General features: G+C 44.3%; 1 long non-coding RNA gene across 1 annotated transcript; it reads left to right on the forward strand.

Moving 5' to 3' along the window:
* The first annotated feature begins 29,354 nt into the window (after positions 1-29,354).
* Positions 29,355-32,309, forward strand: LOC125552852 (uncharacterized). The gene is made up of 4 exons (XR_007303811.2): positions 29,355-29,878; positions 30,005-30,061; positions 31,029-31,170; positions 32,176-32,309. It is a non-coding gene; the product is annotated as an uncharacterized LOC125552852 (long non-coding RNA).
* Positions 32,310-72,089: the final 39,780 nt, after the last annotated feature.

Consider the following 72,089-nt stretch of genomic DNA (forward strand, 5'->3'; position numbering starts at 1 on the left):
CCAGATGCTGCATATCCTAAGGAGTTCTTTGTTGAAGACCTTGAGTATCTGCCACGCACTATCTATCACATTATAAGGCGAACTCTCTGGCCCATCAAAGGACATTCTCCACATGCAAAGCTAGAAGGTGCAATGAAGACTTTGGTCTTCCATATTCTTCACGGCAAATGCTTCAATGCACAAGACTTCTTCATCCGCCAACTTGCTGCATCAGGATCTGATCTCTTTGGCTTGAAGTTTTACGCTCCATGGATTATGCGGCTGATCAAACTACACTCAGCTGTCACCTATCAGCCCTCTGCTCGCAATCATCGAATCTTTCTGCCTGACGTTGATCTGTCAGTTGAAGCCATCTATCCAGAGCCTGCCAAGGAGACTCTTAGTCTTCAGAATGCTGAGAACCAAAGCTTCTCTCAAAACATTGAAGGAGTTCAAGCAGTCTCTCGTGTTTATCCTCTGGCTGGCACTACATGTGCACCTCACCGTGCCCTCACTGAAGCCACTGACAACACCATTTCCCAACGGCCTAAGAAGCGATCCCGTGTTCTCAATGACCGAGAGCTTCTGGTTGCCCTTCATCAGAAACAAGATAGGCATCATGACTGGCTGAAGCGCCAAATGCAAAGTCTCTTGGTGGACGTAAACAGGATTCGCAATCTTGCCACCAAGAATGCCTTTGTTGCCCATGAAACCTGTTGGCGTACATGGAAAGGGCTAAAGCTTATGTGCTCTGAGAATGATCTTCAATAGGATGGCTTCTCTGAACGCTTCTAGTTTGACTCAACACCTCCAAGAAGGACTGTGCTGCGACGAACTCCGTCTCTTGATGACTCTGAGTTCTCTTCCTCCGCGGCAGCTGTGAATGCCAGAGTGATCGATGACGAAGACGATGCTACTTCACTGCCCCCTAGTTCTGCACACATCGACACTGCCCTGAGCTCGTCTGCACCGCCTAACAACACCGATGACCTTGCTGCTTCACCTACTCCTCACGGGAACGAGTAGACACTCTATGTCTTCAAACCTTTTTGGTCCTTACTGACAAAAGGGGGAGAAGCATATGAGTTTGATAGTCTTCAAGCAGGTCCATATGGGCGGTTGCTTTATATTTTGCCTACTGTTTACAACTCTCGTTTTGATACATTTGGTTCTTTGAGTTGTAACACTTAAACTCAATGGTCGTCTGCTACTTATTTGCTATTCTGTGATGCGATGATAAATTCCGCATGTGCGACGATATATTCCGCACTTAGATCATTTTGCAGACGTCCATTTTTCATTATGCATGTCATTATCTTCACATACTTTTCATGCATGATGAATTGTCATCATAAGTTGAAGAGGATCTCCACAAGTACAACCTGCCATGTGCATTTGCATTCCAAAAGCAAATTACTTATATGCACATCTTCAGGGGGAGCCCTTGCAACTTATGAAGACAATTCCCTATCCTTTACAATTTCACATATTATATTCCCCGTTGAAAACTTCAACTAGTTTGTCATCAATCACCAAAAAGGGGGAGATTGTAAGTGCATCTAGTGCCACCCCTAGTTGGTTTTGGAGTATTGACGACAAACCTAGTTGAGGGACTAATGTGTTTGTGAGAATTTTAGGATAACACAGGTAGAAGTCCCTCATTGATTCGGTTTTCCTACCAGAGATGACCCCTAAAAATGTAAGAAGACATTGAAGACAAAGGTGGTATGTGAAGACATTCACATTGAAGACTATGACAAGAGAAGACATCGCATGAAGACTATGGAGCGTGAAGACTTAGTTCTTTCGTCGTTCTTTTTCTTCTTTGTTGAGTCATAGGAACCACCGTACTGTTAAGTGGGGTCCAAGAGAACCAGTCAGAATGACTGAAGTGATGCTTAACCAAAATCCTATGTCTTCGAGTGAAGACTATGAGAGCAAATCTTGTCCAGAGTTGGATAAGTCAGCTTTGCTTGTAGCCCAAGTAAAGTTGCTGTGTGTGTTTGAAATCTGACCGTTGGAACACGTGTCAGTTCCTTAGTGACCCAGGGTCATTTCGGACAAATCAGGTCGGGTTGCCTAGTGGCTATAAATAGCCCACCCCCTACAATCATAAACGGTTGGCTGCTCAGAGTTAGAGTACGGCTTTTGTCCTTTGAGAGCAACCCACCTCGAAGCCTTTGAGAGAGAATTCCTTGCGAGGATAAAGCCCTAACCACCTAGAGCCAAAGAGTGTTAGGCATCACTTAAGTCTTCCTGTCTATGTGATCCGAAGACTTATTACACTTGAGGACTGTGAATCCTCCAGCCGGTTAGGCGTCGCGTTTTGAGCATTCAAGAGTCATTGTGGATCGCTGGTGAACGAAGTCTATGAAGGTTTGGAAGTCTACCTTGAAGACTTACCAGAGTGATTGGGCGAGGACTGGGTGTCCTTAGCTCAAGGGGAATAAGGTGAAGACGAGGTCTTCTGAGTTGAATCTCAGCCTCCCTAACCAGACGTACAGTTGTCACAGCAACTGGAACTGGTTCAACAAATCATTGTCTTCAACGAGTCACTGGTTTCATCCTTCCCTTCCCTTTACTTACTGTTGGTCCTTGTGAAGTCATTGTACGATTGCATCACCATTTGGCTTCACTGAGTGATTACTTGTTCTGATTGGCTTCACAATATCTTCCTACCTGATCCTTACTGCCTAGCTGCTATTAGTCATTGCGCTTTCACTTCATTGAATACTTGACTATGGTTTGCCTAGTGTAGTCTACCTTCCGCTGCATGGTAATAGGTTTATTTCTATAGTTTGTCTTCGAAACTTCCATGTTTTGAAGACTTTCATAAAAATCGCCTATTCACCCCCCTCTAGTCGATCACTAGCACTTTCACTAAGTATTTCCCTCCCGCTAAGATCATCTCTCTTAGAAATGATATTATGAACTTTAAGCAACTTGATCATGAACATGTTGCACAAGCTTGGGAGAGAATGAAATTAATGATACGTAATTGCCCTACTCATGGTTTGAATTTGTGGATGATTATGCAAAACTTTTACGCCGGATTGAATTTTGCTTCTAGAAATCTTTTAGATTCGGCCGCGGGAGGCACTTTTATGGAAATCACTTTAGGAGATGCTACTAAACTCCTAGATAATATTATGGTTAATTATTCTCAATGGCATACTGAAAGATCTTCTAATAAAAAAGTGCATGCGATAGAAGAAATCAATGTTTTGAGTGGAAAGATGGATGAACTTATGAAATTATTTGCTACTAAGAGTGTTTCTTCTGATCCTAATGATATGCCTTTGTCTACTTTGATTGAGAATAAACATGAATCTATGGATGTGAATTTTGTTGGTAGGAATAATTTTGGTAACAATGCTTATAGAGGGAATTTTAATCCTAGGCCATATCCTAGTAATCCTTCTAATAATTATGAGAATTCCTACAACAACTCTTATGGAAATTATAATAAGATGCCCTCTGAATTTGAGAATAGTGTCAAAAAGTTTATGAATTCACAAAAGAATTTTAATGCTTTGCTTGAAGAGAAATTGCTTAAAGTTCATGATTTGGCTAGGAACGTTGATAGAATTTCTCTTGAGATTGATTCTTTAAAGCTTAGATCTATTCCTCCTAAGCATGATATCAATGAGTCTCTCAAAGCCATGAAAATTTCCATTGATGAGTGCAAGGAAAGAACCTCTAGGATGCGTGCTTCCAAAGATGCCTTTATTAAAACGTGTTCTTCCAATTCCTATGAAAATCAAGATGAAGATCTAAAAGTTATTGATGTGTCTCCTATTAAATGTTTGTTTTGCAATATGAATCTTGATGAAACTGAATATGATCTTCCTTTACCTAGAAGGTGTTCTAAAAATTCGGAGTATTTAGATCTTTATGATGAAATTGATGAAAGTGGGATTGAAAGAAATAAAAATCTAGATGTTGCTAAACCAACTATATTGGATTTCAAGGAATTTAATTATGAATGTTTCTCTTTAACTGATTGTATTTCCTTGTTGCAATCCGTGTTAAATTCTCCACATGCTTATAGTCAAAAGAAAGCCTTCACCGAACATATTGTTGATGCCTTGATGCAATCTTATGAAGAAAAACTTGAGTTGAAAGTTTCTATCCCTAGAAAACTATATGATGAGTGGGAACCAACTATTAAAATTAAAATTAAAGATCATGAGTTTTATGCTTTGTGTGATTTTGGTGCTAGTGTCTCCACTATCCCCAAAACTTTCTGTGATTTGCTAGATTTCCGCGATTTTGATGATTGCTCTCTAAACTTGCATCTTGCGGATTCTACTATTAAGAAACCTATGGGAAGGATTAATGATGTTCTTATTGTTGAAAATAGAAATTATGTGCCCATAGATTTCATTGTTCTTGATATAGATTGCAATCCTTCTTGCCCTATTATTCTTGGTAGACCTTTCCTTAGAACGGTTGGTGCGATTATTGATATGAAGGAAGGGAATATTAGATTTCAATTTCCATTAAAAAGGGCATGGAACACTTTCCAAGAAATAAAATAAAATTGTCATATGAAACTATCATGAGAGCCACTTATGGATTTCCTACCAAAGATGGCAATACCTAGATCTATCCTCGCTTTTATGCCTAGCTAGGGGCGTTATACGATAGCGCTTGTTGGGAGGCAACCCAATTTTATTTTTATTCCTTGCTTTTTGCTCCTGATTAGTAATAAATAAATTATTTAGCCTCTTTTTTGGTTGTGTTTTTTGTGTTTAATTAGTGTTTGTGCCAAGTAGAACCGTTGGGAAGACTTGGGGAAAGTCTTGTTGAACTTGCTGCAAAAAAACAGAAACTTTAGCGCTCACAAGAACTGCTGTAATTTTTATTTGAAGAGTGATATTTAGTTAATTATTTTTTCAGATGATTAATAGATAAATTTCTAATGTCCAGCAATTTATTTTAGAATTTTTGGGGTTCCAGATCTTGCGCTAGCTATAGATTACTACAGACTGTTCTGTTTTGACAGATTCTGTTTTTCGTGTGTTGTTTGCTTATTTTGATGAATCTATGGTTAGTAAAATAGTTTATAATCCATATAGAAGTTGGAATACAGTAGGTTTAACACCAATATAAATAAAGAATGAGTTCATTACAGTACCTTGAAGTGGTCTTTTGTTTTCTTTCGCTAACGGAGCTCACGAGTTTTCTACTTTAAGTTTTGTGTTGTGAAGTTTTCATGTTTTGGGTGAATTCTTTTGATGGATTATGGAACAAGGAGTGTCAAGAGCCTAAGCTTGGGGATGCCTATGGCACCCCCAAGATAATCCAAGGACACCAAAAAGTCAAATCTTGGGGATGCCCCGGAAGGCATCCCCTCTTTCGTCCACTTCCATCGGTAATTTACTTGGAGCTATATTTTTATTCACCAACATGATATGTGTTTTGCTTGGAGCGTCTTGTATTATTTTTCTCTTTGTGTTTTAGTATACCACAGTCATCCTTGCTGTACTCACCTTTTGAGAGAGCCATACATGAATTAAAATTTGATAGAATACTCTATGAGCTTCACTTATATCTTTTGAGCTATGTAGTTTTGCTCTATGTGCTTCACTTATATCTTTTGAGCGTTATAATTTTGCTCTATGTCCTTCACTTAGATCTTTTAGAGCACGGTGGTGGATTTGTTTTAAAGAAACTATTGATCTCTCATGCTTCACTTAAATTATTTTGAGAGTCTCTTAATAGCATGGTAGTTTGCTTAATAATAATATGCTTGGTATTCAAGATTTGTGAAACTTTCTTTTGAGTGTGTTGAATACTAAGAAAAGTTTGATACTATCCTTTTACCACACTTGTGCTTCAAAGTAGCACCATGATCTTCATAGTAGAGAGTCTTTCATGTTATCACTTTCATATACTAGTGGGAATTTTACATTATTGAACTTGGCTTGTATATTCCAATGATGGGCTTCCTCAAATTGCCATAGGTCTTCATGAGCAAGCAAGTTGGATGCACACCCACTTAGTTTCTTTTTGATGAGCTTTCATATACTTATAGCTCTAGTGCATCCGTTGCATGGCAATCCCTACTCACTCACATTGATATCTATTGATGGGCATCTCCATAGCCCATTGATACGCCTAGTTGATGTCAGACTATCTTCTCCTTTTTGTCTTCTCCACAACCACCATTCTATCCCACCTATAGTGCTATATCCATGGCTCACGCTCATGTATTGCGTGAAGATTGAAAAAGTTTTGAAAAAGTTAGAGTATGAAACAATTGCTTGGCTTGTCATCGGGGTTGTGCATGATTTAAATACTTTGTGTGGTGAAGATAGAGCATAGCCAGACTATATGATTTTGTAGGGATAACTTTCTTTGGCCATGTTATTTTGAGAAGACATAATTGCTTTGTTAGTATGCTTGAAGTATTATTATTTTTATGTCAATATAAACTTTTGTCTTGAATCTTTCAAATCTGAATATTCATATCACAATTAAGAAGATTTGCATTGAAATTATGCCAAGTAGCACTCCGCATCAAAAATTCTCTTTTTATCATTTACCTACTCGATGATGAGCAGGAATTAAGCTTGGGGATGCCCGATACGTCTCCAACGTATCTATAATTTTTGATTGCTCCATGCTATATTATCTACTGTTTTGGACTATATTGGGCTTTATTTTCCACTTTTATATTATTTTTGGGACTAACCTATTAACCAGAGGCCCAGCCCAGAATTGCTGTTTTTTTGCCTATTTCAGTATTTCGGAGAAACAGAATATCAAACGGAGTCCAAACGGAATAAAACCTTCGGGAACGTGATTTTCTCACCGAACGTGATCCAGGAGACTTGGACCCTACTCCAAGGAGTCAAAGAGGCGGTCACGAGGGTGGGGGGCGCCCCCCTAGGGCGCGCCCCTGCCTCGTGGGCCCCTCGGTGCTCCACCGACGTACTCCTTCCTCCTATATATACCTACGTACCCCCAAACGATCAGAACAGGAGCCAAAAACCTAATTCCACCGCCGCAACTTTCTGTATCCAGGCGATCCCATCTTGGGGCCTGTTCCGGAGCTCTGCCGGAGAGGGCCGTCATCACGGAGGGTTTCTACATCATCATAGCCTCTCCGATGAAGTGTGAGTAGTTTACCTCAGACCTTCGGGTCCATAGTTAGTAGCTAGATGGCTTCTTCTCTCTTTTTGGATCTCAATACAAAGTTCTCCCCCTCTCTTGTGGAGATCTATTCGATGTAATCTTCTTTTTGCGGTGTGTTTGTTGAGACCGATGAATTGTGGGTTTATGATCAAGTCTATCTATGAATAATATTTGAATCTTCTCTGAATTCTTTTATGTATGATTGGTTATCTTTGCAAGTCTCTCCGAATTATCCATTTGGTTTGGCCAGCTAGATTGGTAGTTCTTGCCATGGGAGAAGTGCTTAGCTTTGGGTTCGATCTTGCGGTGTCCTTTCCTAGTGACAGAAGGGGCAGCAAGGCATGTATTGTATCATTGCCATCGAGGATAACAAGATGGGGTTTATTTCATATTGCATGAATTTATCTCTCTACATCATGTCATCTTGCTTAAGGCGTTACTCTGTTTTTAACTTAATACTCTAGATGCATGCTGGATAGCGGTCGATGAGTGGAGTAATAGTAGTAGATGCAGAATCGTTTCGGTCTACTTGTCACGGACATGATGCCTATATACATGATCATGCCTAGATATTCTCATAACTATGCTCAATTCTGTCAATTGCTCAACAGTAATTTGTTCACCCACCGTAGAATACTTATGCTCTTGAGAGAAGCCACTAGTGAAACCTATGGCCCCCGGGTCTATTCTCATCATATCAATCTCCATCACTTTAATCTTGTTTTGCCTTTTACTTTTCACTTTGCATCTCTATACCAAAAATTCTAAAAATATTATATCTATCAGATCTCACTCTCGTAAGTGACCGTGAAGGGATTGACAACCCCTAATCGCGTTGGTTGTGAGTAGGTATCGTTTTGTGCAGGTACGAGGGACTTGAGCATGGCCTCCTACTGGATTGATACCTTGGTTCTCAAAAACTAAGGGAAATACTTACGCTACTCTGCTGCATCATCCCTTCCTCTTCGGGGAAATCCAACGCAAGCTCAAGAGGTAGCAATCACCTCCCGAGTGATCACGGCCCGATAGTATAGCATGGCAGACGGAAAAGAATGTAGGGCCACTGATGGAATACTAGCATCCTATACTAAGCATTTTAGGATTGCAGGTAAAGGTAACAACAGTAGTAGCAAACACAGGTTGTGCATCAGAATAGGATTAACCGAAAGCAGTAACATGCTACACTACTCTAGTGCAAGCAGTAGAGAGAAGGAATAGGCGATGTCGGGTTGATCAAGGGGGGCGGGCTTGCCTGGTTGCTCTGGCAAGGAGGGGTCGTCAACAACGTAGTCGATCGGGGCACCAGCAACGGCGTTAGTCTCGTAGTCTACCGGAGAGAAGAGGGGGAAGAAACAATGAATACAATGCAAATAGATGCATATCTATGCATGAGATGAAAAGTAACGGTGCCACGTGTGCCTTAACGCGGTAGGGGGTGATACCAGCGAAGGGGGGGAAAACATCCAGGAGAGTATCCCCGATGTTTCGCGTTTTCGGACAGATGAACCGGAGGGAAAAAGTAGCATGTTTTCTATGCTAGGGGCGTGTGGCGGACGAACGGGCTGCGTATTCGGATTTGTCTCGTTGTTCTGAGCAACTTTCATGTACAAAGTATTTTCATCCGAGTTATGGATTATTTAATATTGATTTTCAAAGTTTTAATCAATTTCTAAAATTATTTTAATTTGAAAATATATATTGTGTCAGCATGATGTCATCGGTCAACTCCAACCGTTGACTGGGTCAAACTGACAAGTGGGGCCCGTTCATTATTGATAGACTAACTAACTATCAGGTTAACTAAATTATTTAGTTAATTAGATTAACTAACACAGGTTAATTAGGTCAATTAATTGTTCTAATTAATAATAATAATAATAATTAAATTCTTCTTTTATATCTTTTTTATCTAACGTTCTATGGGGTGGGGCCCCCTAGTCAGTGGCCCATAGGGCCAAACGGGCGCTGGGCGATTCGGGCGTAGGGGCGCTGCGGGCATGCGGGTTACGGGCTTTGCCCGTGCGGGCGTTGCGGCCCGGCGTCGGCGGCCACGGCCGCAGCCGGAGCAGGGCAGCGTGGCAAGCGGGATAGCAGGCGGCGGCCACAGAGAGGCTGGGCGAGGCGCGGGCTAGCGGCAGAGGCGTGACGGTGCAGCACCACGCGGACGGCCTGGCGACGCGCATACGGGGGCCGACGAAGTACAGCGGGCGCGCATGAGGGGAGGCGCGTGATACATCTCCATCGTATCTACTTTTCCAAACACTTTTGCCCTTGTTTTGGACTCTAACTTGCATGATTTGAATGGAACTAACCCGGGCGGACGATGTTTTCAGCAGAATTGCCATGGTGTTATTTTTGTGCAGAAATAAAAGTTCTCGGAATGACCTGAAAATCAACGGAGATTATTTTTGGAATATATAAAAATACTGGCGGAAGAATCCACGTCAAGGGGCCCACACCCTGTTCACGAGGGGGGGGCACCCCCTGCCTCGTGGGCCACCTGACGCTCCACCGACCTCAACTCCAACTCCATATATTCACTTTCGAGGAAAATAGGAGAGAAGGATTCATCACGTTTTACGATACAAAGACGCCGCCAAACCCTAAACTCTCTTGGGAGGGATGATCTGGAGTCCGTTTGGGGCTCCGGAGAGGGGAATCCGCCGTCGTCGTCATCATCAACCTTCCTCCATCACCAATTTCATGATGCTCACCGCCGTGCATGAGTAATTCCATCATAGGCTTGCTGGATGGTGATGGGTTGGATGAGATTTATCATGTAATCGAGTTAGTTTTGTTAGGGTTTGATCCCTAGTATCCACTATGTTCTGAGATTGATGTTGCTATGACTTTGCTATGCTTAATGCTTGTCACTAGGGCCCGAGTGCCATGATTTCAGATCTGAACCTATTATGTTTTCATGAATATATGTGAGTTCTTGATCCTATCTTGCAAGTCTATATTCACCTATTATGTGTTATGATCCGTTAACCCCAAAGTGACAATAATCGGGATACTTACCGATGATGACCGTAGTTTGAGGAGTTCATGTATTTACTATGTGTTAATGCTTTGGTCCGGTACTCTATTAAAAGGAGGCCTTAATATCCCTTAGTTTCCAATAGGACCCCGCTGCCACGGGAGGGTAGGACAAAAGATGTCATGCAAGTTCTTTTCCATAAGCACGTATGACTATATTCGGAATACATGCCTACATTACATTGATGAACTGGAGCTAGTTCTGTGTCACCCTATGTTATAATTGTTGCATGATTGATCGCATCTGACATAATTATCCATCACTGATCCAATGCCTACGAGCTTTTCATATACTGTTCTTCTCTTATTTACTTTTCCGTTGCTACTGTTACAATCACTATAAAACCAAAACTGCTACCATTACTTTTACTACCGTTACCACTACTATCATATTACTTTGCTACTAAACAATTTGCTGCAGATATTAAGTTTCCAGGTGTGCTTGAATTGACAACTCAGCTGGTAATACTTGAGAATATTCTTTGGCCCCCCTTGTGTCGAATCAATAAATTTGGGTTGAATACTCTACCCTCGAAAACTGTTGCGATCCCAATACTTGTGGGTTATCAAGACTATTTTCTGGCGCTATTGCCGGGGAGCATAGCTCTGTTTTTTTGTCACGTGGGATTTATTTCTGCTTATCACTATGAAGAACTTGAAAGATCAAAGAACCAAGATTTTCCCCTCAACTACGAGGGTAGGTAAGGAACTGCCATCTAGCTCTGCACTTGATTCACCTTCTGTTTTGAGTAAACTTGCGACATCTACTCCTGATATTCATTCTGATATATCGCATGTTATTGATGATGCCACTTCTACCTTGCATGATACTTACGATGAAACTACTTCCATGCTTGATAATACTGTGCCACTAGGTGAATTTCTTGATGAACAACTTGCTAGGGTTAGAGAGAATGAAATTATTGAAACTAATAATATTGATGAAAGTGATGATGAAGATTCTCCCCCTAGATATGAATTGCCTATTGTGCCTGAGGGGTATGTTATGGATGACGAAACTGCTAGAGACTTCTTAGCTTGCAATGATAGATCTGATCTTAAGAAATTATTAGCTAAGCTTAAAGAAAAATCTTTGAATGCTAGAATGAAATATGACCCTGCTTTTGCTACTTCACCTATCTTTATTACCGATAAGGATTATGATTCCTCTATCGATCCTGAGTTAATTACTTTAGGTGAATCTGATCCTTTTTATGGCTATGAATCTGAAACTGTTGTGGCACATTTTACTAAATTAAATGATATAGCCACCCTCTTTACTCATGATGAGAAAACTCGCTATTACTTTATCCTTAAGTTGTTTCCATTCTCATTAAAGGGTGATGCTAAAACATGGTTTAATTCTCTTGATCCTGGTTGTGTGCGTAGTCCCCAGGATATGATTTATTACTTCTCTGCTAAATATTTCCCCGCTCATAACAAACAATCTTATTTAAGGGAAATATATAATTTTGTGCAAATTGAAGAAGAGAGTCTCCCACAAGCTTGGGGGAGGCTTCTTCGATTACCTAATGCTTTGCCTGATCATCCTCTCAAGAAAAATGAAATACTTGATATCTTTTATAACGGACTAAATGATACTTCCAGAGACTACCAGGATAGTTGTGCTGGTTGTGTTTTCAGGGAAAGAACTATTGATCAAGTTGAATTGCTATTGAATAATATGTTGACTAATGAAAATAATTGGACACTTCCTGAACCAACTCCTAAGCCAACTCCAAAGAAAAGGGGTATTCTATTTCTCAGTCCTAGAGATATGCAAGGGGCAAAGAAATCTATGAAAGAAAAAGGTATTAAAGCTGAAGATGATAAGAATTTACCACCTATTGAGGAAATACATGGTCTTGGTAACCCGACACAGGTAGTAAAGGTAAATTCTCTCTATAGATTTGATGAAGGTGATATTCCTCGTTATAAGGCTGCTAGCCAATGCTTAGATGAGTTTGATAATTTTATTGTTAAACAAGAAAACTTCAATGCTTATGTTGGTAGACAATTGAAACACAATGCTGATATGCTTGAACACTTGAGTGATTATATGTCTAGAGTCAAAGGTGAACTTAAACTTATTAGTAAACATGCTTCTATGGTTACCACTCAAGTAGAACAAGTACTTAAGGCTCAAAATGATTTGCTCAATGAATTAAATAGTAAGAAAAATGATAATGTTATTAGAGTTATGACTAGAGGGGGTAAAATGACTCAGGAACCTTTGTATCCTGAGGGCCACCCTAAGAGAATTGAGCAAGATTCTCAGAGAGCTAATGTTGGTGCACCTAGTCCTTCTAAGAGGAAGAAAAAGAAAAATGATAGGACTTTGCATGCTTCTAGTGAACCTGTTGTTGACACACCTGAGAATCCCAATGATATTTATATTTCTGATGCTGAAACACAATCTGGTAATGAACATGAACCTAGTGATAATGTTAATGATGATGTTCATGTTGATGCTCAACCTAGCAATGATAATGATGTAGAGATTGAACCTGCTGTTGATCTTGATAACCCACAATCAAAGAATCAACGTTATGATACGAAAGACTTTGTTGCTAGGAAAAACGGTAAGGAAAGAGAGCCTTGGGTTTAGAAACCCATGCCTTTTCCTCCCAAACCATCCAAGAAAAAGAATGATGAGGATTTTGAGCACTTTGCTGAAATGGTTAGACATATCTTTTTGCGTATGCTAGGAAACATGCTTTCTGCACATTTTGTTTCTTCAAAGGGGCGCAGTTCGTCAGAAAATCGATGAAAGTGCCTGTTCCATTGCTTGCCTCCAAGAAACAAAATGTGAGATCATAGATCAGCGTTTCATTCGACAGTGTTGACCACGACGTTTTGATTAGTTTATCCATGTGCCATCGTCTGGAGCTTCGGGTGGGTTGTTTAGTATGGAATACTGCTTTGTTTGCTGGTAAACTGATTGAGTCCCATAGCTTTGGTATTGTGGTGGAGTTCACTTCTGTTCATAACTCCCAAACCTGGACTCTAGTCACAGTCTATGGACCCTGTCAAAACCCAGCTAGGGATAATTTTATTAATTGGTTGCATGATATAATTATCCCTGATGATGCTAACTGGCTGTTACTTGGTGATTTCAATTTCATGCGCACGATGGACAATAGGAACAAACCAGGTGGTGATATTAATGACATGTTTATTTTTAATGAGGTTATTGGGCACCTGGGCTTAATTGAGTTACCTCTCAAGGGCAGAAAGTATACATGGACAAATATGCAAACTGCTCCTTTGCTTGAACAGATTGATTGGTTCTTTACAACTCCCTCATGGACATGTTCTTATCCTAACACTTTGGTCTTACCTTTAGCCAGAACTGCTTCAGATCATGTGCCCTGTGTGGTGCAAATCAAAACCTCTATTCCAAAGGCCAAAGTTTTTAGATTTGAAAATTTCTTGACTAATTTGCCTCGTTTTCTTGATTGTGTTAGTGAATCTTGGAGTAGGCCATTTCATAAGAGATCCTCTGCTGCTGTAATATCTACAAAATTTAAATCTCTCAGGCGGGCTCTCAAACATTGGCACATTAGTCTTTCTACAGTTAAGGCTCTAATCTCCAACTGCAATAAAGTAATACTTTGTCTAGATGGCCTAGAGGAGTTGAGGCCTTTGTCTGGGCCTGAGGAAAATTTAAGGAAAATTGTAAAGTTACATTTGGAGGAAACTCTAAGATTGCAATATATATATACTAGAAGCAGAGATGTACTATTAGAAACATTAAAGTGGGAGAGGAAAATACCAAATTTTTCCATGCAATGGCCACTGAGAGATACAGGAGTAACTCCATTTCTAGTATAACTTCTGATAATGGGCAAGTGACCTCTGATCATGCATCAATTGCTGGACTATTTTTGCAGGAGTTCAAGCAGAGGATGGGATGCACCAATAATACACAAATGGGTTTTGATATGCCAAATATTATCAAGAAGGTTCAGGGACTTGATGAATTGACCAAGCCCTTTTCTGAGCAGGAAATTGATTGTGTTATTAAGGAGATGCCTCCTGACAGAGCTCCTGGGCCAGATGGTTTCGCTGGCCTTTTTCTTAAGAAGTGTTGGCACATAATTAAAGATGACTTTCATAAATTGGCCAAAGAGTTTTCTGAGGGACACCTTGATTTGGAGGGTATCAACAATTCTCTCATTACCTTGATTCCAAAAAAGCTTTCACCTGAGGGTTTGAATGACTGCAGGCCAATCTCTTCGACAAACACCTGTTTGAAATTCCTCACTAAACTTCTGGAAAACAGGTTGCAGAAAGTTATTCTTTCCTGTATTCATAAAAATCAATATGGATTTATTAAGTCCAAGTCTATTTAGGATTGTCTAGCTTGGTGTTTTGAGTACATCCACCAGTGCAAAGCCTCAAAGAGACCAATAGTCTTGCTGAAATTGGATTTTACAAAGGCCTTTGACACTATTGAGCATGATGCCATTCTTAGAATCTTAAGATACAAGGGTTTTAATGACAAATGGATTTCCTGGATGCAATCCATTTTGTCTTCTAGCTCTTCTTCTGTGCTTCTTAATGGTGTTCCTGGCAACCATTTTAAATGTAAGAGGGGAGTTAGGCAAGGAGACCCAATGTCACCTCTTCTTTTTGTCCTTGCTACTGACCTGCTTCAGTCTGTTGTCAATGACATGTGCAGTAAAGGAATTTTGACTCTGCCAATCCCTTCTAACAGCCAGGATTTTCCCATAGTTCAGTATGCTGATGATACTCTAATTGTGTTGCCTGCTATTGATCACCAACTGCTTGCTCTTAAAGACATGCTTGATGTTTTTACTACCACAACAGGATTATCTATGAATTTTGCAAAATCCCTTATGGTGCCTATGAACATGTCATTCGATGAAGCTAACAGGTTGGCCTCACGTCTTGGATGCAGTATAGGAGCCATGCCTTTTACCTACTTGGGTCTGCCCATGGGAACTACAAGGCCCTCAATCCAAGACCTCATGCCTCTTGTGCATAGGATTGAAAGAAGATTGTTGGCCACTTCATGCTTTCTGAACCAAGGTAGTAGGTTGCAGTTGCTCCAGTCTGTTTTAACATCAATGCCCATATATTTCCTGTGCACACTAGTCATCCCACCTGGAATTCTGAAACAAATTGAAAGGATCCAGAGACAATGCCTATGGAGAGGGAACTCTGATACTCCAAGACAATCCCTGGCTGCTTGGGACTTGGTATTCTTACCAAAAAACAAAGGGGGTCTTGGTGTGCTCAACCTCAGGGTACAGAATGAGGCCTTGCTTATGAAGTTCTTGCACAAGTTTTATAATCATCATGACATCCCCTGGGTTGGTCTTATCTGGAATGCCTACTATGCCAACTCTGTCCCTCATACTACCACACTTTGTGGATCCTTTTGGTGGCATGATGTATTTAAATTGGCTAATAAATATTGTCAGCTGGCTAATCCAATGTTGGGAGATGGCAGATCTATTCTCTTTTGGTCTGACAGATGGGTTGTTGAGCTTAAGGGTTCCTGCCTCAGTGAAAAATTTCCCAGGCTCTTCTCCTTTGTTATTGATGAGCAGCTTTCAGTGTTTGATGTGCTTTCCCAGGAGTTGTTGTCAAATTTGCATCTGCCCCTCTCTACACAAGCTTATGCTGAGCTTGAATGTCTTCAACAGTTGACAAATGCTTATTCTTGCTCTGCAAATCATGACACATGGATTTGGCCTTTCCATAAGGGCTGCTTCAGACCTAAATCATTTTATGTGCATGAGCATCAACATATTGTTGTAGATCCAATTTTTCAATGGATTTGGAAATCTTCATGCACCTTGAAAATCGAAATGTTTGGATGGCTACTGCTGAGGGATCGTTTAAACACCAGAGACATGCTACTGAGGAGGCATTGGCATGTGGAAGATCTTACTTGTGTCCTATGTCCATATCTCATCCATGAAGATTGTGCACATTTGTTCTTCTCTTGTAATTTTAGTGTTAGAGTCTGGAACTATTTGCAGATTCTCTGGGATCCCCAGCCTGGGATGACAACCTACAATATGGCTGTAAAGGCTAGGAAGGATTTTGGGCATAGTTTCTTCACTGAAGTGGTCTTTACAGCATCTTGGAACATTTGGATCTTGAGGAATGGCAAGGTTTTCAGGAATGAGACACCTTCTTTCAGAGCCCGGAGGCACAACTTTATCCATGTCATAACCCTTCTTTCTCATAGGATAAAATGTAAATACAAAGCTAGCCTTCTAACTTGGATCGCTAACCTCCCTTAGTTAGTGTTTTCTTTTACCCTGCTTGGGTTGTAAGTTTGTAAGTATTTCTGTCTTCCCCTTTTCTTTTCTTGTTTGGACTTGTAACAGGACATTGTTACTTTGTTGTTTTCAATGAAGAGCTGTGAGGCTGTTGCCTTGCAGTACATATTCAAAAAAAACTGATATGCTTAAAATGAACCCTTATGCTAAATACATGAAAGATATTGTTACAAATAAAAGAAAGATATCGGAGGCTGGAATTTCCACCATGCTTTCTAATTACACTTTTAGGGTGGAATACCAAAGAAGCTAGGAGATCCCGAAGTACCAACTATACAATGCTCTATGAAAAGAAACTATGTTAAAACTACTTTATGTGATCTTGGAGCCGGTGTTCGTGTTATGCCTCTCTCTTTATATCGTAGACTTGATTTGAATAAGTTGACACCTACTGAAATATCTTTGCAAATGGCCGATAAATCAACTACTATACCCGTCGGTATTTGCGAGGATGTGCCTATTGTGGTTGCAAACGTTACTATTTTAACGGATTTTGTTATTCTTGATATTCCCGAGGACGATAGTATGTCGATTATCCTTGGTAGACCCTTTTTGAATACTGCAGGGGCTGTTATTGATTGCAACAAAGGAAATGTCACTTTTTATGTTAATGGTAATGAGCATACGGTACACTTCCGAGGAAACAACCTCAAGTCCACAGCATCAATTCTATTGGAAAAATTTCAACGATTACTATTGGAGGTTTTGAATTTCCTCTTCCTACTATCAAGAAGAAATATGATATTCTTATTGTTGGGGATGTGCATATCCCAGTTGAGGTAACCTAGTGTTATTCGAAATTTCTCCGGTTTCATGCGATTCGGAATGAGTTTGTTAACAAGACTTGATCAACCTTGTTAGTGGATTCCTTTTGATGAGCATGAGATGGATGAATTTAGAAAGAAGAACTTTCTGTACCCTCTTTTTACTTTCTGTTATTTATATTAAATAAAGAAAAATATTTTTTTCTGACTGTTTTCTGAATTATCCATGCAATAAAAAATACCCTGAAAATAAAAGTTCTCCAAATGGCCTGAAAATGAAATATGATTTTTCTAGAATATTTGAGAATATCTCGCACTGAGAACACACCAAGGGGACCCACCACATGATTTTTCTAGTATGTGGTCAAAAGTAGTTTTAATGCATGATATAGCCTCTATACACTTGTAGGAGTAGTTGTTAGCAATCTTCTTGAGTTTGGTTCACTTTTATTTTAAGTTACTAAAAATTTCAGAAATTTTTAGAAAAAGATGAAGAGATTTTTGAGGGGCTCATCGAGCCGAAGCTCGAAGGATAAGCAAAGTGAAGAGAAAAAGAAGCCCAAGTATAATCTCCCTCATACTACGGAGAATGCAGGCCTCACCGCCTTCCTCCATCACCAGCGTGAACAATATCTCTTACTCACCAATTTTTTGTGCAAAATTTTCATTTCCATGCTAGGAGATCGCCACCTTCGGTGGAATTTTATTTATATGATGAGCATAAGGAGATGTCACTTTATGATTTTTGTCGGGTCTGTTTGATACCCTTTGCGGGCAGCATATAGGAACCGCATCGTAATGATGTGGAAGGGTTTATTGATACGATTGCTGTAGGGGAAACTAGAATGGTTTTCGATGCAAGAATCACTAGCATACATTTTCCTGTTCTGCGTTACTTCGCAATATTTGCTATTAGATGTTTAATTGGTCGTGGGAACTGCAGAAACCTTAGTGCCCCTGATATTGTTATTTTGCGCCATGCCATGTTTTGTGATACTACTTTCATTGTAGGCGCTATTGTTGCTAAACGGTTAAATTTGAACCGTACAAAGGGCCCCGTCCTCAGAGGTATATTTGCCTCGCGCCTTGCTGCACACTTCAACACACCTATCAGGCATTTTGAGAAAGAGGAAAAGTTGCTGCCTCCTATTGTTCTAGATTATAAGAGTATGGAAGCACATAAGTTTATTGTTAAGGATAAGAATAAGATACTTAAGTACAAATTAATATTTGGTAAAAAATATTGTGAGATTATTACCTTGCCTGCGCCCTCTTTGTTTAACATATTTTCAGGCACGCACCTCATTTTGCCTGAGCCATTCATGCATACCGGGGCCAGATGTCAGCTGCAGAGCCTGAGCCGGAGCCACCATCTGATCCTCACCGCCAGTCTGTTTATCAGTGGAATCCGGAGGAGATTGCCAACCAGTGGCAATCTGAGGACCCTTCTCAGTACGACCCCAGCTACAGTTTTGATCCATGGGCATAGACCAACTTAGGCCAAAAGCCTAAGCTTGGGGGAGTACGTATCTCTCACCGACATTACATTCATGTTCACACACTCATGCTAGTTGTCGGTGCTCATGCTTTTTCATTGTATCATCCATGCTAGTTTAATTTCTTTTTAATCTTTCTTCTTGTGTGTTTGGAAAACCTTAAAAAACCAAAAAACTAGTTGTAGCTTTTAGCTAGTTTATTTTCCATGCATGTAGTAGTAGTAACTAAAAAGAAAACCCAAAAAGATTTCTTGTTCTTCTTTTGCTTGTTGGGAGCTTTCCCGTGTAAATAGTTTTGTTTTTTTTCTTTCCTTTGGGGGTCGAGAGGAGAAGACCATAATGAAAATGTTAAGTGGCTCTCATATGCATTATTGTTGATCTAACAAAGAGCCCATATTACCTTGTCTTCTCTCTTGAATTGAATGCTTGCAGATTCCAGCTTAGTCCAATGCACGTGCACTGTTATTATTATCCACACTATTCGGTCGTGCAAGTGAAAGGCAATAATGACGATGAACTGATTGAGATGAGAAAAGATGGTATGAACTCGACCTCTCTTGTTTTTGTAAATATGATTAGTTCATCGTTCCTAATTCAGCCTATTATGAATTAAACATGTTTGCAATGACAAGTAGGGATTATAGTTGCTTATGCCATGCTTAATTTGCTAGGAGTTTATAATGGTTTACCTTGCGTGCCAACATGCTATTAAAATGGTTGTGATGTGGTATGATAGGGTGGTATCCTCCTTTGAACGATTCGAGTGGCTTGACTTGGCACATGTTCACGCATGTAGTTGAAACAAAATCAACATAGCCTCCACGATATTTATGTTCATGGTGATTTATATCCTACTCATGCTTGCATTTAGTGTTGATTAATTTTAATGCATGTTCATGACTGTTGTCGCTCTCTAGCTGGTCGCTTCCCAGTCTCTTTCTAGCCTTCACTTGTACTAAGCGGGAATACTGCTTGTGCATCCAACTCCATAAACCCCAAAAGTTATTCCATATGAGTCCACCATACCTTCCTATATACGGTATCTACCTGTCGTTCCAAGTAAATTTGTATGTGCCAAACTCTAAACCTTCAAATAAACATTATGTTTTGTATGCTCGAATAGCTCATATATCAACTAGGGTTGTCTGTATCTTCCATGCTAGGCGGGTTATTCTCAAGAGGAGTGGACTCCGCTCCTCACTCACGAGAAAATGGCTGGTCACCGGGATGCCCAGTCCCATGCTCAAATCAAATCAAAATAATTGCAAACAAAACTCCCCCGGGATTGTTGTTAGTTGGAGGCACCCGTTGTTTTGGGCAAGCCATGGATTGATGCTTGGTGGTGGTGGGGGAGTATAAACTTTACCATTCTGCTTGGGAACTGCCTATAATGTGTGTAGCATGGAAGATATCGAGATCTCTCGGTTGTTATGTTGACAATGAAAGTATACCGCTCAAAATATTATTCATCTCTATTTCAAAATCAAGCTCTGGCACCTCTACAAATCCCTGATTCCCTCTGTGAAGGGCCTATCTATTTACTTTTATGTTGAGTCATCATCCTCTTATTAAAAAGCACCAGTTGGAGAGCACCACTGTCATTTGCATGTATTATCGTTAGTTTACATTGAGTATGACTTGACTGGATCTCTTTTACCATGAATTACAATGTCTATTCAGTCCTTGGTCTTTAAAGGTGATCTTCATTTATCTTTTGCGGTCTCAGAAAGGGCTAGCGAGATACCATCTTATTATATCATATTATGATTGTTTTGAGAAAGTGTTGTCATCCGAGATTTATTATTATTGCTCGCTAGTTGATTATGCCATTGATATGAGTAAACATGAGACCTAAATGTTATTGTGAATACGATTAGTTCATAATCTTTGCTGAAAACTTGAATGTTGGCTTTACATATTTACAACAACAAGAGCAAACAAAGTTGGTAAAAGTTTTTCTCTATCACTTTCAGTTTATCAACTGAATTGCTTGAGGACAAGCAAAGGTTTAAGCTTGGGGGAGTTGATACGTCTCCATCGTATCTACTTTTTGAAACACTTTTGCCCTTGTTTTGGACTCTAACTTGCATGATTTGAATGGAACTAACCCGGACTGACGCTGTTTTCAGCAGAATTTCCATGGTGTTATTTTTGTGCAGACTGACCTAAAAATCAACGGAGATTATTTTTGGAATATATAAAAAATATTGGAGGAAGAATCCACGTCAGGGGGCCCACACCCTATCCACGAGGGGGCGCCTACCCCCCTGGGCGCACGCCCTGCCTCGTGGGCCCCCTGATGCTCCATCGACCTCAACTCCAACTCCATATATTCACTTTCGGGAAGAAAAAATAGGAGAGAAGGATTCATTGCGTTTTACGATATGGAGCCGCCACCAAGCCCTAAACTCTGTTGGGAGGGCTGATCTGGAGTCCGTTCGGGGCTCCGGAGAGGGGAATCCATCGCCATCGTCATCATCAACCTTCCTCCATCACCAATTTCATGATGCTCACCTCCGTGCATGAGTAATTCCATCGTTGGCATGCTGGACGATGATGGGTTGGATGAGATTTATCATGTAATCGAGTTAGTTTTGTTAGGGTTTGATCCCTAGTATCCACTATGTTCTGAGATTGATGTTGCTATGACTTTGCTATGCTTAATGCTTGTCACTAGGGCCCGAGTGCCATGATTTCAGCTCTGAACCTATTATGTTTTCATGAATATATGTGAGTTCTTGATCCTATCTTGCAAGTCTATATTCACCTATTATGTGTTATGATCCGTTAACCCTGAAGTGACAATAATCGGGATACTTACCGGTGATGACCGTAGTTTGAGGAGTACATGTATTCACTAGGTGTTAATGCTTTGGTCCGGTACTCTATTAAAAGGAGGCCTTAATATCCCTTAGTTTCCAATACGACCCTGCTGCCTCATGAGGGTAGGACAAAAGATGTCATGCAAGTTATTTTCCATAAGCATGTATGACTATATTCGGAATACATGCCTACATTACATTGATGAACTGGAGCTAGTTATGTGTCACCCTATGTTATAACTGTTGCATGATTGATCGCATCTGACATAATTATCCATCATTGATCCAATGCCTATGAGCTTTTCATATATTGTTCTTCGCTTATTTACTTTTCCGTTGCTAGTGTTACAATCACTATAAAACCAAAATTGCTACTGTTACTTTTACTACCATTACCACTACTATCATATTACTTTGATACTAAACACTTTGCTGCAGGTATTAAGTTTCCAGGTGTGGTTGAATTGACAACTCAGCTGCTAATACTTGAGAATATTCTTTGGCTCCCCTTGTGTCGAATCAATAAATTTGGGTTGAATACTCTACCCTCGAAAACTGTTGCGATCCCCTATACTTGTGGGTTATCAGCGTGCACGGGCGCGTGTGCGGCGAGGCGCAGAGGGCAGCGGCAGGGAAACCAGGGCGCGGCGGCGGCAGCGGGGAGGCCATGCACGCGAGCAAGGGGCGGCGCGTGGTGATCGGGGCACGGTTCGCGCGAGCGCGCGCGTGGTAGCGCGGAATGCGACCGACGCGTGCGGTGGAGGGCAGCGTCGGCATGGCGAGGCGAGCGCGGGCGAAGACGTCCACGGCCTTCGGCGCGGCCCGCAGTGGTGACGGCATTCGGTGCGAGCGGCGAGTGGGGGCACGAACGGGCACTGCTGTGCGGCATCAGAGCGGGGGAGGACGATCGGGGTTCCTCACCGCAGGGCCGTAGAGACTAGGGCAACGGGGCTGGAGGGTGCAAAACGGGGACGACGATGGAGAGGACGGCGGCGTCGGGCGTGGTGAGACTCGATGATGCGAGTCGGGGAGGAGGACGATGAAGCGAGATCCGGCGGGGGAGGTCCGGCGAGGTGGTTCCGGCAACGGCATCGAGCGGCAGGGGCGGAGCTGGGCCCCTATCCAGATCGGATCCGGGGAGGGTGGCGATGGGGGGAGTGGGTGCGTGTGGGGGTTATGGTTTGACCGAGGTGGGGTTATGGAGGAGTGAGGGGTGGCCTGGGCCGGTTTGGGCCGGCCTGGCTAGCAGCTGGGCCAACTAGCCCACTGGGGGGGGTCCTTTTTTTCTATTTTCGTTTAGTCCTTTTCTTTTTTATTTATTTCCTTTTCTGTTTTAATTCATTTTAAATATTTAGTCATTCTGTAAAGGCGTGGTTTCTTCACCATAAATATCTAGGCGTTAATTGGCACACTCCGATAATTTTAGTTTTCATGTTTGAAATTTTTTGATGGTTGACAAAAAGTTCAAATTTGAATTCGAATCGTTTTGAACTAACGCCAGATTAGCGACAGTAACAGAGGTGACGTGGAATCATTAGCAAAGGTTAACTATAGCATAATTATCCGGGCGTTACATCTTACTTGGAACAAACACTAATTAAAACATAAACCCACATCTAACCAGAGGCTAGATGAAATATTTATTGCAAAACAGAACCTAAAAAGCAAAAACAAAAATAAAGTTGGGTTGCCTCCCAACAAGCGCTATTGTTTAACGCCCCTAGCTAGGCATAAAACACGAATAGATCTAAGTGTTATCATCTTTGGCATGCAATCCATAAGTGGCTCTCATAATAGACTCATAAGTTGATTTAATTTTCTTTCTTGGAATGTGTTCCATGCCTTTCCTTAACAGAAATTGAAATCTAATGTTTCCTTCTTTCATATCAATAATTGCACCAATCGTTCTAAGGAAAGGTCTACCAAGAATAATGGGACATGTAGGATTGCAATCTATATCAAAAACAATGAAATCTACGGGCACATAATTCCTATTTGCAACAATAAGAACATCATTAATTCTTACCATAGGTTTCTTAATAGTGGAATCCGCAAGATGCGAATTTAAGGAACAGCCGTCAAATTCATGGAAACCTAACACATCACATAGAGTTTTCGGAATTGTGGAAACACTAGCACCCAAATAACACAAAGCATAGCATTCATAATCTTTAATCTTAATATTAATAGTAGGTTCCCACTCATCATAAAGTTTTCTAGGGATAGAAACTTCCAATTCAAGCTTTTCTTCAAAAGATTGCATCATAGCATCAATGATATGTTTAGTAAAAGCTTTGTTTCGATTATAAGTATGAGGAGAATTCGACGTGGATTGCAACAAGGAAATAATTATCATAATTAAATTCCTTGAAACCCAAAAGAGTGGGTTCATTGCTACTTAAAGTTTTGACCTCTCAAATCCTACTTTTATCAATTTTTGCATGAAGATCTAAAAACTCTGAATTATTGGGACGCCTTCTAACTAAAGTTGACTCATCTCCAGTCCCATCTTTATGAAGATTAACATTGGAAAACAAATATTCAATAGGAGTCACATCAATTACTTTAAGATCTTCATCATTATTTTCATGGAAACTAGAAGAACACGCTTTTATAAACAAATCTTTCTTAGCACGCATCTTAGCGGTTCTTTCTTTGCACTCATAAATGGAAATTCTCATGGATTTGAGAGACTCATTGATATCATGCTTAGGTGGAATAGATCTAAGTTTCAAAGAATCAACATCAAGAAAAGTTCTATCCACGTTCCTAGCCAAATCATCAATCTTAAGCAATTTTTCTTCAATCAAAGCATTGAAATTCTTTTGCGAACTTATAAATTCTTTAACACTATTCTCAAAATCAGAGGGCATCTTATTATAATTTTCATAAGAATTGTTGTAGGAATTACCATAATTATTAGAGGAATTACTAGGAAACGGCCTAGGATTAAAATTACCTCTATACGTGTTATTACCAAAATTGTTCCTACCAACAAAATTCACATCCATAGATTCATTATTGTTTTCAATCAAAGTAGAGAAAGGCATATAATTAGGATCAATAGGAGCACTCTTATTAACAAAAAATTTCATAAGCTCATTCATCTTTCCACTCAAAACATTAATCTCTTCAATTGCATGCACTTTTTTACTACTGGAAGATCTTTTGGTATGCCATTGAGAATAATTAACCATAATATTATCTAGTATTTTAGTAGATTCTCCTAAGGTAATCCTATATACCTAAGAGACTCATCCCCATTACCATATTTATCTTGACATGCAGCCTGTCCACATCATCTATGTGCCACATCAGCATTTTTCTCCAATTATAACACACCAAAGCACGTCTGTCTCTCCTTTTTTTGAGAACCCACGTCCTTATCTGTCCCTGAAAGAAATAAAAGAGAATAATTTCTTTCCCTAGCACCGACCGAAGAATTAGTGCTACTGAAACTCTCTGTATCCCCGTCTCTTCATTACTCCAATCTCATCCCTTCTGCTTCCCTCGACTCTTCGCTCCACCTCTTTTAAAATGAAGTTCCTCCTATTTCCTTAGCTCACCCAGCCATGGAGTTTGTCCTCGCCGCATGGCGCCTCCATCCCCAATGTCCGCCGTCGTTCAGGATCCAAGCAGCAGTCCCCCCAGAGAAGGTTGTTCTATCATCATCGGCCCGTCAGGATCACCGCCACCACACAAGGCGGTCCCCATCGTCCGCCTCATTCAGATGGGTGCCAGATCCACTCACGAGCTTAACCACTACTGCCTACTGTCATAGACAAATCTTTCAGCGAGCGCCTTTGCCTACTCAACATACTTTCTACAGGTCATACCTCTCTCTCTCTCTTCTCTCTTGATCTGTTAATAGTTTTTTCTGTGCTGGAAATTATTGATGGTAATTTCATCACCTTGGAATATTATATGTAGGCAAATTCCCCTCTCGATTTGTTAACAGTTTATTTGTGTGTGATGTCTTCCATGTATGTGCCGCAAATTATTGATGGGAATTTCATTAACTTGAAACATTATGTGTAGGTAAATAGTTGTTAGGGCCTGGAAGGTTAATTACTGCATCCATGTATGTAGTTTGGCGTCTAAAAACCATCATGTCATCTTTTCCATATATTTTCCATGGTTGTGCAGACTTATTGTCTTCTTCAAAACCGTATGATTTTTATTTGTTCAATCGCCTCCCGTCGATTGGTTTAGTTGGTATCGACCAATTGATTTCCCTCTTGATCTTCTTCCTTTGCAGCAAAATCCCTTCTTCTTCATTTTCTTCATTACTTTGCATTTGAGCTGGAGTTGTGCATGCTTGCGCTGTGTGTTATTCATGCACATCTAGGTATGTGCCCCGGCCTTGCTGCTGCTTGATGTGATTCCTGCATAGGCAGTGTTGATGATGCCCATGGTGGTTGCCATTTGCTCCATACACGTTTTCTGACTGTTTTTCCCATATGTTCGGCGTGCTTGGTTACGGCGGAGAAATTCCACATTAAAAAGCCTTAATCATCACGAGGTAGAGCATAAGGTGAATGAATACATGCATTGTTGTGTTCTGCTGTAGGAAGTTGCTCATTGATATAGATTAGAGGTTCACGTTCTAGCTAAGGTCATCTGCATCTGAATTTGGTGTGGTTTTCAAGCTGTTAATCTAGGATTAAGGCTGCATGTAGAAGGGTCATCAACAAGACTTACGTCAATTATCTTGATTATTGGTGAGTTTGCACATCATCTTAGTGGCAATGGTTCTTCTCTAATAAAAAAAACTAGCTGGCGATATCACCTTATCCTGCCTGTGCTGCTATTGCTATTCATACGTATTTTGTCACTCTTTTGTACTTTCTCCGTCCCAAAATAAGTGTCTCAACTTTAGTACAACAGTTATTTTAAGACAAAGGGAGTAGGAAGCATTTTATGCTACTTGATTTTTCCTTTGTATTAGCAGACTTATGTTGTAGGCCTGGAGCTGGTGGGACCAAATCATTTTGTTGATAGTTCAGAACACAAGAGAAGTTTATTTCTTTAGTACGAAAAATACTTTTGAATTAAATGCATGTTCGGCAAAGCCTGTGTGAGTGACATGACACCTATGATGTGATTAGCCAGGTTTGTCTATTGCCTAAGGAGAAAAAACTACAGTTATTGTCCTACCGTGGAACTGGTGTACTACAAGAAAAAAGACCAATGCGGGAGAGAAGCAAAAATCTGCCGAGGAGGTCTGTAGGTTCATAAAAAAACATCTGGTAGATTTTGCAAGCCTGCGACCACTTCCTGCTCCATAGGTCAAACACCAATGCAAAACTCACATGCCAGTCTTAGTGCTAGGGCATAGGTTTAGTCTAACAATCATAAAAAATATGGCATATCCGCATATATGTCTTTTTATGAGATTATCATGCTTTGTCACCCATGTAATGTTGCATATCATGGATCTATGTTTTAACCATGCTTTTCGTAGCAACACGCGGGGAGTCATCTAGTTTCCATAAAAGTGCCTCCCGCGGCCGAATCTAAAAGATTTCTAGAAGCAAAATTCAATCCAGCATAAAAATTTTGTATGATCATCCACAAATTCAAACCATGAGTAGGGCAATTTCATCCTGTCCCAAGATTGTGCAACATGTTCATGATCAAGTTGCTTAAAATTCATAATATCATTCCTAAGGGAGATGATCTTAGTGGTAGGAAAATACTTGGAAATAAAAGCATCTTTACACTTGTTTCATGATTCAATAGTATTTTCAGGCAAAGATGAAAACCAAGTTTTAGCACGATCTCAAAGTGAGAACGAAAATAGCTTCAATTTAACAATATCATTATCCACATCTTTTTTCTTTTGCATATCACACAAATCAACAAAATTATTAAGATGGGATGCGGCATCTTCATTGGGATGGCTGGAAATCGATCTTTCATAACAAGATTCAGCAAAGCGGTATTAATTTCACAAGATTCCGCACTAGCATCGGGAGCAATCGGAGTACTAATAAAATCATTGTTGTTGGTATTGGAAAAGTCACACAATTTAGTATTATCTTGAGCCATCGTGACAAAGCAAGCAATCCAACACACGAGCACACAAGAAGCAAGCGAAGAAGACAAAAGGAAGAGGGTGAAGATAAGGCGAATCTTTTCGAAAATCATTTTAGAAGTGGGGGAGAGGAAAACGAGAGGCGAATGGTGAATAATGTAATGCGAGGGACAAGAGTTTATGATGGGTACTTGGTATGTCTCGGCTTGGCGTAGATCTCCCCGGCAACGACGCCAGAAATCCTTCCCACTACCTCTTGAGCTTGCGTTGGTTTTACCCTTGAAGAGGAAAGGGTGATGCAGCAAAGTAGAGTAAGTATTTCCCTCAGTTTTGAAAACCAAGGTATCAATCCAGTAGGAGATAACATGACAGGCCACCGAATACCTGCACAAACAAGCACCAAATTGCACCCAACGAGATAAGGGGTTGTTAATCCCTTCACGGTTATTTGCAAAGTGAGATCTGATATAGAATGATAAACGACAAAGTAATATTTTTGGTTTATGGAATGGAAAGTAAAAATTGCAAAGAAAGTAAATCAGAAACTAGAATTGTAGATCATAAACTTATAAGATGGAAAATAGAACCGGGAGCCATAGGTTTCACTAGAGGCTTCTCTCAAGAAAGGAATTATTATGATGGGGTGAACAAATTACTGCTGAGCAGTTGATAGAAAAGCGCAAAGTTATGACGATATCTAAGGCAATGATCATGAGCATAGGCATCACGTCCGTGTCAAATAGACCGAAACAATTCTGCATCTACTACTATTACTCCACACATCGACCGCTATCCAGCATGCATCTGGAGTATTAAGTTCATAAAGAACGGAGTAACGCCTTAAGAAAGATGACACGATGTAGAGGAATTAACTCAAGAGATATGATGAAAACCACATCTTTTTATCCTTGATGGAAACAATACAATACGTGTCGGATCCCCTTCTGTCACTAGGATCGAGCACCGCAAGATTGAACCCAAAGCTAAGCACTTCTCCCATTGCAAGAAAAAACCAATCTAGTTGGCCAAACCAAATCGATAGTTCGAAGAGACTTGCAAAGATATCAAATCATGCATATAAGAATTCAGAGGAGATTCAAATAATATTCATAGATAAGCTGATCATAAATCCACAATTCATAGGATCTCGACAAACACACCGCAAAAGAGTATTACATCGAATAGATCTCCAAGAACATCGAGGAGAACTTTGTATTGAGAATCAAAGAGAGAGAAGAAGCCATCTAGCTACTTGCTATGGACCCGTAGGTCTGTGGTAAACTACTCACGCTTCATCGGAGAGACAATGGTGTTGATGTAGAAGCCCTCCATGATCGAATCCCCCTCCGGCAGGATGCCAGAAAAGGCCCCAAGATGGGATCTCACGAGTACAGAAGGTTGTGGCAGTGGAAAAGTGGTTTCGTGGCTCCCCTGGAAGTTTTTGGGGTATATGAGTATCCCATTGTTAGAGGGTGGGAAGAAATGAAGCCTTCTCAGGATGTGTGGTTCTGGAACATTGGATTAGGTGTCCAAAACAATCATGACTATCGGATCATCAGATGGATAGATCCTGGCCGTCGGATCATCATCTAGATCGATCTGGGCCGTCGGATCGAAGCCGGCACTGCTACAATGAATAGTGTGGCGCCACCACCTGTAAATCCCATGCCCCACTGAGGGCATTCTCGTTTTTCACATCTAGGCATATAAAACGTAGCAGCCCACGTGTAACCCTAGCCGCCGCTCCTCCCGCATCCTCTTCCTCTCCCTCTCTCGATCTTCTCTAGAAACCTAACCACGCATCTGCACGCTCCCTGCTGCGTCGTTGCCCCCGCTCGCCCTCGTGGCTTCCCCTCCTCCCTGCCCGCGCCGTCGCTCCCGCTCATCCTCGCGCCCTTGCAACTTCCCCTTCTTCCCGCCCTCTCCCTGCTTAGCAGGAGGAGCGCGACTCACCGTCGAAGCGTGGCTCGCCGCCGATGCTCACGAGAGAGATCATCGCCCCCGGTCAACTCTGGCCGCCTCCACCACCACCCACTGGCAGGAGGCCCACCACTCCTCCTTCTCCTCCACCACGGGCATGTTCCTCACCAAGAGCGGGAGCGTCTCTGCCTGGAGGCGGCGCCATCGGCTGGAGGAGCGGCGGCTGGGTATCCGACTCTCTGCTTTGTTCGACAAGGAGCATGTCGCCGTCACCTTGGGTGCAGCCGTCCGGTGGAAGGCGCTCTCCCTTTTTCAAAAGGCGAGGAGGATCGGCGGATCCATCCCCCCTCCTCTCCAGGTCTCACCTGCGTTCCATCCTCAGATTCACCCATGTCTTCTCAACACTCATGCTCCGCCTTCTCTTTCTCTCTGATCCATGTTGTCTATGTCTTAACATACATGTCTTTGCGTGTGCATGCAACAGCTCGGTAGAGACAAAAGAGGAGGTCACCGGGAGATGACGGAAGATCAAAGGAGGATGGTTAGTGTATGCTGCCCGAGTACTGTCAAATCTGTTTTTATACAGTGTTGGTTCCCAATTACTGAAGTAAAAAATTCACTAAGCTTGTGGGTACGGTAAGTTAGTGTTAATGTCTATCACTGGTTACAGAAGTTAGTCACTGGATATTGGTTACAGTAAAATATCCCTATGTTACAGTAAGTTAGTGGTTAACTGAACTACCGAAGATTTGTCTTCAATTGTATATTAAAGTTAGTGTTCTAAATGTTCTCAGTACTGTACTGAAGATTTGTCACCGACTGTACTGAAGATTTAAAGTAAACTGAATTTAGAATGCATATACATTAGATTCCAAAAATGGTAGTAGCACTTGGTGCTCATATAAAGCCCATAAGAGCAACCAATTTAAAAGTTTAAAGATAATTTGTGAGAATCTACACCATTTTCTGTAGAGATTAACGGTGAGGCTTAATCTACAACATTATCTGTAGATTAATGGTCAGGCTAAATTGCACTCCATTTTCTGAGAAATCTAAACTGGATGCTGGTATTTCTATGGTCCGGTGAATTAATGCTTAACTATATCTCCAATACACTCAACCATTCTCTGTGATTATAGTTTCATCGTATCTCGAACACAAGGACACATGTATTACTCCAGTATAAATCTCCAAGGATTGTGTGCAAGCAATCTCTAGGATCAATATTCAGTTTAGCATATTAGTTAACACTAGGGCCAGTATTCAGTTAATAGTGGGATCAATATTTAGTTAACGCAAGTAATGTACATGTGGTTAGCATCAATGTGATCGATGCAGTGGACAATGCCAACAATCAGTTTGTTTTTGTGGAATGTTATCCTTGGACTGAACTCAAGCGGTATAATATATTTGTATCTTGATTATTAGCAGAACAAGTTGCATGATAATTATTTCATTCTTAGGGAAATATTTGTTGCTAACTTGCTATTGACTCTCAGATTTACAAGGTCAATCAACATATGCGACAAAGATCTTGTTGTGCACAAGCATACTCCATACATTGTTATCCTCGTGAGGCTTGCAGAAAAATGGGCAGATGCGCGTGATGGTCAGTGACCTTCGGCCTGGAAAGAGAAAGGGGAATTTAAGGTACATGATTTTTTGGGTTTGTTGGTCAAATAAATAAACAAATTTCTAGGATATTTTAATTGTTTACAAAGCTACTGTTTTTGCGAGGACCTAATTCAAGCCGTATGCTTAAACCGCAAGTCATCCAAGAAGTGGTCTGGTTTTACACAGTGCTCCTAATAGTACATTAAAAGGAAAAACAGTGAACTCCCTCAAAATGATTTGGCCCTTGACTCCCTCTCAATATGGTTCCCGGTGCATAATGGACTACCAAACAATGTTAAGAAGCCATAGGTAAGCAAGAATTCACAATTAACAGCCCTTGTAGCTGTGATAGTATGACATCATGATAGTTTGGTAAGCAAGAATTCACAATTAACAGCCTTGTAGCATTTACATACATGTTGGGTTCAGATAGACTATGAAATACCTTGATGCTGACCCTAACAAGCCCAGCTAGACCATATGAACATGTAGCAACCAAGACAGTATTTGCACTTCTGCAGATACTATCTAATTTCGATAAAGAACTCTCTTGCAGCTGCAGTGGTGAAAACTTGGTGCATACTGCATATAGATGTTCTTCTAGAATGTGCATTTTAAGATCAAGTATTTTCTTGATTTTCATATTTAAGATCAAGCATTTTCTTGATTTTCTTAATATGGAGCTTTGACCATCTCTTTGGTGTCCAGTTTGGATAATTTTAGTTATAGCACCCAGGCAACTTTTGTTTCTTTCTGTATATTATCAGTCTTCTCAAAAATTGAAGGATTGGTAAGTCTTTTGGTATTCTTATATATTTTTAGTCCATGTTAGGATACTAAATTCAGTTATGCTTTAATCTTCAAATTTTGAGAATCTATTTATTTACCTTGCTTTGTTATAATGTGTTCTATGCTCCTAAAAGATACCAACCTATCTGTGATGAGGATATGAATGGGAAGGAAACAAATTATTTTGTATAGACATTATCTTGAATACAAGGTAACTCATTTTGTATATGTGCGCGCACCTGACTGTCGCAGTGGCTCGGGAAGGAGTGTGATTGTGCTAGCAGAGTAAAAGACCATAATGGCAATGTCGCTCTGACTGCTCCTGGACTTCCATGGTGGCGCTGGAAGATTTAGTCTGCCGCTTTGCCTGCGCTTCGCCTGATCACCGTTCAGGTCTGCTAAATTTTCTACCACCCGTCTCTCATTGTGTGTGTGAATACCCTTGGCTATGTGTATATATATGAGTTAAAAGGACATGTGCACATGAACAAATCATGTGATTTCTTTAATTCCATGAATAATGCTCGAGCCTTGTGATTTCTAACCTATGAATGTAGTTTTGACAAGGCAAATCCATTTTATTTAGAACCTGAACACTCATTACCTATAATTAGGGCTTTCTTGGACCGCCTCACCAACAAAAAAGTAATATACATTTACTCTTTTCCATAAAAAATAACTTAGCTTTAAGAATATAGTTCATTGCTCTCCTCTTTGAACTATTCCTGAATTTGTATATCAGTTCCTGAATAAATACATATGAATAAAACATTTTCTGTTTTTTGTATTGGCCTTCAATGAAGTTCCAAAAGGAGAAGTTTCCTTATAAGACAATAATACTTGGTTGAGTTGTTGACAAAAGTACAAATAAAATGTCCACTGGTATTGATAGTAGTTGGGTAGAGCCATTGGTCGTTGAAACATAAAATCTTAATTGAATTATGATTTGCTAAACATTTATAGCATCTTGGCAATTGTGTGCTTTCTCATGTAAACTCATCTCTCATGATGTTCAGTGATAATTATGGCAAACTGAAGATATGTTGTCTACGCAGTACTATAACATAGTTAAAATTCAAGCTCCTTTTGGCATTGTAACTGTGCTGCCTAATTATTTAGCACCGCGAACATCTAATTAAGTCAATGTATAGTTGTGTAAACTCAGGCCACAGATACATGTGTTGTCTAATTAAACCTATATTATAGATGTGTAAACTCATGCCAGAATGAATTGTAACTTAGTTCAGAAAAGTTGCTAGTTTAATACTTGTGTCTAACATTGCACCCTCTATTAGATATGATGGCAAGAAATAAGGTTCTTGTCGGTGTCAAAATCGGTGGATCTCGGGTACGGGGTCCCGAACTGCGCGTCTAAGGCGGATGGTAACAGGAGGTGGGGGATACGATGTTTACCCAGGTTTGGGCCCTCTCAATGGAGGTAATACCCTACGTCATGCTTGATTGATCTTGATGATATAAGTATTACAAGAGTTGATCTACCATGAGATCGTAGAGGCTAAACCCTAGAAGCTAGCCTATGGTATTATTGTTTGTATATCTATCGACTAGCCTGGCCCTTGTTTATATAATGCACCAGAGGCATAGGATAACAAGAGTCCTAGCCGAATACGCCGATGGGGGAGGAGTCCTTGTCTTGACCACCAAGTCTTATGGAATCTTCCTTGTATGCGGCAGCTGTCTGAACTGGCCCATGAGTATACGGCCATGGTGGTCCTCGGCCCAATCTAATTGACCGGGAGACAACGTGGTGAGTACCCCCTAGTCCATGACACCGTCAGTTCTCCTCTGTAAATTTCTTGTTGCACATGCATTAAACATTTTATATGGTGGGGGAATGATGCGGAAGTGAGAGTATACAAGTCAGTCCAGGTTTACTTAGGTTCCTTCATTTAAAGCGGTGTTTTCCTCGCTTGATTTAACATATAGCATTTCGATTACTTTTAACATATTTTGTTGGTTTGTTTCTATATAAATTTAGCCACTCTTCTTAGATGGTGTTGTGATCGGTGTAATTTAGCTTGCTTCTATGTACTGTTGAAGTTGTATTGCTGTGTATTCTGCTTTAAGACTTGCTATTAATTGTCACTTGCATACACATGATTAGATGGGTCATGGATTTATGCAGCTAGCATGCAAGGCTAATCTTGTGTGCCTGCTGCAGAAATAGCTCGGGTGGTAAATTAAATGGCCACACTCTAATGTAGTAATGGTGAATCCACTTATGTAACCACCTATAGTAATCAAGGACCAATACTAACTGAAGATGAATAAAATCATTGGTCAGAGAACAAGATAAGAAAGAGGTGGCCATTGAGTTGTCACGATAGATCATAATCATGATAAGTTATTTAGTTGTTTCTCCTATTGCATTGCATGTAAATGAATCTTAATATATTTCAACCCCAGATTTAATTTTCCGCCTTTTCAATTTGTTAAAATAAGAACACGGAAGCCTCCAAACTGTATTTGATATATTGGCGATTTCTAATTGAATAATTTATGGCCCACTCCCTCTCTAAAGCTTAATCAAATAAGTCTGATGTTCTCCTCTACCCTTGCTATCAGAAAATCTTCAATCTGTATTATATAATCGTTGTCTTGTCTTGTGTACCAGTTTCAGAATATGACCTTCTTTATTTTACTTTAGTTTGCATCGATTATTTCTTCGCCCGAGCCATGTTTTTAGATACTTCCCTTGAAAAAATAAATAGTTTTAGCTTTTAGATACTTATCCATGTTCAAGTAAATTAAAATGTTGAATGTTTCTCCCTAAATCATAGGGAGCAAAGTTCACGAGTTTTGAGTTGTAAACATGCCTTACAACCATTTTATTTATAAATACATGTAAATGATATAGATGTTGGTCTATCTCACCTGCAAAAAAATGGCTTACAACCAATAGATCTATTGTTCCAACAGGTTCAAAATTGAACTTGTTTTGCTATAAATGGCCTCCCGTGGTTGTATACAAAGCTGAAGTAGGTACCATCGACATGAAAGGTATCGTCGTTCGTAGAATTTTCAGTTAAACTATCAATTTGAGTATATTTTTATTTATTAATGTTAATCACACCAATGGAATCAACCTGCGGAACAGTACTTGCAAAGGTGTGTTGGAGCTGAACTAAGGAAGTTGTCAATGCTCAAGCCATGTGCAAGAAGAGTGAACCAAAAAACTGAGAAGATGTTTATTTTTTATTGTTTATCCTTAGGTTGTATTTGACTATTTATTGTGGCGAATTGGCCGAGTTTTCTAATTGGAGTCTCATTGAGGAATGTCGAAGGGTTTAGAGTTATATTTAAGGGCTGCCAGTAATATAGGAAGCAAGTTGTGGTGTGTGTGCCAGTTATCTTATGAACAAGTGAGACCACCATTAATTTAAATCTCTCATATACTTCGTTAAGTTGTCAATCTGGCATGTGTTCCTTTCAAGTTGCATGGACATTTTAATAATTAATTATGCAATTTTAGTGCTCCTAATTAGTTGCATGGCCATTTTAATATTTAATTAATTAGTTTTTATGCATGGTTAGTGCTAGGTTAGATTCTATGCATGCTTCTTTTGAAGGAAATATGCCCTAGAGGCAATAATAAAGTTGTTATTTATATTTCCTTATATCATGATAAATGTTTATTATTCATGCTAGAATTGTATTAACCGGAAACTTAGTACATGTGTGAATACATAGACAAACAGAGTGTCACTAGTATGCCTCTACTTGACTAGCTCGTCAATCAAAGATGGTTAAGTTTCCTAGCCACGAACAAGGAGTTGTCATTTGATGAACGGGGTCACATCATTAGAGAATGATGTGATTGAATTGACCCATCCGTTAGCTTAGCACTTTGGTCGTTTAGTTTACTGCTATTGCTTTCTCCATAACTTATACATGTTCCTATGACTATGAGATCATGCAACTCCCGAATACCGAAGGAACACTTAGTGTGCTATCAAATGTCACAACATAACCGGGTGACTATAAAGATGCTCAACAGGTGTCTCCGATGGTGTTTGTTGAGTTGGCATAGATCGAGATTAGGATTTGTCACTTCGTGTATCGGAGAGGTATCTCTAGGCCCTCTCGGTAATGCACATAACTATAAGCCTTGCAAGCAATGTGACTAATGAGTTAGTTATGGGATGTTGCATTACGGAACGAGTAAAGAGACTTGCCGGTAATGATATTGAACTAGGTATTGAGATACCGATGACCGAATCTCGGTCAAGTAACATACCGATGACAAAGGGAACAACGTATGTTGTTATGCGGTTTGACTGATAAAGATCTTCATAGAATATGTAGGAACCAATATGAGCATCTAGGTTCCGCTATTGGTTATTGACTGGAGATGACTCTCGGTCATGTCTACATAGTTCTCCAACCATTAGGGTCCGCACGCTTAACGTTCGGTGACGATCAGTATTATGAGTTTATGTGTTTTGATGTAATGAAGGTTGTTTGGAGTCCCGGATGAGATCACGGACATGACGAGGAGTCTCGAAATGGTCGAGACATAAAGATCAATATATTGGAAGGCTATGTTTGGACATCGAAATGGTTCTGGGTGAGTTCGGGCATTTACCGGAGTACCGGGGGGTTACCGGAACCCCTCGGGGAGTGTATGGGCCTTAATGGGCCTTAGTGGGAAGAGAGGAGGAGGCGTCCAAGGTGAGGCGCCCCCACCCAAGCCCAATCCAAATTGGGGTGGGGGGCCGGCCCCCCTTTCCTTCTCCCTCTCTCCCCCTTCCTTCTCTCCTAGTCCAACATGGGAAAGGGGGAATCCTACTCCCACCGGGGGTAGGACCCCCCTGGGCGCGCCATAGAGAGCCTGCCCTCCCTCTCCTCCACTCATTTACATACGAGGGAGGGAGGCACCCCATAGACACACAAGTTGATTGTTTTAGCCGTGTGCGGTACCCCCCTCCATAGATTTCCACCTCGGTCATATCGTTGTAGAGATTAGGTGAAGCCCTACGTCAGTAACTTCATCATCACCGTCATCACGCCATCATGCTGACGAAACTCTCCCTCGACCTCAGCTAGATCTAGAATTCGTGGGACGTCACCGAGCTGAATGTGTGCAGATCGCGGAGGTGTCATATCTTTGGTGCTAGGATCGGTCGGATCGTGAAGACGTACGACTACATCAACCGCATTGTCATAACGCTTCCGCTTTCGGTCTACGAGGGTACGTGGACAACACTCTCCCCCCCCCCCCGTTGCTATGCATCACCTAGATGGATCTTGCATGTGCGTAGTATTTTTTTTGAAATTACTGTGTTCCCCAACAGGTTCCCCTTCTGTCACTGGGATCAAGCACCGCAAGATTGAACCCAAAGCTAAGCACTTCTCCCATTGCAAGAAAAACCAATCTAGTTGGCCAAACCAAATCGATAGTTCGAAGAGACTTGCAAAGATATCAAATCATGCATATAAGAATTTAGAGGAGATTCAAATCATATTCATAGATAAGCTGATCATAAGTCCACAATTCATTGCATCTCGGCAAACACACCGCAAAAAAGTATTACATCGAATAGATCTCCAAGAACATCAGGAAGAACATGGTATTAAGAATCAAAGAGAGAGAATAAGCCATCTAGCTACTAGCTATGGACCCGTATGTCTGTGGTAAACTACTCACGCTTCATCGGAGAGGCAATGGTGTTGATGTAGAAGCCTCTGTGATCGAATCCCCCTCCGACAGGACGCAGGAAAAGGCCCCTAGATGGGATCTCATGGGTACAGAAGGTTGCGGTGGTGGAAAAGTGTTTTGGTGGCTCTCCTGGTAGGTTTGGGAATATTTGAGAATATCATTGTTGAGGAAATCGTTAACTGGTAGCTGCTCGGTCGGCTGGTGAGTAGGGGATTAATAGGTTAATCGGCAAGTTAATCAGCCATTTAATCAATTAATCGGACGATTTATCGGATAACCGGCTACTCGGGGACCCTATGAGTAGGGATTAATCGGCAAGTTAACTGGTTAATCGGATGAATTCTTGAACAGGGGAGAATATATAGGTGGAAGAAATAGGTCGGTGGAGTCACGAGGGGCCCACAAGGGTGGGGGGCACACCCTCTATCCTTGTGGCCGCCACATGGCTTTCCTGACATGTACTCCAAGTCCTCTGGATCTCTTCTGGTCCAAGAAAAATCATCGTGAAAGTTTCATTCCATTTGGACTCCATTTGATATTCCTTTTCTGCAAAACTCTAAAACAAGGAAAACAGAAATAGGCACTGGGCTCTAGGTTAATAGGTTAGTCCCGAAAATAATATAAAATAGCATAATAATGCATACAAAACATCCAAAATAGATAATATAATAGCCTGGAACAATCAAAAATTATAGATACGTTGGAGACATATCAAGCATCCCCAAGCTTAATTCATGCTCGTCCTGGAGTAGGTAAATGATAGAAATAGAATTTTTGATGTGGAATGCTACCTAACATATTTATCCATGTAATTTTCTCTATTGTGGCATGAATGTTTAGATCCGTATGATTCAAAACAAAAGTTTAATATTGACATAAAAACAATAATACTTCAAGCATACTAACAAGATAATTATGTCTTCTCAAAATAACATGGCCAAAGAAAGCTTATCCCTACAAAATCATATAGTCTGGCTATACTCCATCTTCATCACACAAAATATTTTGATCATGCACAACCCCGATGACAAGCCAAGCAATTGTTTCATACTTTTGATGTTCTCAAACTTTTTCAACTTTCACGCAATACATGAGATGAGCCACAGACATAGCACTATAGGTGGAATAGACGGTAGTTGTGGAGAAGACAAAAAGAAGGAGATAGTCTCACATCAACTAGGCGTATTAACGGGCTATGGAGATGCCCATCAATAGATATCAATTTGAGTGAGTAGGGATTGCCATGAAATGGATGCACTAGAGTTATAAGTTTATGAAAGCTCAAAAAGAAACTAAGTGGGTGTGCATCCAACTTGCTTGCTCATGAAGACCTAGGGCAATTTGAGGAAGCCCATCATTGGAATATACAAGTCAAGTTCTATAATGAAAATTCCCACTAGTGTATGAAAGTGACAAAATAGGAAACTCCCTATCATGAAGATCGTGGTGCCACTTTGAAGCACAAGTGTGGTAAAAGGATAGTAGCATTGCCCCTTCTCTCTTTTCTCTTATTTTTTATTTGGGCATTCTCTCATTTTTTGGCCTTTTTTTATTCATCCAGAGTCTCATCCCAACTTGCGGGGGAATCATGGTCTCCATCATCCTTTCCTCACATGTGACGATGCTCTAATAATGAAGATCATCACACTTTCATTTACTTACAACTCAAGAATTACAACTCGATACTTAGAACAAAACATGACTCTATGTGAATGCTTCCGGCAGTGTACCGGGATGTGCAATGAATCAAGACTGACATGTATGAAAGAATTATGAACGGTGGCTTTGCCACAAATACGATGTCAACTATATGATCATGCATAGCAATATGACAATGATGGAGCGTGTCATAATAAACGGAACGGTGGAAAGTTGCATGGCAATATATCTCGGAATGGCTTTGGAAATATCATAATAGGTAGGTATGGTGGTTGTTTTGAGGAAGGTATATGGTGGCTTTATGGTACCGGCGAAAGTTGCGCGGCACTAGAGAGGCTAGCAATGGTGGAAGGGTGAGAGTGTGTATAAACCATGGACTCAACATTAGTCATAAAGAACTCATATATTTATTGCAAAAATCTATTAGTTATCGAAACAAAGTACTACGTGCATGCTCCTAGGGGATAGATTGGTAGGAAAAGACCATCGCTCATCCCCGACCGCCACTCATAAATAAGAAAATAAATAAATAAATCATGCTCCGACTTCATCACATAACGGTTCACCATACGTGCATGCTATGGGAATCACAAACTTTAACACAAGTATTTCTCAAATTCACAATTACTTACTAGCATGACTTTAATATCACCATCTTCATATCTCAAAAAACAATCATAAGGAATCAAACATCTCATGGTATTCAATGCAATTTATATGAAAGTTTTTATTATATCCCTCTTGGATGCCTATCATATTAGGACTAAATTTATAACCAAAGCAAATTACCATGTTGTTTATAGACTCTCAAAATAATATAAGTGAAGCACGAGAGTTCATAAATTTCTATAAAATAAAACCACCACCGTGCTCTAAAAAGGTATAAGTGAAGCACTAGAGCAATATTGCCTAGCTCAAAAGATATAAGTGAAGCACATAGCGTATTCTAATAAATCACGATTCATGCGTGTCTCTCTCAAAAGGTGTGTAAAACAAGGATGATTGTGGAAAACTAGAAAGCAAAGACTCAAATCATACAAGACGCTCCAAGCAAAACACATATCATGTGGTGAATAAAAATATAGCCTCAAGTAAAGTTACCAACAGACGAAGACGAAAGAGGGGATGCCTTCCGGGGCATCCCCAAGCTTAGGCTCTTGGTTATCCTTGAATATTACCTTGGGGTGCCTTGGGCATCCCTAAGCTTAGGCTCTTGCCACTCCTTATTCCATAGTCCATCAAATCCTTACCGAAAACTTGGAAACTTCACAACACAAAACTCGACAAAAAATCGCATAAGCTTCGTTAGTATAAGAAAATAAATCACCACTTTCGGTACTGTTGTGAACTCAATCTTTATTTATATTGGTGTGATATCTATTGTATTCCAACTTTTCCATGGTACATACCTGATACATCTCCAACGTATCTATAATTTTTGATTGTTCCATGCTATTATATTATCTATTTTGGATGTTTTATATGCATTAATATGCTATTCTATATATTTTTTGGGACTAACCTATTAACCTAGAGCCCAGTGCCAGTTTCTATTTTTTTCCTTGTTTTAGAGTTTCGCAGAAAAGGAATACCAAATGAAGTCCAAACGGAATAAAACTTTCGCGATGATTTTTCTTGGACCAGAAGGCACCCCGGAGACTTGGAGTGCAAGTCAGAAGAGCCATGAGGCGGCCACAAGGGTGGGGGGTGCGCCCCCGACCTTGTGGGCCCCTCGGTGACCCCCTGACCTAGATCTTCCTCCTATATATTCTCATATACCCGAAAAACTTCCAGGGGAGCCACGAAACCACTTTTCCACCGCTGCAACCTTCTGTATCCGTGAGATCCCATCTAGGGACCTTTTTCGGCATCCTGCCAGAGGGGGATTCGATCACGGAGGGCTTCTACATCAACACCATTGCCTCTCTGATGAAGCATGAGTAGTTTACCACAGACCTACGGGTCCATATATAGTAGCTAGATGGCTTCTTCTCTCTCTTTAATTCTCAATACCATGTTCTCCTCGATGTTCTTGGAGATCTATTCAATGTAATACTCTTTTGCGGTGTGTTTGCCGGGATCTGATGAATTGTGGATTTATGATCAACTTATCTATGAGTATTATTTGAATCTCCTTTGAATTCTTATATGCATGATTTGATATCTTTGCAAGTCTCTTAGAACTATTGATTTGGTTGGCCAATTCGATTGGTTTTTCTTGCAATGGGAGAAGTGCTTATCTTTGGGTTCAATCGTGCGGTGCTCGATCCTAGTGAAACTACTTTAGGAGAAGCTACTTAACTCCTATATAATATTATGGTTAGTTATTCCCAATGGCATACCGAATGATCTTCCACTAGTAAAAAAGTGCATGAAATTGAAGAGATTAATGTTTTGAGTGGAAAGTTGGATGAGCTTATGAAATTATTTGCTAGCAAGAGTGCTCCTATTGATCCTAATGATATACCTTTGTCTACTTTGATTGAAAACAATAATGAATCTATGGATGTAAATTTTGTTGGTAGGAACAATTTCGGTAATAACGCGTATAAAGGAAATTTTAATCCTAGGTCATTTCCTAGTAATTCCTCAAATAATTATGATAATTCCTACAACAATTCTCATGGAAATTATAATAAGATGCCCTCTGATTTTGAGAATAGTGTTAAAGAATTTATTAGTTCACAAAAGAATTTCTCTTGATGTTGATTCTCTCAAGCTTAGATCTATTCCACCTAAGCATGATATCAATGAGTCTCTCAAGGCCATGAGAATTTCCATTGATCAGTGCAAAGAAAGAACTGCTAAGATGCGTGCTAAAAAAGATTGGTTTATAAAAGCGTGTTCTTCTAGTTTCCGTGAAAATAATGATGAAGATCTTAAAGTGATTGATGTGACTCCTATTGAAACTTTGTTTTCCAATGTAAATCTTTGATAAAGATGGAACTGGAGATGAGTCAACTTTAGTTAGAAGGCGTCCCAATGATCCGGAGTGTTTAGATCTTGATACAAAAATTGATAAAGCGGGATTGAAGAGGTCAAAACTTTAGGTAGCAATGAACCCACTCTTTTCTATTTCAAGGAATTTAATTATGATAATTGTTCTCCTCATGCTTATAATCAACACAAAGCAATAGATTGTATTTCCTTATTACAATCCATGTTGAATTCTCCTCATGCTTATAATCAAAACAAAGCTTTTACTAAACATATCATTGATGCTATGATGCAATCTTTTGAAGAAAAGCTTGAACTGGAAGTTTCTAACCTACTATTAAGATTAAAATTAAACATTATGAGTGCTATGCTTTGTGTGATTTGGGTGCTAGTGTTTCCACGATTCCGAAAACTTTATGTGATGTGTTAGGTTTCCGTAAAATTGATGATTGTTCTTTAAATTTGCTTACGGATTCCACTATTAAGAAACCGATGGGAAGAATTAATGATGTTCTTATTGTTACTAATAGGAATTATGTGCCTGTAGATTTCATTATTCTTGAAATAGATTGTAATCCTACATGTCCTATTATTCTTGGTAGACCTTTCCTTAAAACGATTGGTGCAATTATTGATATGAAAGAAGGAAACATTAGATTTAAATTTCCGTTAAGGAAAGGCATGCAACAGTTCCCTAGAAATAAAATTAAATTGCCTTATGAATCTATTATGAGAGCCACTTACGGATTGCATGCCAAAGATGACAATAGTTAGATCTATTCGTGTTTTATGCCTAGCTAGGGGCGTTAAACAATAGCACTTGTTGGGAGGTAACCCAATTTCATTTTTGTTTTTGCTTTTTAGGTTCTGTTTTTCAATAAATAATTCATCTAGCCTCTGTTTAGATGTGGCTTTATGTTTAATTAGTGTTTGCGCCAAGTAAGACCTTTGAGATAGCTTACGGTGATAGTTGATTTGATCCTGCTGAAAAACATAAACTATTTCACCCAGGAGATTAGTTTTCATCTTTTACAGAAATGTGATAAAATACTGATTCTTTTCGCATATCATTAATAAACAAATTTTCTAGGACTTCCTAATTTATCAGGATTTTTGGGGTTACATAAGTATTCGAAATATCTAGATTACTACAGATTGTTCTGTTTTTGACAGATTCTATTTTTCACGTGTTGTTTGCTTATTTTGATGAATCTATGGCTAGTATCGGGGGGTATGAACCATGGAAAATTTGGAATACAGTAGATATTACACCAATATAAATAAATAATGAGTTCACAATAGTACAAAAATTGGTGATTTATTTTCTTATACTAACGGAGCTTATGAGATTTTCTGTTGAAGTTTTGTATTGGGAAGTTTTCAAGTTTTGGGTAAGGATTTGATGGACCATGGAATAAGGAGTGGCAAGAGCCTAAGCTTGAGGATGCCCAAGGCACGCCAAGGTAATATTAAAGGAGGAGAAAGGACCTAAGCTTGGGGACGCCCCGGGAAGGCATCCCCTCTTCCGTCTTCGTCTATCGGTAACTTTACTTGAGGCTATATTTTTATTCACCACATGGTATGTGTTTTGCTTGGAGCGTATTGTATGATTTGAGTCTTTGCCTTTTAGTTTTCCACAATCATCCTTTCTGTACGCACCTTTTGGGAGGGACACGCATGAATCGTGATTTATTAGAATACTCTATGTGCTTCACTTATATCTTTTGAGTTAGGCTATTTTGCTCTAGTGCTCCACTTATATCTTTTTAGAGCAAGGCGGTGGTTTTATTTTATGAAATTGATGAACTCTCGTAATTCACTTATATTATTTTGAGAGTCTTTAAAAACAGCATGGCAATTTGCTTTGGTTATAAAATTAGTCCTAATATTATAGACATCCAAGAGGGATATAATAAAAACTTTCATATAAAGTGCATTGAATACTATGGGAAATTTGATTCCTTATGATTGTTTTGAGATATGAAGATGGTGATATTAGAGTCATGCTAGTGAGTAGTTATGAATTTGAGAAATACTTGGTTTAAGGTTTGTGCATCCTGTAGCATGCACGTGTGGTGAACCGTTATGTAACGAAGTTGGAGCATGAGATGTTTTTTGATTGTCTTCCTTATGAGTGGCGGTCGGGGACGAGCGATGGTCTTTTCCTACCAATCTATCCCCCTAGGTGCATGCACGTAGTACTTTGTTTTAATGACTAATAGATTTTTGCAATAACTATGTGAGTTCTTTATGACTAATGTTGAGTCCATGGATTATACGCACTCTCTCACCTTTCCGCCATTGCTAGCCTCTCTAGTACCGCACAACTTTCGCCGGTACCCACCACATATACTTCCTCAAAACAGCCACCATACCTACCTATTATGGCATTTCCATAGCCATTCCGAGATATATTGCCATGCAACTTTCCATCATTCCGTTTATTATGACATATTCCATCATTGTCATATTGCTTTGCATGATCATGGAGTTGACATTGTTTTTGTGGCAAAGCCACCGTTCATCATTATACATGTCGCTCTTGATTCATTGCACATCCTGGTACACCGCCAGAGGCATTCACATAGAGTCATATTTTTGTTCTAGTATCGAATTGTAATCTTTGAGTTGTAAGTAAATAAAAGTGTGATGTTCTTCATTATTAGAGCATTGTCCCATGTGAGGAAAAAAGAGAAAGGCCAAATAAAAAAAGTGAAGGCCCAAAAAAAGAAAAGAAAAAATGAGAGAAAAAGAGAGAAGGGACAATGTTACTATCCTTTTTGCCACACTTGTGCTTCAAAGTAGCATCATGATATTCATGATAGAGAGTATCCTATGATATCACTTTCATATACTAGTGGGAATTTTTCATTATAGAACTTGGCTTGTATAATCCAACGATGGGCTTCCTCAAAATGCCCTAGGTATTCATGAGCAAGCAAGTTGGATGCACACCCACTTAGTTTTCTCTTTGAGCTTTCATAAACTTATAGCTCTAGTGCATCTGTTGCATGGCAATCCCTACTCACTCACATTGATATCTATTAAGGGGCATCTCCATAGCCCATTGATAGGCCTACTTGATGTGAGACTATCTCCTTTTTGTCTTCTCCACAACCACCGTCTACTCCACCTATAGTGCTATGTCCATGGCTCATGCTCATGTATTGCATGAAAGTTGAAAAGGTTTGAGAACATCAAAAGTATGAAACAATTGATTGGCTTGTCATCGGGGTTGTGCATGATTTGAATATTTTGTGTGATGAAGATGGAGCATAGCCAGACTATATGATTTTCTAGGGATAAGCTTTCTTCGGCCATGTTATTTTGGGAAGACATAATTAATTATTAGTATGCTTGAAGTATTATTGTTTTTCATGTCAATACTAAACTTTTGTTTTGAATCTTACGGATCTGAACATTCATGCCACAATAAAGAGAATTACATGGATAAATATATTAGGTAGCATTCCACATCAAAAATTCTGTTTTTATCATTTAACTACTCGAGGAAGAGCGGGAATTAAGCTTGGGGATGCTTGATACGTCTCCAATGTATCTATAATTTTTTATTGTTCCATGATATTACATTATCTGTTTTGGATGTTTTATATGCATTAATATGCTATTTTATATGATTTTAGTGGACTAACCTATTAACCTAGAGCCCAGTGCCAGTTTCTATTTTTTTCCTTGTTTTAGAGTTTCGCAGAAAAGGAATACCAAACGGAGTCCAAACGGAATATAACGGAGTCCAAACGGAATATAACACCCCGGAGACTTGGAGTGCAAGTCAGAAGAGCCACGAGGCGGCCACAAGGGTGGAGGGCGTGCTGAAAGGATCGATTGGGTTGACTAGAGGGGATGAATAGGCAACTAACAATTTTTAGCTTTTCTTTATGAAATTAAACTTTGCATCAAAGTAGGTTGTCTAGATGTGCAACTAGGTGAGCAACCTATATGATGCAGCGACAACGAACACACAAGCAAGCAAGAGAAGTAGCACTAATAAGCTTGCACAAGTAAAGGTAAGAGATAACCAAGAGTGGACCCGGTGAAGACGAGAATGTGTTACCGAAGTTCCTTCCTTTTGAGGGGAAGTACGTCTCCGTTAGAGCGGTGTGGAGGCACAATGCTCCCCAAGAAGCCACTAGGGCCACCGTATTCTCCTCACACCCTCACACAATGCGAGATGTCATGATTCCACTATTGGTGCCCTTGGAGGCGGCGACCGGACCTTTACAAACAAGGTTGGGGCTATCTCCACAACTTAATCGGATGCTCCCAACAACACCATGAAGCTTCACCACAATGGACTATGGCTCCGTGGTGACCTCAACCGTCTAGGGTGCTCAAACACCTAAGAGTAACAAGATCCGCTAGGTATTGGTGGGGGGAATCAAAGTTCTCTTGGTGGAAGTGTAGATCTGGGCCTTCTCAACCAATCCCAAGCAAATCAACAAGTTTGATTGGCTAGGGAGAGAGATCGGGCGAAAATGAAGCTTGGAGCATTAATGGAGCTTTTGGGGGAAGAGGTAGGTCAACGAGGAAGAAGGGGACCCCCTATTATACTAAAGGACCCCATCCAACTGTTCCCCCCAAAATAGCCCCGCAGAGGGTGGTACTACCGCTAGACCCAATGGTACTACCGCTGGACCCAACGGTACTACCGCTCCCCCTTGCGGTACTACCGCCCAGCCAGGGAGGGCTTGAAGATAGAGGAGCGACCGTGCCCAGCGCGGTACTACCGCGGTGGTAGGGCGGTACTACCTCTCTCGAGCGGTACTACCGCACCTACTACTGCTGCAAGTGCCGCTCAACCCGACATGAGATGCGCCCCCCTCGAGTCGAGGTGGTAGTGGCCCGGTACCGCAGCGGTACTGCCGCTGAGGACCCTCAAGTGGTACTACCGCAGGGGCCAAAGACTGCCCGTCCAGCAGGGAATCAACCCTCCAACGACGCGGGAAGGCCCAGAGGGTGTGAAACGGAAGTGTATGTGATGATTCCACCCTAGCCTTACCAAAGCGGACCCCCTCTTGATAGTACGGTGACTCCCACAAAACTAGTCCACCAAACAAGAAACGAAAGAGCTACACCATCTTGAAAAACATTCTGAGGGGAAAGAAATCGTCTCGTGCCAAGGATGAATCTCTGAAATGCTCAAAGCACACGGTTAGTCCGCAAACATGTTGTCATCAATCACCAAAACTACATCGAGAGAGATATGCCTTAACAATCTCCCCCTTTTTGGTGGATTGATGACAACCAGGGATTTGCACAGGGATAAGACATGAAAGTAAAGATACTTAGAACTACAAAATATAGACGGGCTCCCCCTGAATGTGTGCACCTAGTTAGTAGTGCCTTTGAAATGCAAGACACACGCACATTAGGATCAACACCCCCCCTATATTTTATAGTCCAACAATTATAAGCATAGGATACATGAGAGCAGGGTATAAAAAAGGATAAGCATGCAACTCATAAGATACCATAGTACTAGATAGACATAGATAATAAAGGTAAAGATAAGGTAGCATATGTCTCACACCATATGACTAGAACTTAGGTCTCACTGGCACCAAACCAAACCAAGCAAACCGACGAGAAAACACAAGACACCACAAACCACAAAGACACACTCGCAACACAGCAACAACACAAATCCCTAAACTCTTCCTAAATTCTCTCCCCCTTTGGCAACGAGACACCAAAAGGGCAAAGAGCGTTGCTACGGCTCCAGGTGATAGCAAGCCGAGGATCTCGAACATCACATCTCAGCGGGATCGTCTGCACCGCCGTCGTTGGTCGGAAACTGCTCGGCGTCTGAATCGGTCCATGGGCAATGCTGCTGAACCCACTCCTCCTCGTCAGTGATCCTCTCCTCAGATCCGCTGTTAACAGAGGCACCCAACTAGTGCATGAGCTCCTTGTGACGTCTGCGGGCCTTCTTCTTAGAGACATGAGACATGTACTGGCCATGAGACTCCATGCAAAAAAGTTTCTTCATCTTGCGCTTAATCCTCTTAGCCCATGAGGGCTCCACACCGGAGGGCTCATACTCCTCATCCTTATCGGCCTCACCCTCGTCCTCAAACTCCATGTCAGCCTCAGAAGGTGGGGCATCAGATCGAGGGGCCTAGGTGCCCCAGTTGTCCTTCTTCCTCAGACGCTTGATATCATGAGAAATCAACTCTCCAGTTTCCAGCGTAGCCCTTGGATAGTGATGTGCCCAGGCCTTCTCAATGAGCAGCATGATGAAAGGACCATAGATCGGGCACTTGCGCTCAGAAATGCCAGACAGAAGTTCAGACCACATAACATGAGAAATGTCCAGGGACTCTCCAGTGGTTTCTTCCTTCTCATGCTGGCAGAAGAGAAGCATGTCCACAAGATAGGAGTGGACCATATCCAGATTCCCAACACGCGGGAAAAGAGTCTTGCGGAAGACACGGTGAAGGATGTCCAGATAGGTAGACAGCTCATAGGTTACCTTCTTTGTCTTGGGGTTAACCTTCTAAGAATAGTAGGGCCAGAGTGCTTGCTTGTGAGTGGAGGTGACATTGTGGTGAGGACGGAAGACGACTGGATTCTCAAGCGCGTGATCTTCCACCCCAAGTAACTCCATGAAGGCCTTCCATGTGACAGAAAGCAACTTGCCATTTGTCATCCAAGTCAAAGTCCTTTCTGCATCAGTTCCAAGATGGACAGTGGCATAGAATTGGCATATGATGTCGGCATCAAAGTCCTTGTTGAACTGCATGATTCTGAGAATGTTCAACTGAGTGCACATCTGAAGGGCTTTGCCAAAATACTCAGGGTCCTTTTCCATAGGATCTGTGTCGATGGAATGGACATCAACAAAGTGATTCTTCTTAGCCTTGATCACATCAAAAAAGATGGCAAACTGAAAGCGGTTCCAGAACGGGCGGTTGACCAAAGTGGGATCTTGGTCTTCCTCATAGGGGCTGTGGCGATGCTTTGCCCAAAATTCCTTGGCAGTCATCTCAGTCACAGTCTTTCCCTTTGGCTTGCTTGCATATCGCTTCGTGTGCTGAGGTGCCGGTGGAGCACTTGAGGTTGCGCCTGCTGATGACGGTTGAGCACTAGATGAACCACCGGCTGGCTCAGAAGTGCGGTAGCGCTTTGACGTGGCACAACCGGGGTTGACACGGCAGGCCTGCTGCTCAGGAAGATCACCACCTGGAACCAAACACACGAGAAGAAGAAACAACATGAAAGAAAAGAGCATAAGCCACCAAACAAAACAACAAGGATCAAAACTTGGTAGGAAAATATGGAACTGGGCATCCAGTGATAGTACCGCGACCCAACAGCGGCAGTACCGCTTGCGCGGTAGTACCACTCGAGGAGGGTGGTAGTACCGCGCCAGGTGGGGAACGGCAGTTCCCTACTGCCGTGGACAGATCCGGCACTACCGGAGATGCCAAATTCAAAAACAAACCTACCAAACTTCAATCCACAGGGCCTAGAAGCCATCTCCATCCTACTCAAGCCTCGCCTTAGCCAAAAGATGAGAAGAACAATGCCTATTGAGGGAGTCCTGGATTAGGGGGTCTCCGGACAGCCGGACTATATCCTTTGGTCGGACTGTTGGACTATGAAGATACAAGATTGAAGACTTCGTCCCGTGTCCAGATGGGACTTTTCTTGGCGTGGAAGGCAAGCTTGGCAATACGGATATGTAGACCTCCTCCCTTGTAACCGACTCTGTGTAACCCTAGCCCCCTCCGATGTCTATATAAACCGGAGGGTTTAGTCCGTAGGACAACATACAATCATACCATACGCTAGCTTCTAGGGTTTAGCCTCTACGATCTCGTGGTAGATCAACTCTTGTAATACTCATATCATCAATATCAATCAAGCAGGACGTAGGGTATTACCTCCATCAAGAGGGCCCGGACCTGGGTAAACATCGTGTCCCCTGCCTCCTGTTACCATCCGCCTTAGACGCACAGTTCGGGACCCCCTACCCGAGATCTGCCGGTTTTGACACCGACATTGGTGCTTTCATTGAGAGTTCCACTGTGCCATCACCATAAGGCTCGATGGCCCCTTCGATCATCGGTAACAATGTGGTCCAGGGTGAGGTTTTCCTCCCTGGACAGATCTTCGTATTCGGCGGCTTCGCACTGCGGGCCAATTCGCTTGGCCATTTGGAGCAGATCGAGAGCTACGCCCCTGGCCATCAGGTCAGGTTCGGAAACTTAAACTACACTGCCGACATCCGTGGAGACTTGATCTTCGACGGATTCGAGCCCATGTCAGGTGTGCCGCACAATCACGATGAGTATGACGTAACTCTGCCGTCGGACAGTGTTCGGGAGATCGCATCTGCAACTACTCTGGCCTTCAATCCGGAGCAAACTGCACCATCCGAGGATGGAGGGATAGACCCCGCCATGGAGGCCGCACTCTCAGTGGCGATGGAGCCGGATACTGACTTCACCCCTTACGACAGCCGTGTCGCCGAACCACTGGATTCGTCTCCGGCCACGGACTCCGAGCCGCCTGCATCCGTGCCTATCGAATCCGACTGGGCGCCGATCATGGAGTTCACCTCTGCGGATATCTTTCAGCACTCGCCTTTCCGCGATTTGCTAAATTCATTAAGGTCGCTCTCCTTGTCAGGAGAACCTTGGCCAAACTATGTCCGGCTAGAATGGGATGCGGACGACGAAGAAATTCGCTGCCCACCCACCACCCACTTAGTAGCCATTGTCGACGATTTAACCGACATGCTCGACTTCGACTCTGAAGACATCGACGGTATGGATGATGATGCGGGAGACGAACAGGAACCACCGCCCACAGGGTGCTGGACTGCCACCTCATCATATGATATATACATGGTGGACACCCCCAAAGAAGGCAATGGCGACGAGACAGCGGAGGATGACCCCTCCAAGAAGCAACCCAAGCGCCGACGTCAGTGGCGCCGCTCTAAGTCCCGCCACAACAAAAGTAGTGATACCGGCACAAGAGACAATAACACTCCGGATAGTGCCGAAGACAACTACAATCCCCTCCAGCACGATGTAGAGCGGGAGGGTGAACAAGCTAGCCCTCCAGAGCAGGCAGCAGATGGAGAATCGGAGGAGGACAATTACATGCCTCTCTCCGAAGACGAGGTGAGCCTCGGTGATGAAGAATTTATTGTGCCTGAGGATCCCGTCGAGCAGGAGCACTTCAAGCGCCGGCTTATGGCCACAGCAAATAGCCTGAATAAAATGCAACAAGAGCTTCAAGCTGATCAAGACTTGCTAGCAGATAGATGGACCGAATTCCTTGCAGCCGAGGAATACGAACTCGAGCGCCCCTCCAAGAGTTACCCAAAGCGCAGGTTGCTACCTCACCTCAAGGAGGAAGCATTGAAACCTCCATCACCAGTGTATGATGTGGCTGACTGGCCACCGCGTGGTCGAGCCAGAGAGGCGTTTCAACCTGAAGTTCAGCCTGCACCCTGCCGCCACTCAATCATAAATACCAAGGCCCGGGGCAACACATGGGACCTACGAGACGTATTGGACAGCAGGGCAAAACATGCAAGGTCAATATATAGGTCACGGGGGCGCGCGCCAACGCGTGACGACGATCGTCGCGCCGGATACACTAACAGTAAATCCGGCCGGGCCGAATACAGCAGACAAGACTCATATGAACTGCGTCGGGATATAGCCCGGCAAAGAGGCACCGCACACCCCCTATGCTTCACTGATGAAGTTATGGATCACGAATTCCCGGAGGGTTTTAAACCCGTAAATATCGAATCATATGATGGTACAACGGATCCCGTTGTATGGATTGAGGATTTCCTCCTTCACATCCACATGGATCGCGGTGATGATCTACATGCCATCAAGTACCTCCTACTAAAACTCAAAGGACCAGCTCGGCATTGGCTGAATAGCTTGTCAGCGGACTCCGTCGGCAGTTGGGAGGATTTGGAAGACGCATTCCTTGACAACTTCCAGGGCACTTATGTGGGACCACCGGATGCTGATGACTTGAGCCATATAACTCAGCAGCCAGGGGAATTGGCCAGGCAATTCTGGACATGGTTCCTAACTAAGAAAAACCAAATTGTCGACTGTCCGGATGCAGAAGCCTTAGCGGCATTCAAGCATAACATCCGTGACGAGTGGCTTGCCCGGCACCTCGGCCAGGAGAAGCCGGAGTCTATGGCAGCCCTCACAACACTCATGACCCGCTTTTGCGCGGGCGAGGATAGTTGGCTAGCTTGCAGCAACAACACATCAAGGAGTCCGGGTACTCCGGATACCAAAGATGCCAACGGCAGACCACGTCGTAACAGACAAAAGCGCCGCAACAACGGCGATAACACCGATGATACGGCAGTCAATGCCGGATTCAGAGGCTCTAGATCTGGTCAGCGGAAAAAGCCATTCAAAAGAAGTACGCCGGGCCCGTCCAGTTTGGATCGCATACTAGATCGCTCGTGTCAAATCCACGGCACCCCCGATAAGCCAGCCAATCACACCAATAGAGAATGCTGGGTGTTCAAGCAGGCCGGCAAGTTAAATGCCGAAAACAAGGACAAGGGGCTGCATAGTGATGACGAGGAGGAGCCCCGGCCGCCGAACACGGGAGGACAGAAGAGGTTCCCCCCACAAGTGAAGACGGTGAACATGATATACGCAACCCACATTCCCAAGAGGGAACGGAAGCGTGCACTAAGGGACGTCTATGCGACGGAGCCCGTCGCCCCAAAGTTCAACCCATGGTCCGCTTGTCTGATCACCTTTGATCGCAAGGACCATCCCACTAGTATCTATCATGGCGGATCCGCCGCACTGGTCCTAGACCCCATCATCGACGGATTTCACCTCACGAGTCCTTATGGACGGTGGCAGCAGCCTGAACCTGCTCTATCAGGATACAGTGCACAAAATGGGTATAGATCCCTCGAGGATCAAACCCACCAAAACCACCTTTAAGGGCGTCATCCCAGGTGTAGAGGCCCATTGCACGGGCTCAATCACACTGGAAGTGGTCTTCGGATCTCCGGACAACTTCCGAAGCGAGGAGTTAATCTTCGATATCGTCCCGTTCCGCAGCGGCTATCACGCACTGCTCGGGCGAACCGCATTTGCAAAATTCAATGCAGTACCGCATTACGCATACCTCAAGCTCAAGATGCCAGGACCTAGGGGGGTCATAACAGTCAATGGAAACACAGAACGCTCGCTCCGCACGGAAGAGCACACTGCGGCCCTCACATCACAGGCACAAAGCAGCCTTTTAAGGCAAACCACCAATTCGGCGATACAGCCCCCGGACACCATCAAGCAAGTCCGGAGTAAACTGCAACAGGATCGCCTGGCACGTTCAGAGCTCGCCTAGCAATTTGGCCCCCGTTCCAGGCCCAGTCAAGCGACGAAATCCATGCCGCGCGTACATAATTACGCACTGAAAATACCATGGGCATAGGCGGGGGCATGATCAGGGCACGTCCAGCAATGCGGCTTAACCGCCCTAGGGGATGTATAGCTTTATCATTTTTCTCTTTCAGGACCTAACTCTCTGAATGCCATTTCCGGTAGTACGATTGCCGGACACATTACGGGAAGGAACAACCAAGGAGGCAAGAAGCTAAGATGTACACGGGAACCCCCAGGTGGTCTCTAATAATAAGCGATATACCCGCTTTCTACTATTCATACGCATCTTGCCCTTGGATAGGACATGTCAAATAGTCCTATTTTCTGCTTATTGCACTACTTGTATCAGTACGCTTCCACGTATTATTCAAACACCAATGCATAGCATTAGTCTATTATTGCATTATTCATCCCTTTTTTCTTATATGTTCATTTACGACAACTTTGAGCCGTACATTCTGGTACGGTCAGTACGCCAGGGGCTTTCGTTTACCCCATAATACGGCGTGAGAAGTCCGAACACTTTTGACAGTGTGGCACCCCGAACTTATAGCATTATATGCATCAGCTCCGAATCATGTCTTGGGTCAATAGTTGGGTTTGCCCGGCTCCCAGGCTTTGGTACCTTACATTCCACTATATCGGCTAAGGTAGCGCTGGGAGAACTACTGCGATTGTGTCCCGGTTCTTCCGGACGACCACCTCAGTAGAGAAAGCCGAAAACTGACTGTCATGATAGGGCGAGAGCTTGTCGCTGTTCGAGAGGTCTCAAGTCCTTAAAGACTTTTTCTGCTTCGGGCGAGGAGTCGGCCTTGCCCGACTTAGGCGTGTATAGCACCCCAAATTGGGCCTTCCAAATACTAGGGGCTTCGCCAAAATTTAAAATTGTAGACTTCTATGGCTAAGTGAGAGTGATAAAGCCTTATAGTCCGATTACCTGGTTCGTTGTGCTGAACACCTCCCTCGAAGGACCCAAAATTGGGATAAAGAGTGCTCAGGTTTATCCCGAACACCCCAGTACTAGTTACATGGGGGCAGAAGCTGACGACTGGCCAACTCTCAGATTTTATAAACGATCGCACATAAGGTAATATTTTAAATTAAAATAGCGTTGCATAGCGCACATGAACTCATTTCACATTACAGGATCACATGAGCATGTTCATTCAAAAATTACATCCCTGGCACATTCATCCGCCACAAGGCGGGAACCCTTCAGGACAGTCTCATAATACATTTCGGGGCAGCGATGCTCCTTGCCCTCCGGCGGACCCTCCTTCACCAGCTTCACGGTGTCCAGCTTCGCCCAGTGCACCTTCGCCCGGGCAAAAGCCCTGCGCGCACCCTCGATGCAGACGGGCCGCTTTATGACTTCAAGCCGCGGGCAGGCATGCACAAGCCGCCTCACCAGACCAAAGTAGCTGCTGGGCAGGGGCTCGCCAGGCCATATTTGGACTATAAGACCCTTCATGGCCTGTTCGGCCGCCTTGTGGAGCTCAACCAATTGCTTCAGCTGGTCGCTCAAGGGCATTGGGTGTTCGGTCCCAGTATACTGAGACCAGAACAACTTTTTCATTGAGCTCCCCTCCTCAGCTCGGTAAAACTCCACGGCATCTAGTACACTGCGGGGAAGATCTGCAAACGCTCCTGGAGAGCTCCGAACTCGGGTAAGTAAAAGGAAAGTTTCCTTCACATGCTTGCTTTGCATAATGAATGCCTTACCCGCTGCTATCTTCTTCACCGCATCCATCTCCTGGAGGGCCTTGTGGGCTTCAGCCTTGGCGCTCCATGCGCTTTCGAGCGCCTTCACAAGCTCGGACTCTCGCGTCTTAGAGTCAAGCTCCAAGGACTCATGTTTTTTGGCGAGAGCCTCGAGCTCTTGCTGCACCTCGCCTACTCGGGCTTCTTGCTTTTCCCGCTCAATGCGCTCCTTGGCCGCTTTGTCTTCGGCCTCGGACAGCGCCGTCTTCAGGGTCGCCACTTCGGTCGTGGCCCCTGGCAAATTCATGATGATCCTATTACTTCACAACTGAACTTCTTTTTAATATATAGACAAGGTATTGCTTACCTTTGCTCTCCTCGAGCTGCCTCTTGGTAAGGCCGAGCTCGTTCTCGGACCACTCCAGGTCCTGCTTCAGTGCAGAGACCTCCGCAGTACGTGTGGCAGCAGCCAGCAGTGAAGCATGCACATACGCATAGACATATTCTGATTAGACTCATGGGTCATCATTTGATCCTCTATTCGGCCTTTCTTCGCGAACGTTGAACAGAGCATCAGGGGCTACTGTCTATGCGGTAATATTTTCTTATATTTTGATTGCTTACCTCAAAGCCTGTTAGGAGGCTGGCGCAAGCTTTGGTAAGTCCATTTTTTGTGGACTGAACTCTCTCGATCACCGCACTCATAATAGTGCGGTGCTCTTCGTCGATGGAAGCGCCGCGAAGCGCTTCCAGCAAGTTGTCTGGTGCCTCTGGATGGACAAAGGACACCGGCACGGGCGGCTTGCCCCCCTTAACAGGGGATCGCCTGCCAAAGTCCGGAACCGCCGAAGGTTCCGGGGCAGTATTCGGCTGGGGGCCGAACTTGGAGCCCGTGGGAGTCTTGCTCCCTTTGCGCCTAGGGCCCGGAAGGTCACCTCGAGGCACCCCCAGGACTACCTCCCCTTGGCTCGGTGCCTTTCAGGACAACACCTCGACATTGTCCATAGGGAAAGGGGTGGAGGCGGTCGGAAGTGAATCACTATTCATATCCGATGAGTCCAATGAACCGTCCGACGAATCTACGTCGAGATGTGCTCGGGACGGACTGCATAATCATATGCGGCGTAATGAGAAACAGTGCAATAAAACATACCATGAATTACTATGGTGTATGGAAACTTACGACTTCGCCAGGGGCTTCCCCCAGGGAAACCATTTATCGCTGTTGTAGGCAGCCGTCGTGGAGCAGTCCGGAAGGAGGGTCCTTCCCTTCTTGGACCCTTCGGCCTCCCCGGTTGGGTCGGCCTTCCTTTTCTTGTCTCCCCCCCCCCCCCGGCGAGGGGGGGGGAAACTTTCCTCCTCCTCCTCCTCGTTTTCGTGGGAGGAGTGCATGTCGGAGTCATCGGACGATGAGTCCGATACAACCTTGCGCCGGAGACCCTTTCAGGTCCCCGTGGCCTTCTTGGTCTTCTTCACCGGCACCTCGTAAGGTGCCGGAGCCAGCATCTCCGTTAGGAGAGCATCTGCAGGATCTTCAGGCAGGGGGGCTAGGCAATCGAGCTCCTCCACTGTCTTTATCCAGTCCTGTTAATGACATGGAAGCTTAGATCCCGCACATGATTTAACTGGGGCAAATAAATACCCTGTGAGATATCAAAACTTACCGGATTGGCATGGCGCTTTGCGCTGAGCCCACGATCCTCGGTGAGGGAAGGAGGTACCTCCGCGCCCTTGAACAGCACCCTCCAGACGTCCTTGTGTGTCATGTCGTAGAGCTCTCGCAGCGTCTGGTGCTTGGCCGAGTCGAACTCCCACAAATTGAATGCCCGTCGTTGACACGGGAGAATCCGGCGGAAGAGCATGACCTGGACCACGTTGACGAGATTGATTTTCTTTCTCATCATGTTCTTGATGCAGGTCTGGAGTCCGGTCAGCTCTACCAAGGAACCCCAGGACAGGCCCTTCTCTTTCCAGGAAGTGAGCCGCGTGGGGATTCCGGATCGAAATTTGGGGGCCGCCACCTAGTTGGTGTCGCGCGGCTCGGTGAAGTAGAACCACCCTGATTGCCACCCCTTTATGGTCTCCAGATAGGAGCCTTCGAGCCAGGTGACCATTGCCCACCATGGCGCCTCTGCACTCTGCTTGCTGGCCAACCACCACCTTCGGTTTGACATTGAAGGTCTTCAGCCACAGACCGAAATGGGGCCTGATGCGGAGGAAGGCCTCGCACACAACGATAAACACCGAGATGTTGAGGATGAAATTGGGGGCCAGATCATGAAAATCCAGCCCGTAGTAGAACATGAGCCCGCGAAAAAACGGGTGGAGGGGAAATCCTAGTCCGCGGATGAAGTGGGTAAGAAAAACTACCCTCTCATGGGGTTCGGGCGTAGGGATTATCTGCCCTGCATCTGGCAGCCGGTGCGCGATATCCGTGGCCAGATATCCGGCTTCCCGTAACTTTGTGATGTTCTCCTCCGTGACGGAGGAGACCATCCACTTATCTACCGCTCCGGACATGCTTGGAGTGGTTTGAGAATAAAGACGCGAACTTGGGCGCTGGAGCTCGAGTGTGCGAGAATGGGTAAGCAAGGGAGAAGAAGGCGTGGGTAAAAAGGGTGAATCCCTGTCCCTTTATAAGGGCGGAAGAGGCGATGCGCCTCCCCACTTGCCTGGTAAAATCGCTTATTCCCCAAGCGTCGTAATTGATGGCGCGGTTGGGTTACCCACGTCCGTATTGATGAGAATCCCGTAATAAGGGGGACACGATCTCTGCTTTGACAAGACGTGTCAAGAAAACTGCCTCGCGATATGTGCGGTGCTGGTTGAGAAAAACGGTTCGAATAATGACCGGGCCATGACGTGATGTCATGCTGTCAAAACGTGTCAGCAGATTAGATTTCTGGGAATATTATTCTCTCTACGGTGGTATGTGGAACTTGTTTTGCAGAGCCGGACACTATCCTTGTGTTCGAAATCTTCCATGGGGTATTCGGAGGAGGAACCCGCCTTGCAATGCCGAAGACGAAACCGCGCGCCGGACTCATCGTCATTAAAGCCTGATTCAGGGGCTACTGAGGGAGTCCTGGATTAGGGGGTCTCCTGTTGGTGTACAAAAAGAGGGGTACACTTTTTGTACCCCTATAACTGTGCACGGGCAGTCTGAGCCACGGGCACCACCACACCAAGCAAGGCAAGGGAGGTGAGCCAGAGTAAGACCGAAGCTCAAGAGAACTAGAACAACGCCAAGGCCAAGACCACGAAGAGCAAAGGGGACGAAGCGGACTCCCCCGGCAAGATCCTTGCTGGGAGACAGTTCTAGCAGCCCCGGCAAGACCCTTGCCGCGGCGACTCGTCCCGCGCCTACGGAGCAAACCACCCTTGAGTCCACTGCCCCCAAAGGGCAAGGATTCGGGAGACATCCCCGTGGTGGCATGCAGATCGTTGTGAAGACATTCAAGATCAGATACGCACTAAGGAGACGACAACCCTTGGCGGGATCCGAGCCGAGGAAGACCACAAGGCCCCCGGCAAGCGCCTTGCCGGGGATGACAGCAGGCGCCCCGGCAAGACCTTTGTCGGGGCCCCAGCAAGGTCCTTACCGAGGACACCCGCAGGGCCACCATCAGGCCCACGCCGACTAAACCTCCACCGCCATTCGCATGCAGCTGCCGACCCAACCAGCTGGGCAGGCACCTGCATGGCGGCATGCAGATCTTCGTGAAGACCCACCACTGCGCCACCTCAGCTGCCTGCCTACCTACGTGGCATCACAGGCGTCGCCGGCCAGGGCGCATGTCGACACAAGAAGGAGCGGCGACGGAGGAGACAGGTTTCTCCCCCGTCCCTGATAAAGCGTGTCAGTTCCATTCAAAGAAGCTTCATCAGCCAGCTCAAGCCCTTCAAACCATTCCTCTCTCCTGGCCTTTCTCGGTCTGGGGGCTCGACATACTGGGCCCTTTACCCCGCGCTATCGGGGGCTTTGAGTACTTGTACGTTGCAATCGACAAGTTCACAAAGTGGCCAGAAGTGGAAGCAGTGAGGAAGGTCACAGCACAGTCAGCCGTCAAGTTCTTCAAAGGACTGGTGTGCCGTTTTGGTGTACCCAATTGGGTTATCACCGACAATGGCACGCAGTTCACAAGCCACACCTTCATGCAATATATTCGAGACCTCGGCAGCAAGGTCTGTTTCGCTTCCATTGCTCACCCATGAAGCAATGGTCAAGCTGAGAGGGCAAATGCTGAAGTACTGCGAGGCCTGAGGACAAAGACCTTTGACAGACTGCGCAAGAGTGGAAGGCGCTGGATTGATGAATTGCCGGCGGTTCTTTGGTCAATCAGAACGACACCAAATCGAGCCACCGGCCAGACACCCTTTGCCCTGGTATACGGGGCAGAAGCAGTTCTCCCCACAGAACTCATATACGGGTCACCTCGAGTACTCGCTTATGACGAGCTTGAGCAAGAGCAATTGTGGCAAGATGACGCAACGCTCCTTGAGGAAGATCGTCTTCGGGCGGCTGTGAGAGCAGCACGCTACCAGCAAGCCTTGCGCCTCTACCATAGCCGCAAGGTTCATGCCCGAAGCTTTGAGGAAGGCGACCTTGTTCTTCGGCGCGTTCAATCGGCCAAGAATTCCAACAAGTTGACGCCAAAGTGGGAAGGCCCTTATCGGGTAATACGAGTCACCAGGCCCGGCGCAGTCCGCCTGGAGACCGAAGATGCCGTTCCAATGAGTAACTCCGGGAACATTGAGCATCTTTGCAAGTTTTACCCGTGAGGCGCGGCTTGCCGGGCCCCCCGGCAAGCCACCTTTTGTACGAGCCTTGCCGATGACGCATGTAACCCTTTGTACAAAGCCAGACGCAGACCCTGAGCATAAGTAAATGAAGCGATGGCGCCCTAAGTTATAGCATGCATGCTAGGTCGAGTCTCGTCCTTGGTTAGGGTTGATAGTGCTTAGCGGCGACTAACCCCTAGCTTAGAGGTCGAGTGTGCGTCTCTTTGTCTTTCTTTTGTCTTCTTTGGTTCATAGGACACACAGATATCCGTGCCGAACCACTTGGAGAGGGAAAAAAAGAGGAACAGACCAGCATCTAGCCCCCGGCAAGCCAGTATTGCCGGGGGCTGCAAGAGCAAAGATTCACCCACGGCGAACCAGGGTTGTCGGGGACTGCAGCTTCAGATAAGTTCTTCATCCCTTATCATGCATTCCATTATGGACTGAGGTATGTGAAACCTCGTTTTCCCCTAAGCTACCGTGCTCCCATAACTCTAGGTCCTAGGGCTCGTTCCTGGGGCCAAGTTTGGTCATAGTCGCGGCAGCGAAAGGATGAAACAAGGAGCCTGAACCCGCCTCATCCCTGCCTCCACCGAAGGCGTGAGGAAGGTCGAGCGAAGTGGGGAGACGGCAAGGCCTGTTGCCGGGCAAGGAAATGTTTATCTTGAAGATATCAAGGATTTACTCCTTGTCGTGGGTTCCACCCGCAAACAAATGACCCGGCAAGCATCCCTTTTTCATTAAAAAAACATTCCACTCAGGTACAGTCCATAGGGAATGAAAAACATGAATGATGGGATTACAAGTTTTAAATTAAACAAAGGACCAAAGGCTTACAAACTAAAAAGAGATAAGGTGCCCGTAATCCCTTTCTTGTCCCTCTCCTCAGGAGGCAGGTCAAGGAGGCGAAAGGGACAAAAGGAGCGCCTAGGCGAGCTACGGGTGGCAGAAGACACCAAGAGAACATCTTGGTGGCCGTCCAAAGGCTGGATGGTGATGGCGGCGTCGGAAGCAGAGCTCGAAGACGAGGCGGCAAGACGTTAGCACGCGTCGAAGGCGTCAGTGCCCGCGTACTCCGACTTGACGGCCTTGCCGCCCGCCCTCTTCCTCTTCCGCAGCCTCCCAACGCCAGCCGCCCAAGGAGACAACCCCGAGAAGTTCAAGGAGCTGGCGACACGGATGATGGGGTCGCCGGTGCCGCACGGAGCGGCACCCGACACCTAGTCGGACCCGTCATCCTTCCGCCTACTACCCTCGTCGTCGCTGTCGCTGTCCTCCTCGTCACTCCCGCCCGGGGAGGAGTCTTCACTATCAGAAGAGCTCTGCACGCAGCACCTTGCACAGGTCCCAAAGCACCCGAAGACCTTGACGGAGAGAAGGCCACCCTCCATCAGCTTAAAATGGAGAGTGAGCCCCTCCGTCAAGCGGTGGATATGAGCAAATGTCTTCCATCCCCGAAAAAGATACATCACGTGAGGGGCGGGGAAGTCGACGCGGACCCGCGTGCCACTGATCCCGCAGCCCCTCATGTGCAGCCGCAACGATTCTGGCGGATCCAGCTCCATCTCCCGCGCAAATGGAGTCGGGAGACGAAGGCGACGACGCGGCGGCCGGCGCTGCCTGACGAAGAACTCACAAGGGTCATCCCCAACATGGCCCTCCATTGGAGGAGGAGTTGCTGGCGGAGGCGAGGCCGGCGCGCCGCCCCATCCTTCTCTTCCCCGAGCGCCCCAGCCTCGCCCCCTCCCCCTTCCCTCGCGGCTGGCTCTGCCACCGCAGGCGCAGGAGAAGGAGGGACGCGTTGTCGAGCAGCGACCCTCGCCGCCACTGTTGAAGGACCGGGATTCCCTCTCTCCATGAAGGATGGAAGGGAGGAGCAGAAGATGAAGGAAGAACAAGATGAAAGAATGCGGGATGCCATCCCCCCTCCTGCTCTTTATAAAGGATCGGGGTTGGGGCTCGGCCTCCCCGCTCGGACAATCAAGATACGGAAGGCACAGGGAGCCAGGACCGACCCGCCGCCCCAACCAGCGACGGCCCGGTTTCCCGCCTCCACCGTTTGCCACCCCAGGCGCATGGGAGACACGTGGTGAACGTGCAGAACCAAGGGGACGGGTGAGACGACCACTCCCCACCCCGTGATCGTGGGGAGTGGATGCCTTGAAGACCGCGCCTCAGCCCCATTCGGTAAATGGGCCGTGCCTCCACGCCTCCCTCCGTTTATGGGGAAGGCGTGAACCGCCCCTTTACTACGATGTGACGCATGCCTGCGGGAACCAACCCCACGCATGCCGCCCACGTCACACGCGCCTCCCCAAGCTGCGCCACGCGCGGGAGTCGTGGGAAGCGCAGCGCGCGAAGAATCTTACCGCGGTAAAAACTGCCCCGCCTGCCCGCGCACCGTTTTTGGGCCTAGCCCAACAACGCGTTGCGCTTATGTGTGGCCCAGGCCCGCGGGCTCCTGTCGGTGTACAAAAAGAGGGGTACACTTTTTGTACCCCTATAACTGTGCACGGGCAGTCTGAGCCACGGGCACCACCACACCAAGCAAGGCAAGGGAGGTGAGCCAGAGTAAGACCGAATCTCAAGAGAACTAGAACATCGCCAAGGCCAAGACCACGAAGAGCAAAGGGGACGAAGCGGACTCCCCCGGCAAGATCCTTGCCGGGAGACAGTTCTAGCAGCCCCGGCAAGACCCTTTCCGCGGCGACTCATCCCATGCCTGTGGAGCAAACCACCCTTGAGTCCACTGCCCCCAAAGGGCAAGGATTCGGGAGACATCCCCGTGGCGGCATGCAGATCTTTGTGAAGACATTCAAGATCAGATACGCACTAAGGAGATGACAACCCTTGGCAGGATCCCAGCCGAGGAAGACCACAAGGCCCCCGGCAAGCGCCTTGCCGGGGATGACAGCAGGCGCCTCGGCAAGACCCTTGTCGGGGCCCTGGCAAGGCCCTTACCGAGGGCACCCATAGGGCCACCGTCAGGCCCACGCTGACTAAACCTCCACCACCATTCGCATGCAGCTGCCGACCCAACCAGCTGGGCAGGCACCTGCATGGCGGCATGCAGATCTTCGTGAAGACCCACCACTGCGCCACCTCAGCTGCCTGCCTACCTACGTGGCATCGCAGGCGTCGCTGGCCAGGGCGCGTGTCGACACAAGATGGAGCGGCGACGGACGAGATAGGTTTCTCCCCCGTCCCCGATAAAGCAAGGACACCTAAGCAAGACGCATTAAATGCGCCTTGTCATGTAATGTGAGGGATAACCTCGCATCACTGTTCCCTTTCCACCTCCTGTGTGCCACTGTGGCAACCCCTTTTTCTATAAAAGGAGGCTCGAGGCGACCAGAGGAAGGATTCGGCTTTTTGTAGCTCCTCGTGCCCCATAGCTAGCTCAAGAACACAGATATACAATCCACCAAAGCAAGAGTAGGGTTTTACGCATCCTCGCGGCCTGAACCTGGATAAATGAACCGTGTGCTACCTGTTAGATCAGCTCTTCTCATGACCCCGCGCCCCGCTAACCGTAGTAGGGATTCTTGTGATCCCATAGGTGTCGTTCCCACTGACATCTCCGCGACAGCCGGACTGTTTGACTATGAAGATACAAGATTGAAGACTTCGTCCCATGTCCGGATGGGACTTTCCTTGGCGTGGAAGGCAAGCTTGCAATATGGATATGTATATCTCCTCCCTTGTAACCGATTCTGTGTAACCCTAGCCCCCTATGGTGTCTATATAAACCGGAGGGTTTAGTCCGTAGGACAACATACAATCATACCATAGGCTAGCTTCTAGGGTTTAGCCTCTACGATCTCGTGGTAGATCAACTCCTGTAATACTCATATCATCAATATCAATCAAGCAGGACGTAGGGTATTACCTCCATCAAGAGGGCCCGAACCTGGGTAAACATCGTGTCCCCTGCCTCCTGTTACTATCCGCCTTAGACGCACAGTTCGTGTCGTGGTTTTGTCACGGCAGATGTCCTAGAGAAAGGACTTAGTCGTGGAGCCATCGCGACGGGTTAGCTTGAAGGGGTTAAAGCGGACACAGGGACGCAAGAGAGTTTATACTAGTTCGGCCCCTTCGATGAAGGTAAAAGCCTACGTCTAGTTGTGATGGAATTGATGGGGTTTCGATGACTAGGGAGCAAACAAGCTTCGCCTAAGTCTCGAGTTGTTGTCTTTTGTCCTTGAACCGCCGCCGGGTCGTCCCCTTATATACACGGGTGGCGCCCATCGATTCACAGAGTCCCAATACCGGCTCATAGATGTGTCCGGTTCGGTCTCTACTTATTCCTAACTTACAATACAAGTTAACTACCAACGCCGGTTTACGGCTACAGGCCTTGAACCGACCATGGGCCTTGAGCCCTCATCTGCCTTCTTGGGCTTTAACATACTTAACTACTGACGAAGTTAACCCGGCCCAGATAGGCCGGTTTACGCCCAGCAGTAATATCCCCAACATTAGGCCCCAGATTGATTTGAACGGGTTCATGTCAATCCTTTAGCAAAAACTTCATCTTCAACATCTTCTCATAAATTGGTAAACCGCCATGATGTCATCTTCTCTGATTGCTGTAAACCGGAGTGACGTCCCCTGTCATAACGAAGCTATCCATTATGCTTCCTTGTTTAATAGATCTGCGGAAATCGAGGTGACAGTTCCGTTTCGTGGCCCCTTGACTGTCGCGCCTGACACATGTCCTTTTGCCTTATAAATAGGACCGAAGGGTCATTTCTTTTCTCCCCTTCGTGCCTTTCTTCTTCGTATTCCTTGCGTCACCAGCCTCGGAGCTCCGCCGACGCCGTCAACTTCTGCACCAACCTTGGCCGCTGCATCCAGCTGAACGAACCAGAGCACCGCGGCAACCTTCCGCGTCTTCCTCAACTCTGGTAAGCCTTCTGCTCTTCTCAACACAGATCTGTTCTAGGGTTTCATGTTCTTGCAGTGTTCATCACCTGTTCCTGTTCATATACTAGCTCCTGGATGCATCTGTGAACCCCTGCTCTGTGTAGCGGTAGCTTTTAGTATCCGCCTTTAGTTTCATGCCCAAGACCATAGATCTCACATATATTTCTGCCCATTGATTCAATACTATTCTGCTTTGAGCTTTCGAATATTTTTCTTATTTTCTGAACTTGCTTCAGATCCAACGCTGTAGAGAAATCTTGTGAAATCTATTTCTGCATACTTATCCATCCGCAATCTCAGTTGTTCCAATGCTTAGATCAGGTGGTTTAACCTTGTTGAACTGCCAGTTGTTGTTGCTTCATAAAACTCCGGTTTAGATAGATCTGTCTCCGGTTTAACATTGCACATACCAATGTACCTTAATCAATGCATTTTTGAACCGGGATCATCTACCTTGTAGATTTCATCATGGCCAAGCAAGTATATGAGTGCAACTGGGTTCCTTCTCGCGTCACAGAGGCTCAACTAGACGATTTAGTCCTGATCGGCGCCTTAGGCAGTAAAGATACCATCCATTGGAGGGCTCCTGGCAAAGAATGCCCTCCCACACCTCAAGAAGGAGAGGTCGTCGTTTTCGTAGATCACTTAGCCCGGGGCTTTAAGCCGCCCGGTTCTAAATTTTACCGGGACGTGTTAGCCGATTTTCAACTCCATCCACAAGATACTGGTCCCAACTCTGTTACAAACATGTGTCACTTCCAAGTGCTCTGTGAGGCATTCTTTCAAGAGGAGCCCACAGTGGAATTGTTCAGAGACTGTTTCCATCTAAACCGCCGTACTGAGTTTACTGACGGCTCCAATACGGAGTTGGGTGGCGTGGCGATCCAGAAAAGGAAAGAGGTCACATACCCTCACGCCAAACTACACAGCCACCCCAAAGAGTGGAATCAAACATGGTTCTATTGCAAAGACACCTCCCCTGCTGGTGAAAATCCCTTGCCTAGCTTTCGTCTGGAGCGGCTCAGCAATACACACCCCTTTCCGCAAAGGTTGACTGCCCAGGAGAGAAGCAAATATGCTCCTCAACTGTCAAAGATCAGAGCCTTTATGGCCAACGGTTTGACAGGGGTTGATCTCGCCCGCTGTTGGATATCATGGAGCATACTGCCCCTTAGTCAGCGCTCCGGTTTGATGTGCGAGTATACTGACAATGTTGATGACCCACTGCGACACTCCAACATCCAGCTCACCGATGAAGAAATCACAGAGGCTGTGAATAAGATGCTGAATGAACCGGAACACATCTGTGCTAAAACCGGCCTGCTTCCCTTCTGTGCCACCAACAAACCACCAGTTGTAAGAGTTTGATTTTTCTTTTTGCTAAATCTGCTATTGATATATCTGGTCATTATTTAATATCAGTGTCTGTGTAACCAGGGCAATGATCCGGTTTGGAGCAAGAAACTGCCGCAGGAGAAACCAGACAAACCGGAAAGAGCAACCTGGCAAAAGACTAAAGCTGTGAAGAAGACTGCCCACAGGAAAAGAACCACTGCATCCTCTAACCCGGCCCCTGATGATGATTTGGATAATCCGGACCTTGAGGTAGGGCTTGACTCACTTGGCTTATTCTTCATGCGTCTTATTGATGATGATATTTGTCAGGATGATGCCGAAGCCAGCCATGCTGATGCTGCAGAGGTAATTATTCTCTCTTCCCATTCAGAACCTTTGCCTTCACTAAAAATCCGTTAGGCAAACCGGAAAGTTAAATTTTCTCATCCTCTTGCTTATTTGGATCCCAAATTTCTTATGAAGACCCAACAGCACGAAGCTCGTCGCACGACCCGGCACAGCGGCCAGGTAGTTACCTCCGCCGGTTTACCGAACAGTCCGGTTCGGAAACGCCGTTCAGAGGTCTCTAATTTGCTTGTCAGTGCTTGTCCTAAAGCGGGCTGCTTTCGTCAACCTCTTAATCCATCTGACTCTGATTACCAGGTTACTTCCCACTCATCCTCTGGCGAATCATCGGCTACTCAGCTGCCACCGCTCAAAACGGTGCTTGGGTAAGCTATACTTATCATAATATTTGCAGCACATCGCCTTGGAACATGTGCTGTATTTGATTTTGTTATTCCTTTCAGGGCCAAACCAAGGCCAAGCAAGAAGGCTCGCCTGGACAAAGCGGCCGAAGGAGATGCCGTCCTTGAACCGGGCAAGACACCAGATCTTGAAGCGGCTATTCCTGAGGATATACCCAATGATCCACTGCAGCAAGACGACGATCTTATTGCTGAAGAGAGACCTATTGATACCTCAAGTCCTGTCAATCAGCCCACCAGCTCCATCCAGATTGAGAAATCCACCGGTCCAGCAAAGCCTACTGACAAGCCAACAGCCCCAGTGCAAACCGGTGATACCAAGGATGATGAGGTTGTCATTACTGGCATTGGCCATACAGAGCCAAGCAATCCTGTCGCTTTGTCCAAACATTCTGCCAAGGAAGAATTTGCTGCCTTTGGCAAAGGCAAGTGGAATGCTGATCTGGCAACTTACGCTGCTCTGAACGCCCAAGATATCCATTCCGGCTACCTGAACCGGCTGTATACCAGTCGTGACTATGAAGCCGGTCTGGTTAATATGATGAAAGATAAATATGAGGTAACTTCCATATGCTCTTTCTTGCTTGTATATTTCAATTCTGTTGACACTCCTAGCCCCCGAGGGCCGGTTTGTAATCTTCTTTCAAACCGGGACTGACTAATATAAATCTTAATGCTTTGAAATTCGCTGATGTAGTCCCCAAGGGCCGGTTCAACTTAGCGTAGTTAAACCGGGACTTTAAGTAATTGAGATCGCCGCATCAGAATATGTACGAGCAAATAGCCATTAGCCCCCAAGTGCCAAGTTGAATACTTGTATTGATCTTGGGACTTTGTAAGCAACTGAAAGATGAAGATCAAATAAGCATTAGCCCCCAAGTGCCAAGTGCATAACTTGTTATGTGGTTGGTACTTCAATCCTTGTACCGTTTTGCTGAATCATATAACTGTCTGCATGCAGGCTGAGCTGAAGACAAAAGAAAGCCAAGTCACCGATCTCCAAGATAATCTGAAATCCCAACAAGCTGAAACCTCCAAAGCAAAAGAGGAATTAACCAGTGCTTTAAGCGCCATGGAACAGCTTAAGGAGAACTTCAAGAAGAAGCGGGCGGATTGGGCCACTGAAAAATCTGCTTTAATCAAACGAGCAGAAGATGTCGAGGCTGCACTAAAACCGGTGGCGGATGAACTGACCAGCATAAAGCGGCATGTGCATGCCATGACCACTGCTATCTTTGGTAAGCCGGTTTGACTTCTGAACTGATTCTGCTGTCTTACAGAGCTGCCGGTTTGTTAACCCTTTATGATATTTCAGGGACACGCATTGGTCACTTGGGGTCAGATGTGCGGAAGAAATTGAAAGCCGCCTATACGTTGGTCAAACAACTGTACACTGGTGCACAGCGGATCATCTGTACTGCATCCCACAACAAGCCGGCGCCCACCTTGATTCAGGACACTCTGATGAAACTGTCGGTGCTTCCTGCCCGGGTTGAAGAGCTTAAAAAATCTGCTGCTTGAACCGGTGCGATCATTGCCTTAATCCGGGCAAAAGCTTGGGTGCCGGATTTTGATCCTATTGAAGCGGCTCAGGGCTATCCCAGTTTGAAGGAAGACGGGTCAGAGTTTGGTGAAGCGGATCTGCGAGCAATAAACCGGGAGGTGCGTCCGCTAGCTTGTCAATTGGCTGAAGAAGCAGACTTGTCTCATTATCAAGCCCAATATGACAATCAAAACAAGCGAATAGCTGCACCAATTCATGAAGCGGAAAATCTTATCCCTCCAATCCGTAAGCATACTTACGCTCCCGATATTGACCTGTCGTTGTTGATCCATGATGAAGCTGTTTTTCAAGCATTAATGGGAATCGACTAGACAAATGTTGATTTCCAGCCGCTGGGTAGAGAAACTGAAGCTGAAGCGGCGCAGGATGACCCACAACCATGAGGCCAGGCTGGTGACCAAGCTTGAACCGGAAGCCGGTTTAAAACTGCTTCTCCTTTGCGAAAAACAATGATCTTATTGTGGGCATCGTGTTGCCTTGTAATAGGCTAGCTGATACTTTTGATGTTGATATGCCTGCGTGCATAATTGCTGCCACTTGCTCTTCCTTTGGGTGATGAACTTTCCAAAGTACTTTCTGCAATAAAAAATCTTCAAGTGCCACCGCGGTTGTACCGTCAGGTGGAGTATGATGTCTGCATATGTAAAATCAAAATATGTGAAATTTAAGCATATGATCAAATCTTTGAGATACATAATACCTGCCATCGTTGGACATGAAGTTGGCTTAGCCAATCTTAAAGCAGAGGTTTATAAACCCACACTGTTTGGAGGAGATAATAGCTCTTGTATATATATAATGCCGGTTTACCATGTAAACCGTGCCGGGTTGTAAAACACCGTGTTACTCCGTAATAGGATGTTAACAAAAAATCAAACCGAGCAAATAGTCGCCGGATTAAAAATGGACCGTGTTCCGTCAATTGACAGTGTGAACCGGTTGAAAACTTTGTTGGTTTAAAAAACGCAATAAAAAGAAAGAAATATCTTTCAAAGAAAAAGTGTGAAGCAAAGGCAATGACAAAACCGTTTGCAAAAAAAGGCTTATTTGAGCTGATCAGATGGCGTTACCATGGCCAAACACGACCAAGATCCTGATAGGTGTAACTATGGCTCTAGTCAGCCAGGTCCCCAAATGAAACCGTGGCATTTATGCCGATCAAGTGGCATGGCAATGGTTCGGGTTCAACCAATCCCCCAAGTGATTCTGTGGCCTTAGACCGATCAAGAGGCATGACTGGTTCAGACGTGACCAAGTCCCCAAGTGATCTGGTGGCTCTCGCCTATCAAGAGGTATTGTATTGGTTTGGACACGACCAAACCCCCAAGTGATATAACATGATGCTTTTTAAAAAAAAGCCAACTCAAGGGGTAAACCGGAGGCCGCTTTAGAACAACTCCGTGTAACCACACATGATGTAAAAGAACGGATACCCCGCTTTAGCTGAGGTTCCGGTTTATTATATTTAATCATAATATATACATCGTCGTAATATGTACATAAGTAGAGCCAATGGCTCAGGTATAGTAAGGCCGAAGATGAGCTATGTTCCACGGCCTGTTGGTATCCTCCTCTGATGTACGTGAGTCCTTATGCTCTCGATTATCAATCAGATAGTATGACCCGTTGTGCAGATTCTTGCTGACCACGAAAGGCCCGTCCCAAGGTGGGGATAGCTTATGCATATCAGTCTGATCTTGGATGAGCCGAAGCACCAAATCTCCTTCCTGAAAGGTTCTGGTCCTGACTCGGCGACTGTGATAGCGACGAAGATCATGTTGGTAAATCGCCGAGCGGGAAGCTGCTATGTCACGTTCTTCATCCAACAGGTCCAAAGCGTCTTGTCGTGCTGTCTCATTGTCCGCTTCAACATAAGCCGCCACACGGGGTGAATCATGACGAATATCACTGGGGAGAACCGCCTCCGCTCCGTAAACCATGAAGAACGGTGTGTATCTTGTTGATCTGTTGGGTGTAGTATTGATGCTCCATAACACAGATGGTAACTCTTCTACCCAACAACCCGGTGTTCTCTGTAAAGGAACCATAAGCCGGGGCTTGATGCCTCTCAAGATCTCTTGATTAGCCCTTTCTGCTTGACCATTGGACTGTGGATGTGCCACCGATGAAACATCGAGCCGGATGTGCTCCCGTTCGCAGAACTCCTTCATGGCACCTTTGGAAAAATTGGTACCATTATCTGTGATGATACTGTGTGGAAAGCCAAACCAGAAAATCACTTTCTTGATGAACTGAACCGCCGTGGCCGCATCGCACTTGCTAACAGGTTCTGCCTCCACCCACTTTGTAAACTTGTCAACCGCCACCAGGAGGTGGGTCTTCTTATCTTTGGACCTTTCGAAAGGCCCAACCATATCCAGCCCCCAATTCGCAAACGGCCAAGTAATTGGAATCATTCTCAATTCTTGAGCCGGTACATGAGCACGTCTTGAAAACTTTTGGCAACCATCACATCGTCTGACCAGATCCTCCACATCAGCATGAGCAGTTAACCAATAGAAGCCATGGCGAAACGCTTTAGCCACCAGAGATTTTGAACCAGCGTGGTGACTACAATCTCCTTCATGGATCTCACGCAAAAATTCACGGCCTTCTTCAGGAGACACACAGCGTTGAAACGCCCCTGACGCACTGCAATGATGCAACTCGCCGTTGATAATAGTCATGGACTTGGATCACCGGATTATCTGTCGGGCCAGAGTCTCGTCCTCTGGTAACTCACCCCGGTTCTTGTATGCCAGGTAAGGAAGCGTCCAATCCGGAATAACATGAAGAGCTGCCACCAATTGAGCCTCCGGATCAGGAATAGCCAAATCCGCTTCACCAGGGATCTTGACCAACGGGTTGTGCAGCACATCCAGAAAAACATTGGGCGGGACCGGTTTGCGCTGAGAGCCTAGCCGGCTTAAAGCGCCCGCCGCTTCATTCTTCCGCCGGTCCACGTAGTCCACCTGATAGCCTTTAAAGTGACCTGCAACAATATCCACCTCACGACGATATGCTGCCATGAGTGGGTCCTTGGAGTCCCAAGTGCCAGATACTTGCTGAGCCACAAGGTCTGAGTCACCCAAGCACTTAAGTCGACTTAGATTCATCTCCTTAGCCATCCGGAGATCGTGGAGCAAGGCTTCATACTTAGTTGCATTGTTAGTACAAGGGAACATTAAGCAAAGAACGTAACAAAACTTATCACCTCATGGGGAAGTTAATACGACTCCAACCCCCGAGCCTTCCAATTGCCTGGATCCGTCAAAATGGATGGTCCAATATGTGTGATCCGGCTTTTCTTCAGGTGCTTGCATTTCCGTCCAATCATTGATGAAATCAACAAGTGCTTGAGACTTAACCGCCGTCCGAGACACATACTT

The sequence above is a fragment of the Triticum urartu genome, chromosome 4A, assembly GCF_056163025.1.
Source record: "Triticum urartu cultivar PI428250 chromosome 4A, HENAU_Tu73, whole genome shotgun sequence".
Taxonomy (NCBI): Eukaryota; Viridiplantae; Streptophyta; class Magnoliopsida; order Poales; family Poaceae; genus Triticum; species Triticum urartu.